Source organism: Pyrus communis, chromosome 14, assembly GCF_963583255.1.
Source record: "Pyrus communis chromosome 14, drPyrComm1.1, whole genome shotgun sequence".
NCBI classification, from domain to species: domain Eukaryota; kingdom Viridiplantae; phylum Streptophyta; class Magnoliopsida; order Rosales; family Rosaceae; genus Pyrus; species Pyrus communis.
Window position 1 is genome coordinate 4,062,971 of NC_084816.1, and position 64,989 is coordinate 4,127,959.

The following is a 64,989-nucleotide window of genomic DNA, read 5'->3' on the forward strand; positions in this document are numbered from 1 at the left end:
CTGTGACACATATAGGAACCATGCAGTTTTCCCCAGATTTTATCTTACATGATGTCCTTTGTGTCCCCACGTTCCAACTCAACCTCATCTCTATCAGTAAACTTGCCTATCAGTCCTCGTGCATCACCATTTTTCTAAGTTATTTTTGTGTGATTCAGGACCTTCGTTCGGGGAAGATGATTGGGACGGGGACTGAGCGAGAAGGCTTATATTTCTTGGATGCCACTAACGGGAGACCCACCTTGTCCACTTGTCATGCTGTTACGAAAGCTTCATCCCAACTCTGGCATCAACGCCTAGGGCATCTCTCTGACAAAGCCCTTCATCATACTTCACTTCCTAAAAATAATATTGGTTCTTTTGTTTCGAATAATTGTCTTGTGTGTCCTCTAGCCAAACAAACAAGATCTCAGTTTTCATTAAGTTCAATTTCAACTAGTAAGCCTTTTGAACTATTACATATGGATATTTGGGGGGGTTTCGTGTTGCTTCACTCACTGGAGCACATTATTTCCTCACAATTGTTGATGACTACACTCGTTCCACTTGGATTTACTTAATGAAACACAAATCTGACACACGACATTATTTGACAAGTTTTATCAATCTCGTTGAAAACCAGTTTTCTCACAAAGTCAAGATCATTAGGAGTGACAATGGTCCCGAATTTACTCTTGCTGCCTTCTACTCAACCAAGGGTATTATCCATCAAACCACTTGTGTTGCCACTCCACAACAAAATGGAGTGGCTGAACGTAAACATCGTCACCTCCTCAACGTTGCCCGGGCCTTACTTATTCAAGCCAACTTACCTACCAATTTCTGGGGAGAAGCCATACTCACTGCAGCTTATCTCATCAATCGTACGCCCACCATCGTCTTGAATGGTAAAACACCTCACGACCTTTTGTTCCATAAACCACCTAAATACTCCCATTTGAAAGTTTTTGGCTGTTTATGTTTTGCATCCACGCACCCATCTCATCCGTCCAAATTTGATGCAAGGTCTACCCCATGCATATTTCTTGGTTACCCCTATGGCAAGAAAGGGTACAAAGTCTATGATCTTAACACACGTCAAATTTTTGTCTCTCGTGATGTCGTTTTTCGTGAACACACCTTTCCCTCTACTCATTCTTCTGCACTACACTCTGATACCAACCCTCCACCAACCTTACCCTATCTCTCTCCCATGGATGATCTCTCTTTTGATCTACCCAGTCCCACACATCCCCCTCCCCTCGTCAACGACACTTCTTCTCCCAGCGACACCATTCCCGATCCTCTTGTACCCACACCTGCTATCATACCTCCACCTCCAAACCCCATTCCTTCTCCAGCTGACATCCCACCCAACCTACCACCTCAACGTTCGTCTTCTCGCATCACTCGACCACCTTCTTACCTTCAAAACTTTCATGTTGGTGTCTCGCTGCCTTCTCGTCCTCACCAATCATCGGCCTCTATCGTTGGCTCACACACAGGTAGTACTCCTCATCCTCTTTCTCACTCTTTAACTTATGATCGCTTGTCCCCTACTCATTGTGCCTTCACCACATCCTTTTCCCTTGTCAAAGAGCCCCATACTTACCTGCAGGCTATCCAGGATCCTAAATGGTGCCAAGCCATGCGCGATGAAGTTACTGCTCTTGAAGCCAACCACACATGGACCCTCCAACCTCTTCCACCTGGGAAGAAACCCATTGGCTGCAAATGGGTCTACAAGGTCAAACTCAATCCCGATGGCTCAGTGGAACGCTACAAAGCACGCTTGGTTGCCAAAGGGTATACACAAGTCGAAGGCCTCGATTACACCGAGACATTTGCTCCTGTTGCTAAGTTAGTCACGGTTCGATTATTACTTGCTGTTGCTGCTGCCCAAGGTTGGCATTTGTATCAACTTGACGTCAATAATGCTTTCCTCCATGGCGATTTACTTGAAGATGTTTACATGCGACTTCCCCCTGGATATGGACGAAAGGGGGAGACACGAGTATGCAAACTTCAGAAGTCTCTCTATGGGCTTAAACAGGCTTCAAGACAGTGGTTCCTTAAGCTTTCATCGTTCTCTGCCATGATAGGCGGCTAGGGTTTGTTACTTTCTTGGGTCCCAAGATTAATGCTCTGATACCATGTAGAAAAACCAATTAGGTTTTCTATATTGATTAAACGTAATAGGTTTACAACGCACACTTATATACATGAGTGCATGCTAAACTAGGTAAGAATAACTTAACTTACAAGAACAGAAACTAAATATTACAATGATACTTTCCTATACAGCTGCTATATAATCAAATCTTCATTCTTGATTCTTGCAATCTTTAACAAACTCTAATTTTCTATATTTAATACCAATGGTTTCATGGTTTATATAGAATCCAATTTCTACTTATCAAAGAGATGTAATTTTTCATCTATAAGTATACATCATTTATCAAGGGAATACAACTAAACAACATAACCTTTAACAATATTTTTCATTCAATTATTAAAATTATATACTATAATATATAATATATAATTTCCAACACCCACAAAACCCCACTACGCCTCAGACCCGCTGCATTTCGTCCATTTGGGTGTTCGAAACCGAAAGAAAACTCCCCAAGGATAGATCATTACGATTTTAAGGCATTAACTTTGTAGTTTACGTTAGGATGCTATGACAGGTGTCATAATTCTATAGGCAACACGTATGCAGAAGTTAGTTAGTTAGTTACTGGGTTGTTAGTTTTGGTTGTCATTACATATAGCAGCTTGTAAGAGAAGATAAAGGGTTAATGAATTGATATTTGGTATCTGGCATTCTATCTCTCTGTGCAACCATTGAAGACGTAGAGCAAGGTTCTAACATTGGTATCGAGCCAGTCGTTCATTTCTCTCAATCCTTCTTTGTTGTATGACGCGTCAGGCTTCACGCAAAACTATGGAGTCAAGAGTTTCCAATCTGGAAGCTAAATTCGATGAATTCACGAGCTCACAGGAAGAATTCAAGAATTTGCAGGAGAAATTCTAGTCAACCCAAGATTTGATTTTACTTCAATTGCAATATATCTTGAACCGCAGCAATGACGGATCATTTGGGAATCTTCTAAAGCTACTCCCGGCGATCCCCATCTCCAGACCCACATGAACCCTAATTTTGCTCGTCCAAACAATGGTCAAAATTGCAATCAGCAACCTCCTCAACCTTTCTTGAAGATGGATTTTCCAAGGTCAAGGTTCAACGAGGGTGATGATCTGTTGGGGTGGATTTATAGAGCGGAGCATTATTTTGAGTTTTTTAGCATTGACGATACCAAGAAGGTAAAAGTGGCATCTTTCCATATGGTAGGAGAAGGTCTTTAGTGGTTTCAATGGGCAGAGTGTCTCATCAATTATCCAAATTAGGAGGAATTTACAAGGGTTTTTTGCCAAGAATTTGGTCCATCAGAATTGGAAGATATACTGGGAATTTGGTGAAGTTGAGGCAAACAGGCACACTTCGAGATTATGTTCTTGAATTCCGAAGATTGGCAAATCGTACAAGGGATATTAGTCCTAGTTTTCTCCGATCTTATTTCATTGGTAGTTTGAAACCTGAGTTGTGGCATGATGTTAAACTCTTTAAGCCTAAGGATGTGCTTGAAGCTACTGCATACGCTCAACAAGTAGAAGCCAAGATCAGAGAACTCAAGGTGAAATCTTTATATAAACCTTCTGCCATTCAGCCTAATTTTTTATCACCACTGTCTCAAAATGTTAATATTAGTACGATGCCTGAGAATTGTATGAAAACCAATAATGTTAGGAAACTAACACCTGAAGAAGTTGATCATTGTAGACAAAATGGCTTATGTTTTCATCGCAAAGATAAACATGTCAGAGGACATACTTGTGAGAAGAAACAATTGCTTTTAATTGATGTTCAAGATCCTGTAACTGCATGTGCTCTGTTTGGTACACCTGCCCTTTCATCCATCAATACTATGAAAGTCTCAAGAATTGTCCTGTCACTATAATGGTGGATTCAGGTAGTTCTCATAATTTTGTGGATCTAGGATTAGCGAAACAACTGAGAAGCTATTTGGATGCTAAGCATGTTTTTAATGTCAAAATTGCTAATGTGGGTAAAGTGGCTACCAAAGGTAACTTAGCTCAAGCTTCTGTGAAAATTAAAGACTTCCACTTTGTGACAGATTTGTATGCTATTCCATTAGGAAGGTGTGACATTGTATTGGGCATTCAATGGTTAAGGACTCTTGGTCCTATACTGTGGGATTTCGCCAAATTATATATGCAGTTTTCTAAAGATTCAAGAACATACTATATCACTAGTCCAGGAACTTCTAGTCATGATATTGAGGATATTTCAGCTTTACAAATGCATAAATTATTGCAGCAATACAGTACCATGGGTGCAGTGCTTTACCACATTAAGCCCGAGTTAGCTTCTGTGCATAACATTGATGGTGATTTAGTAGTTTTTCTTTCTTCAAATCTCACAACTCAACAACTAGTAGAGTTAAATTTGTTATTGGCAGAATATGAGATGGTTTTTGTTACTCCAAATGCCCTACCTTTCCATGGAATTCAAGACCACATGATTCCATTACTAGAGGGAAGCAAACCTCCTAATAGTAGACCATATAGATATGGCCCTGTGCAAAAAAAAAAAAAAAAAAAAAAAAAATGGAGATAGCAAGATCTTTTGAATTCTGGATTCATCAGGGTAAGTAACAGCCCCTATTCTTTTCCAGTTATACTAGTAAGGAAGAAAGAAGGAACTTGGAGAATGTTCATGGATTACAGAGGCCTTAGGAATCACAATCAAGGATAAATTTCCTATCCCTCTTATTGATGTGTTACTTGATGAGCTATTTGGTGCACAATATTTTTCTAAGTTGGATTTGAAGGCTGGATACCACCAAATTAGAATGCACCTGGATGATGCTGAAAAAACAACCTTTAGGACACATGATGGGCATTATGAACTCTTGGTGATGCCCTTTGGATTAAAAAATTCTCCAGCTACATTTTAGTGTCTCATGAATGAAATATTTAGGCCACATCTCAGAAAATTCATTTTGGTTTTTTTTTTTTTTAATTTTTTTTTTATATATATGATATTTTGGTTTATAATGCATCTTGGGCTTTACATTTGCAGCATTTGAGGATGGTTTTTGATACACTGAAAACTACACTAAAAGAACATACTTTGTTTGTAAAACAGTCAAAATGTGTGTTTGGTAAGGATCAAGTAGAGTACCTGGGCCATATGGTCTCTAAAAAGGGTGTTTATGCAGATCCTTCAAAGTTGGAAGCCATTGCTAATTGGCCTATGCCCACATTTGTTAAAGCATTGAGGGGTCTCTTTGGGTTAACAGGGTATTATAGGAAGTTTATACCCCAATTTGGCAAGATTATTAAACCTATCACTGCACTTACCAGAAAAGACAGTTTCAAGTGGAATGAGGAAGCTACTGCTGCATTTCACAGTCTCAAATAGGCCATGCTTTCTCCTCAAGTATTGGCACTGCCTGATTTCAGTAAACCTTTTGTGATTGAAAGTTATGCATCAGGATTAGGCATTGGTGCAGTATTACAGCAACAAGGCACTTTGTCCAAGGAATCAAGCATTTATTTGCTTATGAAAGGGAAATATTGGCTATTATCCATGCTATTCAAAAATGACAGTCATATTTGGTAGGAAACCATTTTATTATTCAAACTAACCATCACAATTTGAAGTATTTCTCAGAAGGTAGAGCTCATACACCCTTCCAACAAAAGTGGGTTATTAAACACCTTGGCTTTGATTACGAAATTCGGTATGAGCAAGGTTGTGACAACCAAGTTGCTGATGCATTGGCTAGAATGCCTTATACTTCAAAAGATCCTTCTTGCCATCCATTGAGTGCTAGTGAAATCAGTGCCATTTCATATCCTTAGTCTTCTTGGTTGGATGAATTAAGGAGAGATATGGAGAAAGACACTTGGGTGGTTGCCAACAAATTCTTAATACTCCTGATGATGCACCTATTGGTACTTTTAGATTTCATTTTGACAATGGTTTTTTAAAATATAACAATATGATTGTGCTAAGCCCTTGTAGTTCTTAAAGGGATAAAGTCTTTATTAAACATCACTCAAGCCCTGTTGCTGGACATGAGAGGTTTCTAAAAACCTACAAGAGAATATCGAGATCATTCTATTGGGAGGGCATGAAGAGGGATATCAAGGACAAAGTTGCTATTTGTGCCATTTGCCAGCAGAATAAGTATGAAACCTTGTCACCACCTGGACTTTTGCAGCCCTTACCAATTCCTGCAAAGGTATGGTCTGAAATATCAATGGATTTTATAATTGGTCTTCCACCTTGTAGAGGAAAAACTGTAATTTGGGTCGTAGTTGATCATTTGTTTAAGTAGGCTCATTTCACTGCATTAACATATCCATATTCAGCCTCAATAGTTGCTCAACTCTTTGTTGACAACATCTTCAGGTTACATGGAATGCCGCACTCTATAGTGAGTGACAGGGATCTAGTTTTCATGAGAAAATTTTGTAAAGAATTCTTTCTTCGCAAGGATCTGAACTCTGTTTCAATTCTGGTTACCACCCTCAAACAGATTGTCAAACTGAGGTTCTTAATAGGTGTTTAGAAACCTACTTATAATGTTTTTGCAGTTTACAACCAAAGAAGTAGGCTTTCTGGCTTTCTTAGGCAGAATGGAACTATAACACTAGTTACCATTCAGCTATTGAATTTTGTCCTTGCTTAAGAACAACTTGGAAGCTGCTCAATGTGGAATGAAGGTTCAAGTTAACAAAAAGAGAACATAAAGGGTGTTTGAAGTGGGTGATTGGTTCTATTTACGATTGGTTCCTTACCAACACAAATCATTAGCAGCTCATCCATTTCATAAACTCCAACCTTGATTTTATGGACCCTTCTAGGTTATGAACAAAGTTGGGGATGTAGCATACAAGATCAAATTACCAGAACAATCGAAACTGCATCATGTGTTTCATGTTTCTTGCTTGAAGAAACATTTGGGGCCTAATGTTCAAACCACAGTTCCTTTTCCAGTTATCACTAACTCTGGTATTTTACAAGATGGTATTTGTGGATAAGAAGGGTAACTCTGCTATTACTGAGGTGTTGGTCCATTTGCAAAATCATTCTGCTGAAGATGCTACTTGGGATAGCTACCATGATTTGAAGTTGAAGTTTCCAGAAGTTGTTAACCTCTGAGTTGTCAGTCTGTCAGTTGTTATTGTCTTATTGTTAGTAATTATGTTATGTTGTTGTACTGTTGTTTCATACTCTATTGTATTATTCAATTTCTGTTGTAAGTTCAGTTTTAAGGGGGAGGTAGGTAGGATGCTATGACATGTGTCATAATCCTATAGGCAACACATATGCAAAAGTAAGTTAGTTACTAGGTTGTTAGTTTTGGTTGTCATTACATATAGTAGCTTGTAAGAGAAGATAAAGAGTTAATGAATTGATATTTGGTATCTGGTATTCTATCCTTCTGTGCAACCATTGAAGACGTAGAGCAAGGTCTTGACAATTTAACTCGATAGTGCAATACGCATGTCAAGTGATGAGTGGGGAAGACAGATAGGGAAAGGCAAGAAGGAAATGTACCTAGTATCCTGGTTGAGAAATGATTTAGATGTGGTTTACAAAATGTGATCTCCCTAACATTTTTTTAAGAGAGTTGTTAACATTTGTACAAGTTTTATCAAGATATAATACAACGAGCTTCCATTTTCCTTTCTTCTCTGTCTTCCTTTGTGAGGTTCTTCTTTCTTTCTACTACGTTATGATTACTAATATAAGTAGTCAAAATATTGTTGTACAAAATGCAGCTCTTTGTATATTGTGTTTTTGGCTATTATATAGCTAAACAGAAGGGACAATATCGAAATTGGAAATATCATGGCTCGTTTATATAGAAAGTTTTAGACGTTGAAAAGACAAAAGGATCTAGTCTATATATCTCACTTGCAGCTTCTCTCTCTCTCTCTCTTCTAGATCTTTCTCAATCCAAATTCCTCTGTCTCTCTCGCTCTCTCATTGTTGTATGTAAGTTCATGGCAAGGGCTACAATGATGCCTTTTGTGAACGGTGGAGTGGCTGGGTTAGGTTTGTTACACGTTGTTCTTCATCTTCATCTTTATTTCTGCAATTGTTTCTCTCTTGTAAAGTATTCACTCTAAAGCTTCTTGCTTTGGACTATATTTGAAAGGCTTTTTGTGAATTGGGCTGTTGGAAGGGTGTTTGCTTTGGTTGAGCAGATGAGGGGGCAAGTTTGTGTAAGAAATAATTTGATTATTCTTGATTAATATAGGTCAATCTGTGCTAGGTTCATTAATTCTTGAGATTGGGCCATTCGTTATTGGTAAGCGCGCGGATGATAGTAAAAGTTGCGAGGTGTTCGAAAAATGCCTGAGGATAAAGAGGAAAAAAAGGGTTACGAACTGAAGGAAAACATATTAGCAACATAACAATAACAATTAATCCTGTATTGACAACTATTTATAAATATTATCAACAATATTGTGTGACCATATAAGCGACATATTCAAAATATATCAACGCTATCATTCATTATGGATATCATTTCAACAATTTCTATGTGTTTCATTACTATATTTATACCTGACTACTTTAGACATCTCCATTATTTCGTCCTATTGTTTATGTTTTTTATACTGTTTGTTTCATACTTCACCAATCCCAAACTACCGAGCATCAGTCAACTTCATATATTCAGGGACTCACTTAAGGATTCATGTTGAGGCACTCATGCCAAAGCACATGAGTTGCTCTAACCATGAAGCCAATCACAAGCAACACGTGTCAACATCAGAATAAAACTCCTAAAGTCCCACATCGACCACGGACGAAAGTGTGTGACTCTCCTAAACTCTATAAGAGCAGCTCCAGCGGGAGCAACCGCTCGAGGGACAGGCTGCGGAACAGTGCCTGATTGCCAGAGGGAGGAAGTCCAGCGTTGGCTGGCGAGCGAGCCCGAGCAGGCCCGAGCTCCAGGCCGGTGGATTCCTGCCAGCCCGAGCGCCCGAGGGCTGTCTGACGTGGGCTGACGTCGTCGTCCTCTTCTTCGTCATCGTCGTCCTCTTCGCCCTCATCCGCGTCGTCGTCCTCGTCGGCGTCCTCCTCTTCTTCGTCTACGCTGTCGTCGGATTTGGACTCGGACTCGGACTGCGACTCGTACAGCTCCGGCCAAAGATGTCAGATGTCTTGAAGATTTTGGAAGGCCTTGTTGGGCAGTCAGGACATACAGAGGGATCACAAGGTGGAACCAACCTCTTTGAGGCCAGGGCTCATGATTTCTCCAGGACTTGTAGTAATGTGCATCAAGAGTCTTCTTTCATCATTGAAGCCATGGAGCTTTCAGGACCTCGTTGACAAGAAAATATCGAGTTGTATTGTAGTATTAAAGAGAAATTGTAATGGAAAGGCTTAACTTCTTTTTCCTCCACAACTTCCTCCATAGCCTTCATCCTCTCAAAGCTCACACAAATTTGCAGAGAAAATCTCCTCTTTGTATTCTTGAGAAAATGAATTGGGATTGGATTTGGGAAAGTGAATGAGACAGAGGGAGGGAGGGACGAGAGAGGAGCTGCCAATTGGGATTGGATTGCAAATAAAATTATTTTATAAATAAATAAAATACTAATATTTTATTATCAATTACCGGGGCTATTCAAGTGCAACGGTGGAGATACAAAAGGTGATTACTGTTTATTAATGGTAATTACTGTTCATGAGGTGGATTAAATAGTGAATAGCCAGGGGAAAGGGCTCCTACACTGGAAATGCTCTAAGGAAACATTTTTCCTACAATTAATTCCTAATATCATCATTTCATTTAGTTCATTATTAGAACTTACTGATGATGATTATGTTTGGACTTGTGTACTATATAAAATCCACATTATTAATGAGGACTCCTCTAACCTTATGGGTGTAGCCCAAATTAGGATGAACCACGTACATCCTGTATTTGTTCATCTATCTCTATCTTTTTACATATTATTCCCATTAAGTGACCGGAACAACATTACGAAAGATCACTCCTTAAATGTTACGCTGTTCCAAAATCCATCCAATTTTTTGTGTCAACACATATCATTCTTTCTATTTCAGCAACAAAAATTTTAATTATAGCATTTGCTCTCTTGGCATTGTCAGCAGCGTATTATAAAGAAAATGACACAACGTAAACAAAATCCCATAAAGAGCAAAAGTAAAATGGTATTTGACATGGACCACCACGACGTATATGACCAATATTATTCCCACATGTCCAATAATTACACACTTGACAATCCACTGAAATTAACCCCTTCAATGAATATATTGCTCGTCAAAGTCCATCTATGTGATTGATCGAGCTTATGATCACGCGGTCCAATTCCCATCACAAAATGCCAGGAAAAGGCCATGCCATATATAATATAGCATGAAATAAAGTACGAATCAAACTATATGGAAACCATTTCGACCAATAAAAAAAAACTATATGGAAACCATATTATTTCATGATAAGTAGACCCCGCAAACAGAGAATTTTTGGAATTAATCAACTCCCTAAAAGTTAGATATTTTCATCTTTTTTCATGTAGTTGAATTAGAGATATTTTCAGTCGACAAACACATTCAAAAGTTAAAAGTCCACGGATATTGGAGTGAGATATTTGTTGAGATATTCCATGCTCTCTTTTAGTTGAGTTGATAAGTATTTTCACGTGGCAAATCAAACCCTCTTCACAAATCGACCCTGCTACACCAAAAAAATAATTTCAAATTTTCAGGATATATTAATTAGGGGAAGATAGAGAGAGAGAGAGAGGACAAAAACCTTGAGTCTAGGTCTTTTATCTGCATTGAGCTTGCGGACTTGGTACCTTATCTTTTTGGAAAAGAGTCTAGACTGGCGTTTCTCCTTGTACCTTAGAACTCTTGCCTCTCTTCTTGCCTTCTCATCTTCCATTACTGGCACCTGCCCTATCTGATGTTCATACACAATTAATTAACATAACATTCTGGTTAATTAAGAGGCTCATGATATATGCAAAGCCACTTGATTTATTACAGTATGTGTAGAGTTTAACATTTAAAACCAATCTCAATTGATAATGTGATCATGTGGGAAAAAAAAATAAGTTAGTACAATAATTTACATACTACAAACAAAATTATTTCATTCATCTTAAAAATAAAAAGTAAACTAAAATATTGTACACCATTTAAAGGGTTTTCCATACCTCGAGCATTTTGAAAAGGGAAGCGCTATGCTCTCATGTTTACGACAAGTGTTATTTACTCTTCTTCACAAAAGTGAAGAGAACACAACAAAGAGTGTGAATAGTATTTCTCTTTTGGAACAAAGAAGAAAGAGTGCAGAAGATCAAATGCATGTTATATCAATGAGATCCGTTTTCTTTACAATTGGGGAAACAGGAACTATGAAACAAGGTCAGAAAACAGTAAAAGGATGATAACATATAATAAAGTTAATCAAGCACTAACATAATTGCCATTGCTAGCCACGGAAGAAAGTGAACAATCATCTGCCCAAAGAGTACCGCGATCAGACCAAGCATCCATAACCTCTTGATAATTCAAATTCAAATTCAGTTGCACCTTCTTCTCATCATCATCATCCCAAAACCCTAAACTCTCACACTTTACAACATTTTTTTTGTAGTAGCTCTCCTCTTCAAAGAAGCACTTATCAGTGCCTTGATCAACTTTTTGCTCTATCTCCTCCCCTTCTTCTTCTCCATTGGGAAACTCGTCCCAATCCATAAAATCCCAATTGAGCTCGTGACCGCTGTACATGTTATCGCTCGGTAATTTTCCATCTTCTTCCATTTTGATTCCCAAAATTTGCTCCCAATCATCCATGATATCAACCTCATGATCATTGTCTCCATTGGTGTAAGCATCATCTAATTTTGTAGTATTAGTGTCTGAGAATTCTTCACCAGAATTATGGGTACTGTCCGGAACTTGTTGCTCTTCCTTCTTTAGGCTTCTTAAGAAAGAATGGTACCTCATCTTATCCTTGTTCGATCACTCTCTTTTCTACTACCCAAATTTGAATTTAACAGATGATGAGAGATGTGAGAATAAGATGTAAGTGGGAATTTGTATATATGGTATGTTTATCCTATGTGGCACCTTATCTTCTAACCATTGGCTGATTCAAGGCCTCACTATATATCAGTTGAAAGACTCCAGCTAGGAAAACGGACAAAGGGTAAGGATGACCAATTACATGCCTTTTTACTCCATAAAAAAGAGGAGTTGGGGACCAATTCAAACACTTGTTGAACTGTTGCATTAAGAAGAACGTGCCCTAAATGGGCTGATAAAAGCAATAATTTAGATATTCATAGTAGGATTTTGTTCTGTGCGTGCCGCTGTACGTAGTTGCAGTAGATTCGAGAAGGAAGGAGAAAACGTATAAAGAAGCCCCATATAGTGTTGTTGGTATTCGACAGTTTGTGGGGCGTCGTTGGTCGTGCTGATATTATATCCAATGCCCATCGTGTGCAGCAGTCTAGCAGTAGCAGTTTGCAAAGCATATAACCCTAGAAAATATACAACATTTTACTTTAAATGGGGCTTTTTCAGAGAAGTTACTGTTCGGAACTCACATATAACCCATCTAATCTTACTACCTAGTGTGACATTGAAAAATCTTGGTGTTATTTGAGGAGATATATCTAATCTTAATATCATTACGAGTAGGAGATATATCTAATCTTAAATCTCGGTGTTATTTGTGGATGCAAATTTCCGCCTTCCTTTGATTGACGAATCTGCACCTGCAAAATAATAACACATAAAATTAAGGTCAAAAGCCTCACGTGCCCACGATGAATTAGGAGGGGGAGCTTTGGCCGAAAAATCTTCAATGCCAAAGTTAGAATTCTAAAAAGAATGTGAGTGTTTGTGGGAAGCAAAAAACATCTTTAGGCATAGCTAAAGCTTACTGAATTTTGGAGATAAAATGGTGTATTTATAGGAAAGGATAGGAGTATGGGCCAGCCCTCTAGGGTTTAGGGGTGGCCGGCCCTAGGTGGTATTTTGGGTGGAATATTCTAATATATTTGTGTAAATAAATATTTTAGAATATTTAGGTAAATATCCTAAATAAATGGGATTATGAAGAAGTCTTCTCTAATTTGGAATGTATTTATGATAAGGATAAGGGATTATTCTATCATAAATACCTTTGACTTTTCCTATAGGCAGGGTGCCTTAAGCAGTCGTTGATCATTGCCTGCTTTACCTCAACTGCGTGTGGTGAATGAGACTGCTCCCTGCACATTTAATAGGGGCAATTTTGTCTTTCTTGGGAAATAATCCATGTGTCGGCTCCATGTTTTTTAGGATTATTTTTTGGTCCACAAATGTCCCCACACCTGCTAGGCTGCTCACAGGAAAGGGCATGAGGTGTAGGAATCCAAAGCTACAATGGAGTTTGTGTCCCAATTTGATGTAGATTCCCTCTTTAACTTGGAATTTAAATTCTTCTAGGAAAGGGAATGTAATTGCCACCAAAACCTATTTAAGTTTGCGTCAAGCAGGGGAATTAAATAAATTTGGAGTGCAACTAAAACCCTGCAAGAAAGAGAGAGTCAGAGCATATTTGTTCCCCCTTCCCTAGCAATCTTCTTCGCTTGCCCATACAAAGAATTATGTTCTGTTGCTTTTCTTCATTTTCAAGGTAAGAACAAATTTATTTTCTCTTTCTTCTTGATTTTGCTTTAGTTTGTGTATAGTATATCAGTTTTAAGTTTGTTTCTGCCAAACTTGAATTGGGTTTAGAATTAGGGTTTTTAAATTTAAGTTGAAATTATTAGCATATGTATGGTAAGTTAAATCTTTGTGTACGAAAAAATTGATTTCCAATTTTGTAGATGTCACACCTCATTAGAACTCGGAGGGCGATGACTTCTACACCTAGTCCGATGGCTACACCTAGTCCTACGACTACACCTACTACTGCCGCCACTATTTCGGCAAAGATGGACTATAGGCCGGTCAATCCGGTTGACCTAGTTGGTCCTCCAGTCCCACAGGCGCAGGCATTATCGACTTCTTCAGTGTTGTTACTTGTTAGCGCCCGACGTACTTGCTGGTGCCCCCGCACTACGGACCAGATGTCACCATTGGGATCCACAACCAATGCTTCGAGTACACGGCCAAGATTACAATCCTAATTCACTCCATCATTCCCATGTTGACTGAGTTTTGTTATTTTAGGTTCAATTTGTTAAGTTATGTCATGTAAGGATTAAAAAGTTGTCATCGTTCCAAACCTTTTATTAAACTATTGTGATCATTGTGTTGGATATGTATATTGTTTATGTTATTTTCAGGGTCTTGGGAAATGTTTTAATTATGGGGGAGGTTATGCCAAAATTTTAGTAGGAATTGTTATTAGTTTTGGGTTAATGATTTTTTTTTCATCTCTTCGCAACGAAGAAAAACACTTGGGGACCTTGTCGACAATTGAAGACGGCGAAGGTCACTCGGGTGACCAACGGTCATATCCCAATCGGATACGATGAACGACATCGGGCAGCACCAACGACAGAGCAGCATAGTGCATTGGCCCACGACATTGGGCATGTCGTGCGGACCTTTTGCCCTATGCAGTGGAAGTCTTGGAAGGCGATGTCAAAGGAGACGAAGAACATGGTGCGCAATCAATTGTCCGTAAGTAGCATCGCTTCTTTAATGATTTTCATGTAAAAGCTATATATATTACTGTCTTTTATTACTAATACTTTCAAAATATTTGTTACATTGCAGACAAACTACAATTTGGAGGACATGGACAAGAACATGTTCGCGTACCTCAATCGGCTCTTCTCCGAATGCTACAAGCAGTGGAAAAGTGACCTACACTAATTTGATGATCCACAGGTCACTCTCGAGGAGGGTTGTCCAAAGGAGTTGGAGGACCGATAAGATAGTTGGGTTTGGTTTTGCGATCATTTTTAGGAGCCAGGCTATATGGTGCGTTTTTAATTACGACTTCTTTCATTTTGCTTTTTTTAATTTTTACTAATGTTTCTTATTATTTTTTTAATTTTCTTTAAGTATTACAACTAATACGCTTATTTTTTGTATAATAGAAGAAAACGAAGGCGAACAAGATCAATGGGGAGAAAAAGACTCTTCTCCACCATTCAGGTTCAAGGCCTTTCTCCTATAGGATGAGGTGCGACGGAAGGTATATATTACAACTTTCATTTTCAATTCTAAAATGTCGTTAATATATTTTTTTTCATACTAACATTTTCCTTATCTTTTCCGATTTTAGGAGGGTTCAAATTTTCCGGAGATCGACATCTTTGCTGATGTTTATGTTCGGCTTGGGGAAGAGTTGACTGAGTCCCTTCATGTAAGTAATTTCCTATGCATTAAACATTTATACTAATTATTTCAAATTGTTTTCTATTAATAATCCATGTTTTTTTTCATTTCCAAAACCCCCATAGTTCAAACAAATCTAATCTCCTAAGATACATTTGGGGATCTCTGTAACCAGTGGTTTTATCTCTGGCTTTCTTGGTTCATTTGCAAGTTTTTTTTTTCTTTTGTTTTTTTATAGAAAAAATTGGGCGTGTGCTTGTGTTGACCCTAAAAATTACAAAGCCTACGTGGTGCGCAGGCCGAGTAACTAATAAGCTAACTACGTCATTCGGTTGAATGTGGGGTGTGCCAACTGGTCGGCCGAGCTCGGCCGAGGAGTAAAATTTGTTGATGTTGCGTTGAGTGCGCTGCTGACTTCTTGATCTTGCGATTGCGGCCGAGGAAGGAACAAATCTTGACCTTTGGATTCTCGAGCCTGAAGACAAGGCTGCTAGTTCTACGAAGTTCAATATCAAATTCAGCTCTCAAGGTGCCGAATGTAGTAACCTGGTAACACCTCACTTCGCCGAGAAGGCTAATGAGATGACCTCTGCCAATAAGGATTCGAAAATCCTTCTCGACCGAGACTTGGATAGATAACCAGTCGGCCTCGACGCAGTGCTGTTTATCCAAACTGAAGGTGTTTCAGGAACGACTGATTATACGGCAACAGTGTTGTTTATCCAAACTGAAGATGCTTGCCAGTTGCCTTTACAGTGTTATTTATCCAAACTGAAGATGTGTCGGTGGAAAAAAGAAAATAAAAAATCTCAAGATGTTTGAGAGGTTTTGTGCAGGGCAGTTGTGTGTTGAATTGAAGGTCCCCCTTCTGCTGCACGGCGTCTGTATTTATAGGAATATATTTTTTGTTTGGCACGGTCTGGATAATAAATCGACTGAAACTCAAACTCGTAAAAATAATTGATCTGCGACATAGGTGCCAAAGCCTATCTTCAGATGGTTGATTCTTCAAAGATAATAAAACCCACCTTGACTTGTCCCATCGTAATTAAAAACCTAGCCTAGCTAGGCTTTCTTTTCTTGTCATAATTCTATCACTTATCCATACATCCTGATCCCATTTAATGAATTTCAAACCATTTAAAATTCATTTTTGACTATTTGTCAATCAACCAAACCTACTTAGGTTTTCTATTCACCATTATCCAAAACTTGCAAATTCATGCTATGCCACGTGAAGAGTCCAAGCCAAGCTGTTTTAATTCACACAGTACACTGCTACCAAATCCAAATTAACTCGGACTGTTCTGCTTGCTTCTATGTTGAGGTTGTGATTTGCATCCCACTTATTTTGTACAAGATAATATCAAGATAACTCACAATTAAAAGATAATTATTATGATAAAAAGATCATAATATTACCCTTTAATAATAATAAAATTATCTTCACTTTTATCCGATGATGTGGAGCTATGCTTATTCAACAGTCTTGATTGCACGAGCCGATAATGTAAATTTGAGTCCAAACAGCTTGTCACACAAATTTATTATATGGAGAAACATTATACACACTTGTTATATGCAACACTTAATTAGGTTTTTTCTTCTTTAATACAAGTGATCTTACTATTTTAATTTACACTAGCAATTGTACGCATGATATGCATATGCTTATTAAAATTTTGAAAATAAAAATTATAAAGAGCGAAAATATAAAACGGTCGCTAAAATTTTTTGGTGACGACCTTTTAATGATTTTTCGTCGTTGAAGAGGTTGTTCATATGCTTAATAACTGTGTATGGATAACTACTTCCTCACTAAGTTTATTTTATTTGAGAGAAAAATGTGGAAGATTAAAAGCGAACAACTAATGTGAGGCTTTGAAAGAAAATAGTAAAATTATTTTATATTAATTTACTATATTGCTCGTAAGTTTTATCTTGGGTAAATTACATTTTATCCTCTTAGGTTTGGATGTAATTGCAACTTCATACATTTTTAAAACATTTCAATTTCATATTTAATTATCATTTCATTGCAATTTCGTACATTCGTTAGTCAAAATAGTCAATTTGACTGTTAAGTAATAAAGTGGCAAATATGAGACTCACATGTTTTGATGACTCGAAAATAAAAATATTAAAATATTAAAAATCGATTTTAAAATAAAACTAAATTAAAACACAATTTAAAATTACGAAGTGGCCCGCCAACCTTTTTCTCCAACGGAGAGAGATGGCATCTGCCACTTTCTCTGCAATTTCAGGGAGCAGCGAGGCCTCCTCTTCCATTTCGGCCGCCTCTCTCTCCCCGCAGAGTCGCGGTCTCTATCTCATCTTCTCTCGATCTCTCTCTCCGCGGGGAGCGCGGATTTAATTCCACCGTGTGCACTGGCGTAAGACGATGTCGATGGAAGGGGATTGGAGTTTACGAACACCGGCGACAGAGAAGGTAGGGAATGGAGCTGCGGTGTGACCTATGGAAACCGAAGATTTGAGTCTTGCCGGAGAATCGTAAATGTACGAATTGGGCGAATCGTGCAAGTGATGAACACGATGAAAATTTTTGTCGAGACTTTGAAATGTACCAATTCCGAGAGCGAAGTACTAATGATTGGTAAACCAGAAGAGACAGCTCCACTGAGATTAGAAGCGACTCGGACCCCGACGAGAGCACCGCCGTTCACAACACTCTCGCCACCATCGAGAATTTGATGGAGGTGAAGCATGGAACTTTCCTCAAAAATCTGAAACGCAGATCCTTCCGCAAATTAAAAATTCCTGTGAATTTTATGGGCGGACGACGGGAATAGAGAAACCTTTACCCTGAAATTTCCGAGGAATCCAAAGGCGACGAGACGTGCCCAGATGTTTCCGGTTTTGGATTGAACCCAATCTTTACATCTGGGTGGATGCCACTGCCATCTCTCTCCGTGGAGAAGAAGGTGGGGTGGGCCCCTTGTAATTTTAATTTTGTTTTAATTTAGTTTTATTTTGAATTTAATTTTTAAATTTTTAAGTATTTTTATTTTCCACGTCATCAAAACATGCGGGCCTTATATTTGTCACGTCATTACTCAACTGTCAAGTTGACGGTTTGACTAATGGATGTACAAAATTACAATGAAATGATAATTAAAGTATAAAATTGGAATATTTTAAAGATGATGTATGGGGTTGCAATTGCAACCAAACATGAGGAGGTAAAATGTAATTTACATTTTTATCTTGGTTTAATTTTGTTGACAAGATTAATTTGGTCTTTTCATCCATATTTAGTTGACAAATATAATTTTGCTAATAGGTAGTTTAGATTACGAAAAAATGATAGATTGAACTCTAGATGCAATAAATTAGAGAAAAAAAAATTATAACTATTATAACAATCCATCACTTCTAATTAGTAATTTAGCGATTCCACGAATATTACGGTGAAAAACTGAAAGAAAAAGGAAATATTGGTCAAAGACCGCTACTAGCTTTACAATGACGTCTATAGCAAGAAAAAGAATACTTGTAAACCCTACTTTACTCCATCCCCCACATGCATGGGTTGACCCAGAATTCCATATATCACTTCTCTCTCATACACACACATATACGTGCACGAAATGAAAGACATTCCTGCGTGCACATGCGGATCACACACAAATAGAGTAGTACTAATTAAATGATCATACAAAGATAAAGGAAATTGTATTGGAAAGATGGATTGACAGTACATTGATTAATGATGTTATGCAAATGATCAAGTCCAAAGAGACTCTCTTTTAAGAGGGTCTTGGATCACGTTGCTAGGAGAAGCGAAGCTGCTGAAGTATTGATGTGGAATGCTATTGAAGTCACTGTTGGATAAAAGAAGGGACTTCTGGTCATGATCTTGATGTTGATGATGGTGTTGGTGTTGGTGTTGATCAATCTGGGTTGGTAAGGCTACAGGATCCTGTTGCATCTGGAAGCAAAGTGTCTCTGCCTGAGCCACTGCAAGCTGCATTTGCAGCTCAGAAACTTGATTCTGCAGGAAAGAAATTGCCCCAACACACCCGTAAACAGGGTCTCTCATTCTTGCATTTGCTTCATAAACCAAACTGCTCACAGCATCTCCTCTTTGATGAATTGGAAGCTCCTGAATGAACGAGGAAACCATAAATTACACACATAAAAAACCTAATTTCACAATTGTTCTTTGTTTGAGCTCATCTCTTTCATTATTTTAACAAAATCAGAAAAATACAAAAATAAGAAGAAAATAACTTAGGTATTGATCAAGGGGATGCTTGCACTTCTATTGATGAATGCAAATAACATGCCATCAATTGTACTGGTCTTGATTGCAGCACCCTTCCATAAAAGTGCATGAAGCGAGTGCAAAATAGCGTTTTCCCACACCCTTTTTCATTTATAGGCACTCAAGGTTTATTTATGTCCACTAATTCTCATTTAACTTATTCAATTAAAAAACCATAAGTGAATAGGTGTAGGGAGAGAAAAAGGGTGTGCCGAAATTCAAGTCCAGAGAAAGGAAAGAAACCTGCAACATTTTGCTGACATTGCTAGCACCAAAGACCTTGTGAACAATGGCAAACTTATGAGGATCATCAGAAGGGAAGTATGGGGCAAAGATGCAGCCCTTGGCACACCGGCGCCTCAACAACCTGCAAGAAGCACACGGCGAAGAGCCCGATCCCATATTTTACACTAACAACCCAAAAGAAAAAAATTTCCCTCTGAAGAACTCCTTGATTAAGAAAAGCTAGAAAGCACTTTCTTACTAGTGAAAAGTTGTAACAAAAGGGAGCTTAGTAGTGTCGAAGCCAAAGAACTGAAATTGCATATTTATAAGGATGGTAGCCTTAGGATAGAAGGGTTCCACATGCTTAGCAACTAGACAAATTAGCAAATTCAGACAAAAACTGGAATCTGGATATTCCCAACTAGACAAATTAGCAAATTCATACGTGAAAAATACGATTATAGCCCTGAAGTGCGACAGATTTGAGTGTGATTAGCAAGGGCAACTAGGTCAATATTGCAGGGAATAGATTCTTCTCTAGTTGACCACCGCCTAGGCGCGTGAATTGTATGATATATATGTATATATAAGTCGGCAAAAACCATGCAGCTGTGTAGTTCTCACGTTCTGGTTTGACTCTTCTGTTTCTTTCTTCTGCTGCACTGTTTGTGTATTGGTATAGGAGCAAAAACGAGTAAGACAAGAAGAAAGAAAGGGGTTAACCATTGAAAACGACTATTAAATTAGAGATTAATTTGAAAGCCATCAATTGGGGAGAGAGGTTAATTAAGGTTAGGGATTTCGTAAGAGATAAAAATTGAAGGGCATGTGAAACCATAACCACGACCAAAACATCCAAAGAGATGGACTCAACGACGTGAATGTTTGTTGGCGGATATCCACATGGAAACATACATTTTCACAATATATTTCTATCTCACAGCCCCCCAACGCCGCCTAACTTTATAAATTTTGAATCTTTTTTTTTTTTTTTTTTGAATAACTTATAACTTTTGAATCTTTGATCAATGCTCTTACTCACCCAAAATAACAGCCCCCCCCAGCCCCCAACGCCGCCTGACTTTATGACTTTTGAATCTTTGATCAATGCTCTCGCTCACCAAAAATATATTAATATCTGTTAAGTTTATGTTTACCAAATATTATGAATTTTTGTTTTTCTTGTTTGTTTTTCATGCAGCTATCTTGACCAACTACAAATATTCTTTGCATACCAAAAGCAAAAAACCTAGCATTCTTTAAATATCAAATTAATATGTTAGCCCCTTTTCCAGGAAATAGAAAAAGAAAATGACTAATTAGATCTCATCAGTCATGATAAGACTTATCATAACGATTAAATCAAACACGTACAATTTACAAAAATGGTTGGATCCTCAATAGTTCCTATACACAGATATTGACTAAAATTCGTACGATGTTATCTAAAATCAAGCACATCAATTTTGCCCAAAAAAATACATGACATGGAGTTTCAGGAAAAATGTATAGAGCATGCTCAAATTTTGCATGTTTTTCTAAACTATAGTGTGACAGCTGTTTCTGCACATGCTTTTGTTTTTTGTTTGGGGTAACGCTCATGTCACATCGTCTCCGATGGATGCACGTTTAGGCTAACACATGTAGTCATTGAGCTAAGAAAACCAGACTCTAATATCACAAAACCAATTGGCAGCTAGTAGAAAACTTCGGCTGGCAACTGGTTGACCTTGCGTTCATGGTGGAATAACCCCTCTTGATTATTTGTAGCCAGAGAATTGTGAAGAAAGTTTAGGTTTCATCATAAAATCAATTAGTAATATGAGGAGTAGCATAACCTCTTATAAACCTCTGTAAGGTCTCTCTTCCCATTAATATGGGACTCGTTCTCAACATGCTCCCTCACGTGTGGCTAATTTACGAACCTAACACGTGGACAATACAACGGGGTGGCGTTAAGCACATGTGGTCGTTTAGCTTCACACATGAGACAACCTTACTCTGATACCATGAAAAAAGTTGGAGTTCTACTATAAAATCAGTCGGTTATAAATTGTACAACTTAGCTTGTAAACTAGTAAGTTCTTAAGGCACATGCACCGTTCATCTACCACTGTAGTCATGCAAGGCATGAAACGTTTTATTATAATTCAAATCTCCTGTCACTAGGCTCACCAACCAACCCGGACTTTTATTTTTATTATTCCTACCGGATACCAAAATCATAAGGAATGTTTTCAACCTTTAATTCAATGGTCCTATGGTTTTAAATTTTAATAAATTTTTTGTTGATATGAGCTATTGAAAATAGATCTTAAAGGTAGATAGTTCGGATCATTAAAAAACATTACAAATTGTGTAAAAAAAGTAATGTCACGAATCCATCTCGACCATGTATTTATATCGAATTCAAATCTTTCATCCTCTCAATTTTATTGAGAGAATACAAGTGGTAAACTATTTTTGGCACATGTATGTACAAACATTGAATGGCCTCAAACCATCCATTAATTAACACGTCACACGAGTGACCAGTGTTAGACTAAGTTGATTCGGTTACAGTCAAAATTAATTGAAGTGTTTAAGTTTATCTGTAACTCTTATCTCATAAGAAGTTGGATAAGTCTAGGACTTATTTCAAATGTTTGTTGTAGGGTCAAACAGTCTGTAGCTATCTTTGCGATCTGTTTGTATTGTTTAATTTCAAATATTCCATGTAAATAGGGTTTTCAAACCCTGAATGTAATCTTCACCGTATTATAAATACATGCAACCTAATATTCGAATGACTATGCCATTAAAGTGAAACACTGAGTCCCTTAAATTTTAAATAGTTTCTAGAGCCCCTACTGCCTAACGACAATAAAAAAAATTTCTGCCCATCATCGTATTCAATGGCTAAGAACAACAACATCAATACTACCCAACCCACCAACTCCACCCTTCCCCCTCCCTTTTTCCAACCTTTATAAGATAAGAGTTACAGATTAACTTAAACACTTCAAGTAGTTTTGACTGTAACCGAATGACGATTTGGTCTAACAACCAGTACTACTAAGTTTTTTCTAATTTTAAGAAGAGAAACTAAGGGATCCAAGAACTTCTGTCACTCATGTTTTTTACACAATGTTTTATAATGTTAGTATAGTTTTTGGCACAATATTTTATAATGTTGGTACGAAAATATGACAAAGAATACATGAAAAATGATCATTTTTGAAAGAGTCCCTTAGCATTTCTCTTTTAAAAATTCTTAGTCACATGTATACATTGTATTAAAAATCAATAAGCATATAAGATAATACTAAACCTCCACAGAGAAATTAATGTGACCCAATTAATGAGATCCGACATGAAGCGAAGGCTTAAGAGTTTATTCAAAAGGAAACCCGTTTCAAGAGAGATTGAAACTAAAACAAATAGTAGTTCTGAAACCCTAAGACCTCTTCTCACTCCCTTGCATTTAATGATCTCCACATGATTCCAAACTTCTAATCTTTTGTTCCGAGAAAAACAGCTCTCTTCGCCTAGTTGTCATGGCATTTGTATATTCTTTTTTACTTAGGGAGAAGGTTTTAGATCCGACTACTGAGGGTGATGAGTTCAATACTAAATTAATACGATTAGTTTATTATGTGAAGTGATTTTTTAGTGTGTAGGAAACACAGTCTGGTACACCAGGTGTTATAATACAAATGATTGGATACTTAAAAAAAAATTCAACGATTTGTATTATGACACTTAATGTACCTAGTTGTGTACTTGGCACACTAAAAAATTTCTCGACTATGTGGGGTTGTAACATTGGATTCTAATAGTATTCTTCACTGCTTAATTATAAGCAAGAGGTTTTAGATTCAAACCTAAATCCCACATCCCTCGGTATAAATATAGAAAAAGTTACGGTTTCACCCCAAAACCAATTGGCAAAATAATGACTACCCAACTACATTTAAGCACATGCAAAGTCTTTTTTTTTTTTTTTGGCGATATGCGATTAATACTCTGAACAAATATATCATTATACGATGGAAAAATGTTGAATTTGTTTTACTGCATTACCTCAGAAAACGCGCATATTTTTAATTAATCTTAGGGAAGTGTTATTGACACTCCAAAAATCTCATTTTACACTCCTCACAAATGTATTTTTCTTTCCTAATATAGAAAGTTTGGAGTGTAGAATAAGATTTTTGGACTACTAATAACAATTCCCTTAATCTTATACACGTTTCAGTTTTCTGTTTCAAGTTTCAAACCCTAAGCGCTCTAGGAAGAAGAAAAACTTGTACGGTCTAGACGGCGAGATCTATGTTAAGTTTTTGTTTTACTGTATACTTTAAGCAAATGAATAAGGTAGAGGAAAAACAGACATCTTTCACCAACTTAGAGGAAATTAAAACATGCAACCTCCGATGCATACATTGAATACACTTGCCTTGGTCATATGGAGGATTCGATTCATGAGATACATGCATGCATATGCTTTTCTTAACTGGTGGATAACAATACAAGCCATATAATAAGTTTGACGATGGCAGCCTCAACTTCGATCATATATGTGGCGCTATACTCACCTCAATTTCAATTTCAATTTGATTGAACAAAGTCGTGTTGGATTTCAATTTGGTTGAACCAATTTCCGACTATCAACTCAATACAATGAAAAACGAATAGATAGGCTTGGTTTGCATTTTTGAAACGAGTCATCCTTTCTTTTTACAAATGCCAAACTGATGTTATAACATGTAAACAGATAGAAATAAGTACTTTCGGAATAAAACCAGTAAGACAAATGTGATGCGGCCGGTACAAGCTAGGCAACACTAATTATAAATAGGGAGTTTTAACGAAAAGCTCGCGGTATTGTTTACTTTAACGAAAAATCATATTTTTACACTAAAAAGTCAATCCTGGTACTATTCACTTTACCCTTTATTTTGTCCTTATCATTAAAACTCAAAGTTTTCAAATTTTTTTCATTAGTTTTCCTTTATAAATATAGCTATAGTGTTTAGGTACATGACTTTTTTACAAGCAAAAAAAATAGAGAAATTAAACCTAAGACCTCTAAAACATGAGTAAGTGCTCTCAAACACTTAAACTAGAATTCGTTGCAAGCACATAAATTTTGATTTCAAGATTCTAAGTAGCACCCAAAAGGATCGTTGCCAACACGTAGTGGTGTATAGAAACGGAAATTACTAACACGCTTTGTTGTCTTACCGCACATCTCATTCTTTTTCTAAATCTAAATTAAATAAATCGAAAAACAATGAAGAGAGGAAAATAATTGAAGAGTGCTTAAACCATTTCACGAACAGAAAATACATAATAGAAACAAATTAATAAACAAAACATAGGGAAATGGAACATTTTTGCTCACCATCATAAACTACATCGTTATATAAGTTTGAATTTCGAGATTCTTGTAGTAAATAGACACAAATTTCAAAATTCAAACGTATCTAACGATGATAAATAGAATAGTGAACATTATTACAACTGGAAGATGGTGAGAGAAATCAAAGATAAGCCTAAGAATGCCACGTGGGTAATTGCGATCGCCTGCAACTGATGCATAACACTCCAAACCCAAGAGAAAACCAATGTGATTATCCAAATAAAATAATTTAAGAAAATGATCGCCCTTTCGGTTTGGTATCCTTAATATGAGAAATCCTTTGTCGTTTGTATGGATACAAGTACAATGTTCTTGTAATGGAGGACCCCACAAGTGGTGACTATTTAGTTTCTCTAGTATACACACTCGTGACTGTCATCGTCATTGAAGAATCAACGTAGTGCTTATATATCTGGGCATGTTTACTTTTTGAGGTATTTGTTGACTTTTTCAGGTGCCGTTAATTTTTCTTTTAAATTTTAATTTTAGTCGGTTATTTTTTTAAACTTCAATAAAACGTCAATTTTCAGTGAATTTTAATTTTAACTGATTATCATTGAACTTTTATAGTTGGTTAATTTCTTTTTTGAACTTTAATTTTTGACGATTATTTCCCTGAACGTTTATAATTGATCAGTTTATAGTAATGACCTTGTTGAGATCAGTAATTATTATTTTTATTTGAATTTGGGTCTTGAATTGAAATAAGTGAATTAAGACGGTCGTGTGAATCAAGTCATAAGGAAGACTAATGAAGTAGCATCACAACCCAAAACTGTTGCTAAAAAAGCACAACCATGGAGAAGATTCATAGTTATCCACATTAGGGATAAGTTCAAACAAAAAATGTACAAAGTGAATTAGTGGAAGAGAAGAAGGAAAAAAATATGTTGTCTATATTAGAGATAAAATTACCTTTTTGCTCTCTGACAATTGTCATGTGCCGAGATGGATAGAAAATTGGATGAAAATTTCTAAAATCTAATGTTAGGAGGCAAGTGGCCAATTATAAAAGTTTAGAGGGTAATCGGCTAAAATTAAAGTTTAGAAGGAAATTGCTAAATAATAAAAGCTTAAGGAGGTAATTAGCTAAAATTAAAGTTTGGAGGAGAAATTTGCCAGTTCGTTAAAAGGTTGCGGGAGGTTGGGGGCCACAAATACCTCTTACTTTTTTTTAATCTCCCTTTGAGTTTTTAAACAAGTGACACACACTTATTGGATAGTGGTGCCACTATAATTCTGTCCTGTAAGCTTCGCATAATTTACTAACCATAGGGTTATAGAGGTTGTCATTTGTTTATGTTTGTTTCTTATTGTTGATCCTAAAAACTACCAAGCCTACGTGGCATGCAAGTCAAGTAATCAATAAGATAACTACGTCATTCGGTTGTGTGTGAGGCGTGCCAACTCGTCGATCGACCTCGGCTGGGGAGTAAAATGTGTTAATGTCGCGTTGGGCGCACTGCTAACTTCTTGATCTTGCAATTGCCGCCAAGGAAGGAACACGTCTCGGCCTTCGAGTTTTAGAGCCTGAAGATAAGGCTGCTAGTCTTGCAAAATTCACAGATCGTCGACACAGGGTTCGGTCACGGTAATTATATTCATAAGAGTATAAGCACGCCGAACTAGCACCAAACTATACAAACACAAGTACTCAAAAGAGATGTATGTCTTGATGGTAAATGTGGGCCGTCAGAATGTCGAACTCTAAAACTTACTTGTGAATATCCAATCATTAAACAACTCGGCATTCAATGCGCCAAGCCCAGTAATCTGTAACATCTCACTTCACCGAGAAGGCTAATGAGATGACTTCTGCCAATAAGGACTCGAAAATCCTTCTTGACCGAGGCTTGGATAGATAACCAGTCAACCAAGAAGCAGTGTTGTTTATCCAAACTGAAGGTGCTCATTGATCAATTGATTCTACGGCTCCAGTGCTATTTATCCAAACTGAAGATGTCGCCGGTTGACTTCACAATGCTGTTTATCCAAACTAAAGATGTGTCGGCATGAAAAAGAAAATAAAAATCTCCAGGTTGTTAAGAGTTTTCGTGTAGAGCAAGAATTTGCACAGGGCAGTTTGTATGTTGAATTGAAGAGGGTCCTTTTTCATTGCCACTGCTTATGTATTTATAATGCTGCTCTCGCTAATAGTCCAAGCCGTAAATTTCTGAATCTCCTGATGTGTCATGGCTACTAGAAAATAATCTCTTAGTCTTTTGACGTATCACGACTACCAAGGAGTATCCCTGGTAGTCTTCAGATGTATCACGACTACCAAGGAGTAATCCCTGATAGTCTTCTGATGTATCACGACTACCACCAAGGAGTAATCCTTGATAGTCTTCTGATGTATCACGACTACCAAGGAGTAATCCCTGATAATCTTCTGATGTATCACGACTACCAAAGAGTAATCCCTGAGTCTCCTTATGCCACAAATTTTTAATATTTAAATACACCACATTTGACCAAATAATAATGGCTTTATCCCATTATCACATGATCAATGGTCAAAAAATTACCACGTCACTATCTTCTGCTAATTTGTTCTTCCCATCATGTCTATAGGCTGAAACCTACTCCTTTTTTTATCTATATATAATCATCCCAATCACATCACATCACCATCTCATAATTTCACCTTCATCCCATGCATAGATTAATTGCATGAAATTAATCCAGTAGTAGATGCATTGTCGTATGCCGAATATCTCCAATTAATTTGAATTGTAGGTTAGAGATATTATTTGCATCACGTTTATCTGGTTTAAGAAGAAGCCAAGATAATTCACATTAAAAGATAATTATTATGATAAAAACCATAATATTATCCTTTAACAATAACAAAATTATCTTCATTTTTTTATCCGACGGTTGGAAGCTATGCTCACTCAACGACCTTGATTGCAAGGGCTGATGGTGTAAATTTGGGTCCAAACACTTACACAAGTAATATTATGAGGAGGCCACCTAAACGCAAGACCTTGAATGCAGGATAAAGAGCTTGACCACATACGCTACAAGCCCGCCCCTTGTAATTGTTTTAATATATCAATGTAACAAACTACCCAAATCCAATTGTAATTGTTGAGATTCTAGAGCTTATCTTTGTTATGTCAAGATATACAGGCACTTGGTGCACATAAGCACATCTAAACTTGGAGGGTTCCCTTCCCTTCCAGGCCTGCAAATAAATTCCATGAGCACAAGGATGTTGAGAATGTCCCCTAAAAATGGAGTAGGCTATGATTCATTAGTCATCCCCAGCAAGCTTCGACTCTTGTTTAGTTTTCGTAGATTCCGCCTTCTGATTCCATTTCGGAACATAGTGCTTGCTACACATTTTGGCCCCTTCAAATCTAGAGGACGCTCCGTGCTCTTCTCCTTCCGTCTCTTTTTCAAGTAGTCTGCCGTCTGCCCTTGAACTGATATTAGCCAACATAAGTTTCCATGATGAAATTATACAAACAACCCCCAAATTCCATGGATAGGTTAATACATTAACTTGAGTTACCAAATATGAGTCACATAAAACCATAGTGAAACTACTAAGGAGAACTACATTGTGTGAATATTCTAATATCCGATCATCGGATTGACAATTTCCCTAAATTGTCATTGAACTGTTAAATTTTCTTTTCCCAATCATCTTCAACGTTACTGGAGATATAAGTTTCGGTCTCTTGCTTAAAATCTACAATTAGACAGTGAGCTCGTTGAGATTTCCTGCAGATATACAAGTCTATGATGTCTATCATACCTAAGCAGGAGTAACTATCGATTGAGGAACTGCAGCAAACACTGCCACAACGTACATTCTTTGTTTGTTGCAATGGAGATTATCGAGCCCTTGACATAGCCCAATCCAAACCGATTTTCCCACCTACCCATATCATTGCATTTCGTCATTGCTCCTATATGACGAAAGCGAGAAGTTTGTTTACCTGAATATTAATTATCACTGTTTGGCAGCAGAGATAATAGCGTCAAAAACTTAACCTCACATCGCAAATAGGTCAACGGAAAGCATTCAGTATTATTACCTAATATCACGAAGCAAATTGGAATCCTCGAAATCAACCAAGGTAAATGTGGACATAACTATCAATTCACCTTTCAAATTGACTCTATCAGCAATTCTGTCGTATAAAACACAAACAAAAACAAGGTGTTGATATTGAAGAAAATCAAAACGATTAAGAAGACTTACCAGAGCGAGAAGAAGCAGATGCCATGGCACAATCGTGTTGAATTATAAGCCATGAGCTGATTAGTATTAATGAATAATCTTGTACTTAATTGTGTATCCACTTGTGCTTAGAATTGCCAAGTGTAAGACTAAAATATTTAAGGCCATGAGTGGCATGTGTAATGATCCTAGCTATTAGCTAGATGAGTAGCTGAGATCAGTTTCTAGAAGGAATGATCCAACTAAGCATTGTTAATGGTATTATACCTCTTGCACGCTTTGTGTGAAGAGAGAGAGAAATGCAATCAAAGAAAAACAGTGAAATTCCTTTGTGATTTGCAGAGAGAATAGTAGCCATTTTCTCATCATTTTTCTTTCAGTGTTCATTCATCTCTTCTTTCAAATTCATACCTAGCTATCAATTTACACTAACATGGCCTCAGAGCCAGGGTGTAAATCTGAGGCTGGGCGTAAATCTGTGAAGTCACCGAGCATAATCAAAGCTTACTCGAAGCTCGGTGAAGGTCGTCGAAGTTCCACTATCATCTGAGAAGAGAAATCAATTCATTTGGACCAACGATGTCTGGATATGGAGGCTCGGAAGTGAGAACTCCAATTTTCTCCGGTGAGAACTACGAGTTTTGGAGAATTAAGATGGTAACTATTTTCAAATCTCTTGAGTTATGGAATCTGGTAGAAAATGGGATTACAACCCCGATTCGAAGAAGAAGAAGAAATTGGAAGGATCATCAGAAGATGAAGTTGATGAAGTTGATGAAGAGATGCTTACTGTGCTCATGAAAGACACAAAGGCTCTGGGAATTATACAAAACGTAGCCTCTGATCAGATCTTCCCTCGAATTGCCAACGCCGATTTAGCTAAAATGGCATAGGATCTGTTGTATGGAGAATACCACGGTGGTGATCAGGTTAGATCGGTAAAACTTCAAAATCTTAGATGAGAATTTGAATATGCTGGGATGCGAGATGATGAATCTCTATCTAGTTATCTTACAAGGCTAAATGAATTGATTAAGCAGATGAAAACATTTGGTGAATCTCTTTCAAATGAGAGACTTGTGCAAAAGGTTCTGATTAGTTTAAGTAAATCGTATGATCCTATCTGTTTGGTTATAGAAAATACAAAATGTTTGGAGACTGTAGAATTGCAGGAGGTAATTGTAATCTTAAAACGCCAAGAACAACGGTTTGATCTACACATTGTTGATACTACTGGGAAGGCATTCTCATCCCTCTTAGTGAGTCCAAAAGGGCAAAATAGAAGTGGAGCTCAATCTGGTCCATCTCAGTTCCAGAAGAATTGGAATTCTAAGGGCAAGAAATGGGATTCAAAACCTAAGTTTCAGCAGAAATTTCTTGCTAGTCCTGCATAAAATGCTTATTCATCACAATCAATGGGTCAAGCAGTTACAAAACCACAGTCTAGGGTATGCTCTAAAATTTCACTTTGGTAAGTGTAGATATAAGGGGAAGCCTAAATGCTACAAATGTGAAAAGTTTGGACAATGGGCTAAAGAGTGCACTATAGGCAAACCAATGCAAAAGGCAAACAATGCTAATCAAGTAAAGGTGACAGGGAACTTATTTTATGCCAATAACACTATCTCTGGATTAGTTGTCAATGGTGAATGATATATTGACAGTGGTTGCAGCAATCACATGACTGGAAATGAGAAGTTACTTGTTGATATAAGGACAAATGTGGTAGGCAAAGTACAAATGTCAACTGGTGAGCTTATGAATGTAGCTAGAATGGGCACTCTAGTAATTGATACTAGCAAAGGCAGAAAATACATCAAGGAAGTAATGTATCTACCTGGATTGAAGGAGAACCTACTAAGTATGGGACACATAGATGAGCATGGGTATTACCTGTTGTTTGGAGGTAAAATGTGCAACATTTTTTATGGTCCTTCACTGAAATGTCTTGTGATTAAAGTAGAAATGAAAAGGAATAGATGCTACCATTTGGCACTATTACTTAACGATCATGTTTCTCTGAAAACAAGCTTGTCTCACTCTACATGGACCTGGCACAAAAGGCTAGGCTATCTGCATCTAAGGGGACTAAGACAATTCAAAGACAATGAGATGGTACCTGAACTTCCATATTTAGAAAAGGTTACTGAAGTCTGTGAAGGATGTCAACTTGGAAAGTAACATAGAGAGTGGTTCCCAAAGAATCAGGCATGTAGAGCAAGCAATCCTCTAGAGATAATTCATGTAGACATATGTGGGCCTATGCAAAATGAGTCCATTATTGGTAACAAGTACTTTATGTTTCTTGTAAATGACTGCACAAGAATGATGTGGGTTTATTTTCTCAGATACAAGTCAGATGCATTGAATTGTTTTAGAAAATTCCAATCTATGGTAGAACTACAGAGCAGTTTTAAATTGAAATGTCTGAGAAGTGATAGAGGTGGTGAATTCACATCTTATGAGTTTAACGAACTCTGTGAGGAGGAAGAAATTCAAAGACAACTCTCTATGGCTTATACTTCATAGCAAAATGGACTAGTGGAGAGAAAGAATAGGACAGTGGTTGAAATGGCAAAAGCCATGTTGCACGACAATGATCTTCTATACTATTTGTGGGCTAAGGTTGTGCATACAACCGTCTATATACTAAATAGATGCCCAACAAAAGCTCTAAGAAATGTAACTTCATTTGAAGCCTACAATGGTAGAAAGCCAAAAGTTGTTCATCTTAAAGTCTTTGGTTTTCCGTGTCATGTACATATACCAAGTGAACTAAGGCAAAAGCTTGATGTGAAAAGTACCAAGGGTATATTTGTAGGGTATGCAACTTGTGAAAAGGGGTACAAGGTGTATGATCATATCATTAAGAGGCTTTTACTCTCAAGAGATGTTGTATTTGATGAAAGTGCAGGTTGGGATTGGAAAGAGATTACTGAGACTTATGTGACTGTGACTAATCATGACGAGTTATCTTAGCAGTCTCAAGTTACATCACCTAGGACAACTCTCAGAAGTCATAACTATACTCAGTCACCAAGATTGTCATCTTTTCATGAGTCAACAGATGATATAAGTAGCAGCATGAGAAAGTCTCAGGCCTTTGATCGCACTTCACTGAAATGGAGAAACTTGGATGATGTTCTAGCACAATGCAATCTCTGCATTATAGAACCTAAGAAGTTTAAAGAAGTAGCTCAAGATGAATCATGGATGAAGACCATGAAAGATGAACTGTCTATGATTGAAAAGAATGCAACATGGGAATTGGTAGACAGACCAACTAACAAGCCTATAATTGGTGTGAAGTGGGTGCTTAAGACCAAACTCAACCTTGATGGAACTATGCAAAAGAACAAGGCAAGGCTTGTTGCAAAAGGATATGCTCAGAAACCAGGAATAGACTATAATGAGACATTTGCCCCAGTTGCTAGATTGGATACAATGAGAACTCTTGTTGCTTTGGCTACTCAAAAGAGTTGGAAACTCTATCAATTAGATGTCAAGTCTTCTTTTCTAAATGGAGTACTAGAAGAGAAGGTCTACGTAAAGCAACCAGATGGTTTTTCGTCAAGGGGGTGAAGACAATGTGTACAAGCTTTGTATAGCCTAAAACATGTACCAAGGGCCTGGTATAGTGAAATTGATTCTTACTTTGCTCAAAGTGGATTTGTGAAATGCCAAAGTGAGGCTACTCTTTACATCAAAGCAAGAGGAGAAGAAATTCTAATTGTTTCAATCTATGTGGATGACATAGTATATACTGGAAATAGCAATGAGTTGTTCAAAGAATTCAAGGAGGACAGGATGATCAAATATGAACTGATAGACTTGGGACTTCTGCATCACTTTCTGGGAATGAGAGTCATTCAAACTCATTCAAGTATTTTTATTCATCAAAGAAAGTATGATGCATCTTTGTTGAGTAAATTTGGCTTGAGTGAGTGCAAATCTGTGTTTACACCTCTTATTTCATCAGATAAACTATGCAAGGATGTTGGTAGTGGTTCAGCAAGTGAGGAACAATATAGAAGGATTGTGGGAAGCTTGTTATACCTCACTGCTACTCGACCATATATAATGTATGCTGCAAGTCTCCTAGCTAGATTTATGCACTGTCCTACAAACAAACATCTTGGAACAACCAAAAGGGTGCTCAAATACATCAAGGGCACTTTGGATTATGGTTTGGAGTAGGTGAAGGGAAAGAATGCAATGTTAATCGGATTTTGTGACAGTGATTGGGGAGGATCTGTTGATGATAGCAAAAACACTTTTGGTTATGCGTTTTCCTTTGGCAGTGGAGTATTCTGATGGGCCACTATGAAGCAAAATTGTGTAGCCTTTTCCACTGCAGAAGCAGAATACATCAGTGCTTCTGAGGCAACTGCACAAGCCATTTGGCTTAGATTCATACTTGAAGACTTTGGTAAGTTACAATCTGAAGCAACTCTAGTGCACTGTGACAATACAGTTGCAATCGCAATCACTAAATATCCAATGTTTCACCAGAAAACCAAGCACATTGACAGAAGGTACCATTTCATCAAGGATGCACCGCAATAGGGGATAATTGACTTAGTGTATTGTCCAACAAATGAGCAGGTGGTAGACATATTGACTAAGGCTCTAACCAAGGATCGATTCAATTATCTCAAAGACATGCTTGGTGTGAAATCAGCTCAAAACTTAAAAGGGAGTGTTGAATTATAAGCCATGAGCTAATTAGCATTAATGAATAATCTTGTACTTAATTGTGTATCCACTTGTGCTTAGAATTGCCAAGTGTAAGACTAAAATATGTAAGGCCATGAGTGTCATGTGTAATAATCCTAGCTATTAGCTAGATGAGTGGCTGAGATCAGTTTCTAGAAGGAATGATCCAGCTAAGCATTGTTAACGGTATTATACCTCTGCATGCTTTGTGTGAAGAGAGAGAGAAATGCAATCAATGAAAAACAGTGAAATTCCTCTGTGATTTGCAGAGAGACTAGCAGCCATTTTCTCATCATTTTTCTTTCAGTGTTCATTCATCTCTTCTTTCGAATTCATACCCAGCTATCAATTTACACGAACAAGTCGCTGAGTCTCTTTATCTTGTCAATGACTTGCACACTTTCAAAGACTTGATCTGTTTTTGGGTGTTTGGTAGATGTCGTCATGTGGTTAACTTCATCTGTTTTCGGGTTTTCAGTCGATTTCCTCTTAAGACAATCCCATGCATGTTCACATGCCTACAGAAAAAAGCGTAAATCGGAACATGAACCACATAGTCTTATAGCCTGCATCTAGCAAGAAGATTGAATGCCAAAATAAGAAACATTGCCGATAAAAAAGAGTGAGTAGAAGAACACACATAGCAGTTGCATAATAAATGCAATAGATTTGAGTGTCTAATCCACCTTCATCTAATACTAAATATGCCGCTTGTATAAGAACTAAACACACGATTTGTTGCACTTGTACCGCACATTTTAGGAATCGTTAGCAATCAAGAGAAACGATAACAAAAACATTAATAAGAAACCTCATGCGTTGTTAACTGAATTATGTTTTATAGCGTTGCAATTGCTAGTCTACCATTATATGGTCATGGAAAACTGATAACTTGGGGTATCGACCACAGATTTCGTTATCAAGCAGTTGGTCATGGACATGGCTATTGGTTACTAAATCAACCGTAATCTGATAAATCTAATCAAATAACTTCTCACTTCATTTAATGCACAGCTTCCCCGAATGCGAGTAAGCTAAGAAATTACGAACGTTGATGAAAGTAGTGATAGTGATGAAGGTGATGATCACACTCACCTTTCCTGCAACTGAATAGAAACCACTATCCCTTGACCGGTGAGCAAAATCCAGCCATTCTGTATAAGAAACTTGTAGCCACGGATTCGTCGAAGATTTGACTTCCCGCAAAAGCAAAGCCTCATATCTCAAAGCCAAACAACTCTGCAATCACAAACCGATCCACAAGCACATAGCAGTTAATTAGTTACCAAATTCCAAGGAAACCTAGCGATTTGGCTTATGACATAATTAATTCCATAAATATGGGAGGATTTGAATTTTGAGAAGATTTGCCTCAATATCGCTTACTAGTGAGAAAGCAAGAACGAGAAACTCAAGAACCAGAAGCTTCTCCTCCACATTGTTCTCTGCAATTTCTGCGGAACGGAGAGCGATATTCGGACCTCATGAACTGCCTGAAGCCTGACCTGACTTCCATCGATGACTTTACGTCCTTCGAAACCAATGCCGAATCCAATACTAGTAGTGTCGCGTCATCGAACCTACTAAATATTTTCAATGCCAGAGAGATATGGATGGAAGATCGGAGAAGAAGCGGAAACGGACCTTCAGTTCAAGACGAGTGAGCGAAAGAGCTCTGACATTTGGCGGCAAAACAGTTCTCTGAATTTCAATTTGAGTTGGATTTATAACCATTAGATGGGCCTAATGGGCCCAAAATCTATACCCATTTAAGGCCTGTGTTAAAGGCCATTAAGCCTCTAACCAATGCAATTAAGGCCCACCCAAACCAAAAACAAACTTCTGACGAGGCAAAATTCCACCAACTGTCAAAATAAACACATTTTTCATCAATTTTTTAACTCAGTATGTCTCGGTTTAAACTTTTTCCCTCACAACATAGTTGTTTAGAATAGAAATATTATTTGTATTGACGAAGAAAATAATTTTCAATTTGACGGAAAAACAGACAAATGTTATGATAAGGGGAAATGGGCAAATTGAAAGTCAAAACCTGAAGAAGGTAAGCTTAAGAGTTTTTGACTCCATCGTTAAAAAGGAAATTGTTATTGACACTCCAAAACTCTCATTTTGCACTCCAAAAGTTGTTAAGTGTGAAAGGAGGGGAGGGAATGGAAGAAGATCTGAAGTGCAAAGAATCCTACTCCTAAAAAAATGAGATGGGCACAATTGGAAGGCCTGGGCCTGCGTTTTATAACCCAATCAAGGCACAGAAAGCAACGAGGCAAAATCTCTCTCTCTCGGTCAGAGTCGCCGTCGAGCCGAGTAATTGTTAATCAGAAGATATGGCGGGACGGGAACATCCTCGACAGCTCGTCCGGCTGACGCCACTATCGGTCAATACGACGGCGCTGGAGGACCGTATCGCCCTCCAGAACCGTGAGATCCAGTCCCTCCTCGTCGACAATCAACGGCTGGCAGCCGCCCACGTCGCGCTCAAGCAGGACCTCGCCGCGGCCCAGCATGACCTCCGCCACCTATCCGTCGTCGCCGGTAAAGCCAAGTCCGAGAGGGACGCCGAGGTGCGCGAGGTCTACGAGAGGGCATTGAAGCTGGACGCCGAGGTTCGCGCCATCGACTCCATGGGCGCAGACCTGGCTCGGACCCGAGCCGATATACAGGAGCTCGGCTCGTCCCGGCAGGAGCTTGCGGAGGAGTTGAACACGATCGATGGCGAGCTTGCGAGGACTCAGTCCGAGGCGAACAAAGTGGCGGACATTAAAGCCGATATCGAGACCTTCAAGCAGGAGATTAAGAAAGGAAGGTAATTTTGAACTAACTTTTCATATGCATTGTGTTTGCGTGAATTGTCAAATTTGGGTATTGAATTTCAGATAGGGAAGTGTGTCGAAATTTCGAGGTTGATCTTTCGGTTTTAGGAGAGGATTTTGTGTGAATTGTGAAGTATTGGATGTAAAGATTCAATCTTTTCTATGATTTGAATGCAAATATAGGGATGCAATTGAGAATGAGAAGAAAACTAGAGCTAGCAATCTTGAGCACAGGCAGGGGATGGAGAAAACAATGGCGGCATTGGCTCGCGAAATGGATAAGCTTCATGGGGAGTTGGCCAATGCAGAGAAGAGAGCAAGGGCTGCAGTAGCTGCAGCAGCAAATCCAGGTCAATTCATTCGCGTTCAACTTGTCTCCCGTACTTAAGATTCAATTTATTCTATGTTTCTCGGTTTGAATTCAGAAACCAAATGCAATGTAAAGTGCTTGATGAAATTTCTGGTTGTGTTTATGAAGGTCCTGGGTACCCTGCAGCCTATGGCAATGCTGAAATGTTATACGGGGGAAATGTGTACCCTGATCCCTATGCCGGCATGCATCAGGTATGTGTACGCCCTTGCCTTCTTGATGCTTTGGTGCTATGTTTGTTACTACTCCGTAGATTGAAACCATTGAAAAGATGTGCAAGAATTTGTTTGTGTCTGAGAAGTTATGGTGTCGGTACACATAATAACGTGAGCATGAGAAGTGTTCTATCATGATCAAAGATTGCAAACTTAAGCCCTTGTTTCTATCGAGAGACCTAATATGTGGTAAACGGTTACTTTAGAGTCATTAGAATTTGGAAGGTCCCTTGTTTCTGTGGAAATTCAGAGTTTCGATATGGAGCATTCGGACGACAACAATTCTTTTTGTCTTTGTAGACAAATGTTACAATATATGTGCTTATATTGAATTTATATCAGATACTTCGCCAAACAACTTAGTTTCTGATTTCTATTTATACCTTTTTCATCCGAATGAACCTCCTCTGGATTTCAGGCCCCAGGTGCTGCCGACGCTGCCAGTCCATATGGTTCTGCACCAATGCCACATGCTTCTTATGACATGCAGCAACCGCAGGATATGAGATACAAGTCTCCAGCAGGTAATTAAGCCGACCATAAAAACAGTTCCGATGATTGTATGGGTTCAGAAATATAAATATAAATGAAAAGGTTTTGGCAGCCATTCGGACGAACAACATGGCAAAGATGTGATAAGCAGTTAAGCACAGCTGATTTAGTGCCTTCAGGCATTTTTTTGCTTCGTATTTTTCATGCTACCGCAAAGAAATTTCTCATTTACCACGAGGAGAATATTAGTACAATACACAGAAACGAGCAGTAAATGAACACTCTGCACAGGGAAAAGGGCTACAGTTGCATTGACAAAAGTTACGATAAATGTTGCAAGAAGCTGCTATTGCTATCGGAAAAGGATCTGGGGATCCGGAGGATTCTGTGATCGTATCTGTTCATCGTACATCGTACAGTTAGTTTTTGTTAGGTACTATTTATATCCAATTTTAAATTTTAAATTTCAAATGATTTATGACCGTACTATGTACGATGAACAGATAATATCACGGGATTCCCCGGATCCCCAAGAAAAGGATCTGGCAAGGATCCTTTTCCAGTGCTATCTATTTATCATAACTTGCTTCAATTGTTTTCGGTAACTAATGGACTTGCTACTCGGTTTTCACAGTAACTTGTTTTCAGGTAGGAAATTTTTCAAGACTTTTAAGCCATTTTTTTGGGGATTCAGAAATTCTAGGCATGTTTAACATAACGGGAATGGGAAATGTAATGAATGGCAATGATGTGGAATGAAATTTGATTGTTCAGGTGTGAGATGAATAACCTACTCGCTTGGCGATCCAACACCTGGTTTATTAGGTATGGCATACCTAATTTCCATGCTGGAGCTACTTAATTTTTCATTTCTTGTGTGTTAATAAACGCAACATATGTCACGAGCGAGAACAATAATCGTAACACCGTGCAACGCTGTAGTCCCGATTGAGGTGCTCAAAGAGATTTAAAACAGAATGTGCACATTGCAGCCAATGGCAACGAGCGGGGCGTGGGAGGGTGGGATAATTTAGCTTCCGAAACTTTGATTTGTTTGTGTGACCGGCCGGCCATGAAATTGAAATACCGTCTGAAATGGAACAAGAAGAATTTGTATCTTTGCTATTCAACATTACAAGTCATACAGAAACGGGCAGGTACGTGCCCAGCGTTTAGCACATCAATTTACAAACAAATAGCATATCGTCACTAAAGACAGAAAAAACAGAACAAATCGAGGAAGAGAATGTTTCATTCAAATTTGCTAAATGTTTGGGATGTAATACAACGATTTAAACTCGCACCGGAAAGTGATTTCTAGGGTCTACTCTCATCATTCCCTAACCTAAAAACTGAAAGAAAACCCTTCATCTTGCCACAAGGCACATGACAAGAAGACAACTGTTGCTCAACATTTGAAGTTCCAACCGCTGCCGGCTAACCGCCCAAGAAAGAAAGCCACATGAAAGTAGGCACCCATCAGCAACACATGAGAGGATATAACAATTGAAGGTCGGTGCTACGCAGAGATTCTCGTCATCCACAAGTCCTTTGCGGTCACCACAAGGAAGACTTGCTCCACCCAGTAAGTAGCAGAACAATGAAGGCAACAGGTGGGCAAAATTTTAGGCACCATGCCCATTTTACCAAACAATAGTAGGTCTTAAACCCTAGATTGATGTGGTGAAGTAAAACTATCGCAAAGCGCACGCCTCGATGTAGGAAAAGAGCCTCCACCAAACATGATAACAAATGTCTAAACAAAATAACAAAATCCTATAAGGAAACCTATTCCATGTAACTAGCAATTTAAATAAGTTCAGCTGGAGCTAAAAGTCGAGCAAAATCCAATCCAATGGTCGGGATTCACATCTAACATCGAGTACTTTCCAATACAAAATCCCAGCCACATGAACCATCTTCAGTGATTTCTTATATGGATCACAAATTTTCAGTCAGAAATGCATGTTATAGATATCAGTGCTCGCATATGAGCCATAGATTTAAAATGATCAGATGCAATCAAGATCCCGGTTATGCAAATTGGGGAAATCTCCAAATAAGTGTTAATAATGGTTATGAGAGAGCAGCACTCACCTGAAAATATCAACCTAGCATAGCAGCAAGCAATTTGGAGATTATCCACTTGTCTCTATAAAACATTCACACAACTAAAATCAATCCCATGCCTATAACTGAAACTCCTCCAGGTAGTTGTAGGTAAAGTTAAATATAGGAGGACAGAGGACTTGCTCAGGGTTAGTGAACAACCTACCTCTTAGTCTCCCGTTTAAGAACCCTCCAACGGAATACTACAAAAACCCTCAGACAACAATTCTCATTACATAAAATCTGGCCTCATCTGGAACTTCTCTCAGTAAGGACGCGAACGGTTTCCACCATGTTGATGTCTATCCGCTCCACCGTCTCTATAGTTGTTGCGCCTGTCACCGCCCCCATATCCACCTCTACCACCACCACTGCTTGCATAAGAAAAAGTAAGTCAGGACTCGGTATGCAGCCAAAAGAAGAAAATTATGTAAGCAAAACAGAAACTCATTCACGCAAAAGAACTTCATAAACCACATCGGAAATTCAGGATAGCACCCATTAACAGAATACCACAACTGAATTACTCAATGACTTTGGTGATTGTGACATCAAGAAAAAGAACAAAACCACAAGCAAATATTAAACATCAGGGTACATATCCAGACTTGCTCACTTTTGCTCACACTGTGACTCAATGTGAGGAAGCAAGATAGCAAATGAACAACAAGGAAAAGGGTTCTTTTCAACTTCCACTCAAATTATAAAAAAGTTGATAGATATATAGATAGATAGATAAATACCCTTGTTCAAATGAAGGCCTTGGAGCTGACCTCTCCGCCATCGCAACACTGATCTTATAGCCCCTTAACTCATAATCTGTAAGCACAGTACCAAGTTAGAATACGATTTTAACATCATCTTATCATGCAGAATAAAAGTAAAAGAGTTACCATTGTAAAATCCACCAGCTGAATGTGCAGCAGAGGGATCTTCATAGGCTAAACATGCGTCGCCCTTGTTTTTTCCAGACTCATCTGTGTATATTTTGATATTATATGGCCATTGATCCTTATAGCCACGTTTCTGTTTGATTCTTCCCACCTGAAAAAATTAACTTAGCATAAAGTAACCGCATAAATGTACACCAATTTGTGGAACTGACAAGGCGATTTAACTTGTTCCTACAAATGAAAAATGAAGTTCCAATATTCCATACATATACTCAAACTAGAAAACCAGCAATCAAAATTCAATCTTAAAAACTCGGATGCACTAAGTTCAGAAGTAGGTATGGATTTACTTGTCCAATGCCTCCAAAGAGCTGCTGAAGTTCGTCAACAGTAACATCTGGTGGCAAGTTTGATATGTAGATTCTAGCATTGCCACAAGTATCATCACAATTCTGGTCGCACTGCTTCACCTTAGCTGGGGCTTCCGTAGCAGCACTTCCATATCCACCACGACCACTAGCACCGTATCCACCATCATATTTAGCAGGAGGGCCCCCTCGGGCACCACCCCTTGCATCACCAGGACCATCACCACCATAACCGCCTGCAGGACCACCATAAGATGGGGGATATGATGCAGGTCCACCAGTATAACTTGTAGGAGGCGGAACAGCATCTGTTCCATAACTAGCATTGTAAGATGGGTAATTGCCTCCAGCTGTACCATAGGACGGTGGTGCATTTGGAGGAACCTGACCGTAACCCCCATCATCTCTTCCTTGGCTACCACCATAAGAACCACCCCTACTACCACCTTCACCTCTACTTTCATAACTACCGCCTCTACCTCCGTCATAACTGCTACCTTTACCTCCTTCATAGTTACCACTTCGACCACCATCATAGTTACCACTTCGACCCCCATCATAGTTACCACCCCTACCACCACGGTTACCACCACCAGTTCCTCCTCTGTTATAATTGCCTCCACCACCACTGCCACGATCACCACCGGCGGCACCCGAAGGAGAGGGAGTGCCACACTTGTTACACTCAACTCTTCTTGCAAAGTTCAAATTCCCACAGCTATATACAATCATACCGATTCATAAACCACATATACATATGCAAAAGGAAAATAAACAGAGAAAATAAATTTCGGCTTAAAGCTATTACTTTTAATGTTAAGAAGAGAATTCTAAAACCCAGTAAAAATTACAGATACAAAATAAATAATAGAACCGATCAAGATAAAATAGAAAGAAGAGACACAAAAAGAAAAAGGGTTTACCCTGGATTAGGGCACAGCCAATCGCCATCTCTTCCACTGCCACCGCGGCCACCTCTACCGCCGCCGCCGCGGTCACCACCTCTGCCGCCACCACCGCGATCTCCTTGATATCCTCCACCTACAGTCAAAACCAAATCCGTCAAATCAAAATTAAAGAATTTAAAACAATTATAAACTCGAAGGAACAAAGTAATAAAATTTACCTCGACCGCCACGTCCGCCACCGCCTCCATAACCATCGCTGCCCTTACCTCCATAGCCACCACCGCCGCTTCCACCATAGCCTCCACCGCCACCACCACCTCCATAACCACCAGAACCGCCTCCGTACCCGCCAGAGCCACCATAGCCACCGCCGCCGCTAGATCCGTATGGAGGAGGGGCGCCATCGCCATCTTGACCGTACATTCCAGCCATGATCTAGGTCCGAGAGAGATTCCGAGACACAGCGATTAGGTTAAGACTCGGAAAAGACATATTTCCACGCGAGAGCTTCTTGCTTATATAGGCGTGGGTAAAGTCATCACCAGATTTTTGTCTTGCCGATTTTGACTCCGACACGTGTTAATTCACTATGTCTAAGCCCAATCCCAAAACCCCTTTGAGTCCGGATTCCTTTCTTTGGGCCTCTAGGACCGTGACAATTTGTTTTTTTATTTTTTTTTTAAAACAAGTAAGAGGAAGCATCAATACACGTAGAAATGTCGATAGGTAAATTTATAGAAATATCGATATCAATTGTTTTCAACGGAAATTATGAAAATTTACAATGAGGTGAGTATATCAACACATTCAGATTTAATCGAAATTAGAGAAAAACTTCTCAAAAAAAAAAATTCAAAATTTACAATGGATTCCGGCAAATTTTACGCAGCAAATCAATAAATATCATCAATATTCATTAATTTTCCTATATCTCACTGGATTACAAATCGGCCCATGATAACTCCACCGCCAACAGACCTTAATCCACACATACAACTCATCTTATTTCTTACTAGTAGGGAAATTGAAATGCTCACACCCACTCGGCAGACTAACAAGAAACAAATTTAGAGAATTTCCAAACCCTTCTTTTGCCATTGAACTTTTGTAGAGCAATAACTTCAACAAGTGTTCAAACCTAATATAAGTTACAACAACAAAAACCAGAAACAATCGATCAGCAGACTGATCATACAGCGGCGAAAAATTTCCTCGGATATCTATTTTCTACAAAACTTTCCTCAAAATCTATCTTCTACGTAAATCTGGGTAAGGATAACAAAAAGGTTGGTACTAGCAAGGTCATCCACAGAGGAAGGTAGGCCGGATGGAGAGAACCTGAAAGAGAGGTGCGTAGTTGAACCGAAAACTTACAATTATCCACAGATGGATCAACGGTTGTGATTAAACCCAAGCCGCCAAATTCACAGCTGTCTGCACTCTGATTATGCTGCTGATAGTAGCTGTTAAATGCATATGATATGTTACCCGGCCAACTGATATTGGAGCAAGACCCACCAGGAGACATTGCACTGCAATCAGCATGCAAACATGCCTCTAAAGCACTAGCAGTTGCATTAGATAAGTCCCTATTATTGTTCACCACACACCATTTGGCAGGAAGGTACTCAACGTTTTGAGCGTCCACCAGATTTTTCGAACCTAGAATGAAATCAAAATGGTACTTGGCTTGACCATCAAAAGTGAACACACCCCAATGTTGCTCGAAATTTCCCGTGCTTATGCTTCTTTGGTCCTCGTCTAAGAGGCTAAAAATGTATGTTTCGACTGGAGGATTATGAGGCCTGAGTGGGGTTCCTGATTTGCTACGAAGGTGTGCCATCAGACCTTTCATGAAGGTCTCTGCAGTGGAAGAGGTTGCGTTTGCCGCTCCATCTGTAGGCCAACCAATCTGTGACACAACAATTTCCATCTTAGGGAATCCTACTGTTGACAAAGCTGTAACCAAGGTGTCATAGATCAAGTCAAAGCTGTTTTTGTATGTTCTGCTGCTGTCATTATGAGGTTTTGCATTCTCTTTAAATAGAGTGAAGTCGAGGGAAATGTTTTTGTTTTGGCGGAGACTTATGAAAGGGGAAATGGTTGCAAAGAATGGTGAATTGTGCTTGCTGAGAAACATGAGTAGTTCAATCATGGTTCTATTGAGGTCTGCCCGAAAGTGTCCTTTTGAAGGATGGCCAGACTCTGATAGGAAGGAATCAAAACTACAAGGCACGACCACTTTCACATTGCTCTCCAACTTTGCTCTGGCCAAAGCTGCGTGAATATTCATTGCCGCTCCTATGACGAATGGGTGAAATTGCTCACCATAACTCTGAAGCAATGGCTCATCTCCAACAGCAACATACCTGAAAAAGGACTGGTTAGAAACCTGTATATACAATACGAAACAACCATACCTTGATTTGTGAATGAGCAAAGTCCAGTCGATATCTGATGGGATCAACAAACAAATATTCAGTAGTTACTCTGAGAGGCTAATGAGTTCATGAACCGAGAAATCCCTGCTACAAAAATTTATCTGTCAACTTGTCCTAGCACGGCTGACTAAACCTAAAAGGGAAGAGAGAACATCTACCATTATCCTGCAAAGATTTCTTCTTCTGCAAACAAAAAAGACCCACTACAAAATTTTGCTCTTTTTGACTGGTCCTAATGCAATTAAGCCCATAGAGAGATCACCGATACTGGCACAGTGAAGGGCAAACAGGCTCCTCTCTAAAGTTCAATACACAGAGGAGAGTTTCTTCTTGTTCTAGGCATAGCTCATCTCATAGAAAGTTTATTGTTTTATTGGTTTATTTGCCAAAAATCAAACACCAATCGAATGCTAAGAATGCAGCGCTTGAACCCACTAGCATCGGAACACAAATACCATTACCAACTATTTTCTTTCATTCTTCAACCATGAAAACCACAATCTATCTTTAAGTCCCTATGCCGGCTCATTCGACATCAAAGATTAACCTTGACGTGATGTTTAAGCATCTACTCTGCAAAACATAGTGACCAACATTCCGATATGATCTCCTTTCGTTTGAGGTTCTTTTCATAGACATTAAACTAAGGATAATTGCACAAAAGTCCCCACTTCACGCGCAACGCAACTTTGATCGTAAATACGATTCTCTAACTCCTACATTGCCTCAGAATCGCAACATAAAGCCTACAATGTCACTTAAATCTAGGCAAATCAGCAACAAGGTACATTCTTTCTAATGTTTAACACAGATTCAATACAATTCAGCAATTGGGTATTTCCAACAATCAAATTTCATCCACAGTAAATCAAGTATTTAAGCCCCAAAAATGCAAATGCAGCATCAAATTAAAACCCCCATCAGGGTAAAAACCAAAAGGAAAGACGAAAACTCACTCAATTTTAACACCGCCGCCGCCGCTATTGGAGAAGTAGCGAGTGACATTGTCATGGACCCAACTCTCGGCAGCCTTCTTGGAAGAGTTGAGAACCTTAAGCAACGCATTGGGAATGCCCACAGTGACGCTAAGTTTGGACCCAGAAAGCGCTTCGAGGACGCCTGGGTCCGCGTCGAACAGCTTGACCTTGGTGACATTGTTGGACGTCAGCAGCTCCACCACCTTGGTCGGCGGTAGTGGGTGCGACGCCGTCGTGCCCCAGTTCACGCCTATGGCTCCGCAGGTGGAGGCCGTGGTCGCCAAGAGGAAGAGGAGTGTGCGGAGATTTGGAGGCATTTTCTGGGTTTGATATTGGACTTCGGGGTTGGAGAGGGAGAGTGAGAGTGCGAGAAGGGAAGGAATTAAAGGATGAAGGTTTTAATGCCGAAAAGTAATAATGATGAGAATTTTGGTGGGGGATTTTGGCAGTTAGCTGGGTTTAGTCTAATTCAGCAGTGTGTGCTACCTACTTTGCTTGTTTATCTGATATAATAATATATTTACCTTAAGAATTATGAATTTGGATCTAGTCTCTTTTTAAGCTAGATCTATTTTTTTCATCGTTGATTGCTAATTATAGATATAGCTGAAGTTTAGTGCCTTGCTAATATTCTTCTATACTCATTTTTTTTCTTTCAAGCTTATGCCTCAAAGTAAAAAAAAAAAAAAAAAAAAAGGTAAATACACATTTTTAACCGTTTATTCATGTTTAATCATGTATGTTCTGTTCATTTAATTTATTCAAATTGATGACTGGAAATAAAAAAGAGTGTGAGAAGGTACAAAGGGTTTATGAACACCACCACTCTTAAAGAAGTCTGAAATATTCTCTTGGTAACCTGTGACAAAAATGTATGATCACTTATCTTTAAATTTTATATGAAACATGAGAATAAGTATATGGGCTGGTAATGTTTTAATTTCAACCAATGGTATGAAATCCTAAAAGGGGTGATTATAAATAGTTGCATGCATATAATAACGTGTGATATGCTATAATATGGGTAGACAACGAAGTTAATTTGTACTAATTTAGAGTTTATTATTACTTAATAGATACACATATTATGTAATAAAAGTAATCCGAACAGAAGGTGACATTGTGACGATGATGCAGAAAAATTACACAACACGATCTCATTTTTCTTTTTCTTTTTTGGATCGGGCCATATCCGATGACTCAATGTAGAAGAGGCCCATTGGCCACATTCGTGCATGGAGTGAGGCTACATGGTAACCACTTGTCACGCTTCGAAGTCAAGATTTCTTAATCCAAACCATGACTATCTATGAACCCAAATCCTTTTCGAATCTTAAAAAACTGAACTTAATGATTAAATAATCCGGACCGTTGAAATGTAATCTAACTGCTACAATTATTATAACTTTTATAGGGGCTCCATGTTTGTAGCCGTTGGATCAAATTTTAACGGTCCTGATCATTTGATCCTTAAGCTCAATTTTTTTAGATCCGAAGAGAATCTGGGTACATTATCTATTATATTAGGGAAGAAGACATTATAGTTAAAATTTTCATTAAACTCTACAAATATCTTTAATTGAATAAAATAGTTAAGATATTACATACATCACTATAAAAAATATGGAAGTCGCCAAAAGCAAACTTACAGGGCGAGAAGGAACGAAAATATGAGTCCCTGTAATCTTTCTAAAGCAACAAACGAGAAACTTGACTTTGAGAAATAAACACCTTCTATTATAATATAAAGGCGTCGTAGCTTATCTATAGTAAGATCAACTTCAATGGTTGGGCTAAAAGCTAAATTTTTTAGCCCGGACAATTTAGATTTAAACCCAGAAATAGCTTTTTTACTCTAACCCTTCTGGCCTAAAATTTTAGCCCTAGATTATTAAAGAATAAACTTAGGCTATTTTTTTTTCTTCTTAAATTAAATTTAAAAATAAATAAATAAATATGTAGACTATCGTAAATTAATTTTATGAACATTTTAATCTAAAAATATTTAAATTCCGATAAATATTGAAAAATCACTAAATTTTTCACAAAGCAAGCCTTCAATTTAATACAACCGATAATTCATATACCACATAATTAATAAACTACATAAACTTAATACAAACAACAATTAATAAACTTAATTAATAAAGCACATAATTCATACACTACATAAACTTAATAATCATATTCACCATCTTCACTTGGTAATGGACTTTGTGATTGAATTGGGATATAGGGTTCAGAGGATTCATCATCTTGAAACATACTCCTTGAGGCAGACTTTTACAAAATTTCCTTTTGCTTACCACGTAAGAACTTCTTCTTCTCTGGAGTGTATATGCTTGGGTCCTCCATCATCAAATTAACTTCAAACCTCTCTTGCTCCTTATCTGATATTTCTTTCATTTGCAAACGCATTCAGGTCATTTCTTCTTGACGAGCGCTATGAGTTTCATTCAATTTTGCAATTCCGATAGAAAACTATCCACTCATTGGATCTTGGGACTTATCTTTTCTCTTTGCTTCCTTTTGTTTATCTCTTCCCAGGGGCCTTGCAAAAGAAGGAGATGGGGTAATTTCATCGACACCTTCATCTCCGCCATTTGTCTGTGCGGCTTCACGTTGAAATAATCTTCCCCATTGTTGGTCCGCATCGGTTTCCCACCTCGGACAATCCTTCAGGATGTCCCAAGCATGTTGCAACTTAAAAACTTGATTTTTTAGTGTTACTCTTGTCTTGTAAATTTCATTGCTTTGTCACCCTATACAAAAAATACATAAAAATAATTAGTTGCAAACTAATATTATGTACATGACAAATAAAATATCAAGAACAAAACTCATAATTTCTATAGCGCTCCTTCCACTAGGCATGCTAACCACGGCTCTCTCCAAGCTTCCCTTCCATAAAGTGCATGCTTTGTTGATAGTCTTCCATCGATCATAAACACCACCATCGTCCCGGCAGTCGTCGTTGCAATTTTCTTGAAACTTTGCAATGATTTTACCCCACAAAACTTTTTTATTTTGATTTGTGCCAACTGCACCATCTTCGCTAACAGAAACTCATGCCAAACATAAAACAACATCTTCCTCACAGGTCCAATTACGACCTTTAATATGCTCTCTTACCATGTTGAACAATTTGGAAATTGAAATAAATGGTAGAAAGATAAATTGGAAGAATTGTAGGAGAAAATTAAGTTTTGTGTGGATGTTTGAACAAATACATAGGTATTTATAGAGTTTTTGGGTGAATTTTGAGTTAAATAATTTTTTTTAATTATTTTAGGTGTTGGATTTAAATTTGGGCCGTTAGATCTTTTTTTTTTTTACCGTTAGATTTGATTATATTCGATCTCAGCTGTTGGATTCAATAATATATAAATATAAAAACAAACAAAAAAATTTTGAATCTAGGCCGTTGGATTAACCAATGGCCTGATGATCACGACCGTTGGATGGAAGGAGCCGTTGGGCTCATGAAGAATGTGGCCGATAGGCCCATGTGGGTAGGTCCCTAGCGGTCGGAAGCCTCACGCGTTAGGCGAGTTGGGCGATTCAGTGGGCTGTGTTTGGCGCCCAAACACTGAAATGCAATCCCTTCAGTAGGGCCCACACCGACCTTTGGGCTAAATTTTGGGTTGAATCTGGCCTCAGTTCCCCATTTAGCTTTTAGCCCAATGTTTTCCCTTAGGTTGGATTGGGTTTAGGAGGAAATTTAGCATTTAGCCCACCATTGAAGATGGTCTATGAGGGTCTTTTCTTACTCATTAGTGCTTTAGTTTTTAATAAGGATATTTAGGCTTTACTAATAGAATATATAGGGCTTTTCTCGCTTGTTTAGTATTGCTTTGACATTGCCGTTTGTATCTTGCTAAGGCCGAAGTTACCGCAACTAAAAAAATGAATGAAGAAAGAAGGCATCAGCATTAGAAAGACTACAGAGGCATATTTGGTAGAGTAAAATAAAAAATAGTAAAACAACTAATATATATGCTTCAATTTTCATACCATGTTTATGAAATAATTGTCCAATGTTAATGCATGAAGATTTCACTCATATCGCTCTATTCTCATTAATCCATACTACAAAATACGTACCTCATGGTTCATTCACTTTCTATTGTTCTTTAATATCATGATGTTCTCTCATTCACCAAGTATTCCCACAAGACATACACATAAAGGAGAAACTTTCTCTTGCAACCAAGACATAATCATAACTTGTCTTATAGATATTTGTCCATGATAAAAAATGAACCATTCATTTAAGAAATACTTGCTACATGGTTAATTAGTGACAAGAAAGTATCTCTCCACCTAATTAAAGACCGTCTTTATCACTGTTCATTTACTATAATAAAACTGTTGAATAATGAGATATCTCCCACATCCTCCATCTTATAAAACAAATTGCAACTTATAACTAAGAAATTTAGGCTTAAACCTCACACCTATTGAATTGAATAGGTAGTTAAGTTGGCTGTGATTAGTGGTAGATCATTATCCTGTTTCTTTGAAATCTTAATACGATACCAAAGAGAGTTGCTTAAATAACCGATGTGGAAGTGATTGCACGTGTGATGCGTTAAGTAGTTGTCCCAAATGAAGGGACATGTTGAAAAGGAGAAACACAATACATGGCCATCTTAAAAGACAAGTAACAATTTATGAGCTCGTTTGGATGTGCTTTTAAAATGACTGAAAGCATTTTTGGTGAAAATGTTTTTAGAACCAATCGTTAGTAAAGATGCAAGTAAATCCTAGAAAAGCACTTAAAGTGCTTCTTGAAAGAAACACATAACTGATGCTTCTTGAAGAAAACACTTTAAGTGCTTTTGGAACCCAAGAATATTTTTTTCAAAAAACCATTTCAATCATTTTAAAAGCACATCCAAACGAGCTTTATATTAATTGGTTTCACTTCTGATTACACTTTTTAAAATAAAATCTCACCCTTCTTTTTAAAAGTAGTAACTAAGATATTCATAAACTTAAAAATAAGAATTATCAATTCCATTCAGATACATTTCTTTCACTTTACATCCTATACCATGTCCCTCCCTTCACTGAAAGTATATTCACAATCCCAACTCATTTTTTAATATCGTTTTCTCACTCTTTTGCTTTCACTCTCATGTATTCCTTTCTTTGTCAACAAGAAATACATCACTTTTGCATGCAGTGTTGCTGTCTATAATTGGTGAGAGACCCGTACGAGGAAGTGTGTTGCGTACACTTGTTTTCGTTGGCAAATTCAGGATTCGAACTTTGGTGATATTATCATATTAGTGTTAAAAATTTAAGCTTATAAATAAAAACATAGTGCAAAGCGCGCAAAAAAATTTTAATTTGTTCACCTAAGCATTTTGTCGAACATTTGATAAGATTGTTATTATCAACCAAACCATGTTTTGCACATGTCAACAAATTTGTTCACCTAAGCATTTTGTTGAACATTTGATAAGATTGTCATCGTCAACCAAACCATGTTCTGCACATGCCAACAAATATCGACATATATCGAAGAAAACAGAGGACAGTTGCAATTTATTGTGAGATTCTATGAGCAAGTATTTACAAGGGTTTTGAGTTTGGTTTATGTCGATTGAACTAAAGGCATATTTAAGTAAAAGAAAAAAAGGCGTGAAAATGAAAGAAACGGAAAACTTAGATACAGGAGAAGATCTAAAAGGATCGGATCAACTAATATCCTAGTCGACCTGAGTCTTGATTTTCTAGAATTTGATTAAGGATTTCAACGGAAAACTCGCACTGTGTTATACTTATGATAAATTAAGAGGTGAACGATTTTTGTAACATTATTTTAGTAAAGTATGAAACTCAAGAATCAAAATATTTTAATTCTTATTCTCTATGAATAAACATGCTCTAGGTATATTTGCTATTACGTCTGGCAAACGGGTCGTGTTTGTCGTGTTCGTGTTATATCCGTTATCTTAACAGGTGGTGTAGTGCATAGACGGAGCCACCTTGGGCTCAAGGGGGACAGATACCCCCACTCGATTTTTTTGGTAGGGAAAAAATGTACATACTTGTGACATAAGCAAGGTGTATCACTAATTTATTTGCTACTTCCAACGTTGGAAGAGCATTTTCAACCATGAAATTTTTGAAAAATTGATTGACAAAACGAATGGGAGATCAATGGATGAATGATAACGTGGTTATTTTTTTTATAGAGAGAGATTAGATGGTGCGATAATGAAGTTGTCAGACAACGTTTTCAAAAAATAAAAACGCATCGAGGGACAATGTAATGGGTTATGAAAAATCTCATGGTTTAATATGTAAGTGTTTTGTTTAGTAAGTTCTTTAGCTTTTTTATTTGTGACTTTGTTGTTTGAGGATGCCCCCATACACACAAATTTCTTGCTTCATCCTTGATGTAGTGTCAAACCCGTTATCATAACAAGTTCTTACCGGGGGATCTAATAACAACACGATTTGTTAATGGGTCATGTCGTTTTATGTTAACGAGCCATACAAGAAATCACCATGATTTGGCAAACGGTATCATATTGGGTTCTTAACGGCTTACCAGTAACTATTGAAATGTTAATGAGTTACTCAATAACGACCCGACTTGTTAACAAAGTGATTCAAAACCGTTATTTTCATGTTGTTTCATATTGGGTAACGAATTATGTAAGAAATTGTCATACCTAAACCATAGTAAAAAATAATGTCTCTTCAAAGACGCAGGTAGGATTTTCCTAATCTCACAAGTCTCATATGTGCTACATCTTTGTTTATTTATTTCATATTATTCAAAGAAAAATAAAGCATTGTAAAGAACTTTCTAAGAAAATAAAGCATTGTAGAAATGGTCACTACAAAACTATGAACAAGTAGAGGCCAATACATTTGCACCTATTAATTAGAAATAGGGGCAAAAATTGAGAATTTCCACACCTAATAAGTAGGAGTGGTGGATATTGGAATTGCACCTAAAAAGAGCGTTGCTATTTATAAATAGGGACAAATAAGGACTTATATCCGCCCCTAATAGTTTTGCTGTCATGTAGGCAAGTTTGACATGCAAACAATATTAAGTGTGGATGTTTAAAGTATTAGGGGCGATTATTAAGGCTCCTACTTTATTATATATATTTAATGACATTTATATTTATTATTATTGCATTTTGAGAATTGTATTAATTGAAACGATTTTCAATCTCCCATTAGTTATTTGATTGTATTCTCATACTTTAGGGTGAAATATATTTACGATTATTTTTATTTTCCACCACCGATCTTGACAGAAAAAATAAATTGTTAACAGAAAAATTAATATTAAAATAATGGGTTATTATACATAATGGTTCTTGAGATTGAAAATCAATAGAAATGGTCCTTGAGATTGTCCACCATCTATGATTTTGGTCATTCCGTTAAAAACTCTTTGGGCAATTTTCAAAACTTCATAACTCAATCAATTTTTAACCAAATTCGACCCATAATATATCAAAATGAAGATAAATAGGTGTAGAACAAGATTATACCCATTTGGAAGCCCAATGATTGCCCGAGATGGCCAGAAAATAGCCTGAAAGGTGACTAGTCCTCGGGAAAACTGGAAAACTCCCCGGAAACTGGGTAAACTTTAAACGTTCATAACTTCTTCAATACTCAACGAAATCGAGTGATTCAAAAACGAAAATCATACTTCTCGACGAGACGAATAGATTATGTAGAACTCACATTCATGAAAAGAAACAATCAAATTATGTAGAACATTCAAATTATGTACGAACCCTTCACAAAACATCGAGAAAACAAAACTTGCAAATTAGACAAAAAAATCAAACCTAAACTAAGCCAATTGGGGTTTATGATGTAATTCATCATTTTGTTAACACTAATATCTCTATTAATTAATGAAACCCTCTTTGTCAACCAAAAGATGGTGAAAAGACTACTTAGTCTTTTATCACACAAAAAAAATGATGGGCAATAATGTAATTTCACAAGTCCAAAATTTACTGTTTTTTATTGAAGCCTCATCTACCGGTGATGTTAAAATACCTCAAATATTAAAAATAAAATAAAATAAAAACAAAAAACAAAACCTCTCACTCCCCCACGTTCTCTCTCCATCTCTCCTTCTCATTTTCTAAAAAAATATGTTCATACACATAAAATGTGTAGACAAATGTTAGTTATATAAAAATAAAATAGAAAAAATATGTATGAAGAACACACCTAATGAATTTCACTTCAAATTGTTCACACCCCATCATCAAATTTACCTGCAAAACAACATTTTGAGAGAAAAAAAGCAAAAAAAAATTTCAATCAAACTAAATAAAGCTAGTTTTTTTTCTCTACTACGAACCTTTTTAAATCGCTATTTGGCTATCTTAGACTCGTCAAAGGGAATATTGAAAGGTAGAAAATTACAAAAAAATAGAGATGAAGAGAAAACAATATCACATCCGAAATAAAAAAGTGAAGAAGAAGGATAAAAATACGAAGGAACAATACAAATGGAGAATATGAAGGAACAAGAACAACGAAGATGAGAAGAAGAATATGAAGAAAGGAAAACTAACGAAAATGGTTTGAAAATTTTGAGTTTTAACGAAAAGGACAAATAAAGGGTAAAGTGAATTTTACTAGGATTGACTTTTTAGTATAAAAATGTAGTTTTTTGTTAAAGTGAACAGTAATGTGAATTTTTCGTTAAAGTTCCCTATTAAGAAACAAGAAAAATAGAGAGCTATGAAAATGGAGATGAGGAGAAGAATATGAAGGAAAAAGAAAAATGAAGATGGGGAGTTTGTGCCGTGAAAGAAGATCAAGAGAAATATGAGGAATGTGCGTGTTGGTTATCCTAGAATTAGGGTTATGATAATTGTCTTATTTATTTAATTAATAATTAAGAAAAAAGTTAAGAAGATAAATGCTCTTAATGTAAACTATTAAATTAAAAAAAAAAAAAAGAATAAGTATATATTAGAGGCTCATTTATCCGTCTTTAATAACTAAATTTTGTAGATGTGGACTTTTTTTCGCCCCTAAAAATAGTAACATTAATAAAAACATTTATTGTTCTACCTCGATTACAGTTAATTGAGACAAATATATATTTCTACCCTTAATAAAGATTAATAGGAACAAATTCTTATATCCGCCCTTAATCCACCGTCTCTATATAATAGCCTGGACACCTCCAGTTCATAGACTACAATAGTCAGCAGGAACCCACCACCTATGCACATTTTCCACCTGGTCCACCTCCATGCATATCCAGACACTTTTTCCACCTCCACCTGTGCCCATTGCATGTTAAAGCTTTCAACCCAAACAATACCCACGTGGAAGAACCATATCACCTCCACCTGGCCCATGATTGTTTTTCACAAAATCACATAATTACTACCAGCAGATTAATCCCTTGATGTAGTACAAGTGTTTACCCTGTGTTTAAATTTTTTTCGATTCTGTTAAATATTTTTGTGAGAGTATCGAAAAAATTAGAAGAGATATAAAAAGGATCAGTTTAAACTTCTTCTCATATCGAATAAATTCTTTAATTTTATATAAAATTAACAGATTTCGTCTATATTTTCGACATATTAATTAAATATCAACAAATTACCTTGTTTTATTTCCTAAAATTTTATTTTAAATTCCATATTTTTAAGCAATTTCTATTATTTTTATCTAAAACAATCAATATCGATATAAATATTTTTACAAATTTAATATCGAGTCGCCGAAAAATACACATATTTTAAACACTAATAGTGCTGAATCACTTAAAGCAAACGGTAACATATTTTTAGCCTTCAAATTAAATAATCTGTTTAAAAAGTCCGTAACTATACTAAAGAGCAATGATATTCATACTATGTTTTTGTACCACATTTTCATATTATCTTTGGTGACATTTGATGTGGACAGCCACATCATTTGAATTAATTAGATTTTTAAATTTAGTTCATTATTTAATAAACTAATAATTAAGAAAAGCTAGTTAATTAAATGATGATTGTGTATACGAGAAGTCTTTCCTCTTCATTTACTTGGGTTTCACAAATTTTTCAAATGATATGGCTGTCCACATCAGATGCCACTTAAGATGGTATAGAAATGTGGTACAAAAACATGGTATGAATAGCATTAAGCATCCGTAAAAATTCAAACACAATTTAAAGTTCTAAACTTTTACTTGCTTTCCAAGTATCCCAGTCCTCTTAGAGTATAAATTATTGTGGTAACGTATGCGGTTGAAATTAATTACAAATCAAAACAAAAAAAATTAATGGAAACACACGGAATTCCACACCGCACTCTATTTCCTTTTCCTTGAGGAAACGAGACTGCAGTTCGCTGCGCTTGACTATCGCTCTACTCTTCCCACTAACTCTAGGGATTTTGATCAGGCGGTTCCTCACCGCAACGACGCCGGTTTTAGTACGGTTTATGCAGAAGCGGCCGCGGCCGCGGAAGAGACGATGGAGAAGCTAGAATTCGAAGTGAAAGAATCGGAGTTGAAGCAGAAGACTCTGCGCCAGGCGTACGACTGCGTGCAGGCCCAAGCCAAGTCCCTGACGTTCTTTTCCGTGCAGTGGAAGGACCTCGAGGACCACTTGGAGTCCACGCGCCGCTCCGTCGAGGCCCGGTTCCGGGAACTCGAGCACCGCGAGGAGGAAGTCCGAGGCCGCGAGGAGGATTTGGATGCCAGAGAGGCTAATTTCCGCTCGGAGATGGAGGCGAAATCCAACGAATTGCTAGTGCTTCAGAAGTTGATCGAAGCGAGGAAGGACCAGTTGCTGTCGCTCCAGTCGTTGATTCAAGATCACAGCGAAGAGGTTGCTGTTCAGGAGCGGCGGTTGACGGAGGTGGAGGGTTTCGTGAGGGAGAAGGAGGGGGAGTGTGATTTCATCGAGAGGCGCATTGGAGAGAGGACGAGAAAATTGAGTTGGGTGGAGGCGAAGGTGAAACAGGCGGAGGCTAAGGAGCGGGAAGCGGTGGAGGGGTTTGAAGAATTGCTGGACAAGTGCAATGAGGGCATTGAATTGAAAGAGAGGGAGTTGAGAGACGTTCTGAGGTCAATCGAGGCGCGAAAGGCGGAGTTTGATTCGAGAGGGGAGGAGCTGGAATCAGCGCGAAGGTCGATTGAGGAATGTGAGAGGGAGCTGAAGGCGAAAGAGGAGGAACTCGAATCGAGGGAAGGAATGATTAGGGAAATGGATTTGAAAGAGAGTGATTTGAGTTTGCTTGAGAATGCACTGGAGGAGTGGAGTAGTGAGCTTCAATTGAGAGAGAAGGAGCTCGAAAAATCGAAGCAAGAAGGCGAAAAGTATTTGGATAAAGTCTCCAGGGGACTTCAAGAGAAAGAGATCCAACTGCAAAGGAAGGAGAGCTTACTGCAGAGGAAAGAGAGCCAACTTCAGCAGCAGGCCAGAGAGCTCGCATTGAATCAGCAGGACTTGATCAAGAAAATCATAGAAGAACACACCGAAACTCTGAAGTCGAAAGAGGGGCAAATCGAAGATCAGGCAAAAGAGATCGAGTTGAAGCAGAAAGAGATTGATTCGATAAAAAAATCCGCTGAAGAACAAACCCAAAACCTGAAACCGAAAGAGAGGCAACTGGAAGACAAGGCCAAGGAGCTTGAGTTGAAGCAGACGGTCTGCGATTCGATCCAAAAATCCAACGAAGAACGCGCCCAATGCCTAAGATCGATACAGAGGCACCTTGATCACCGCTCGAAAGAGCTGGCATTGAAGCATAAGGGATTGGAATCAATAAAAAAATCCACCGAAGAACGCACCGAAAACCTGGAATCGAAAGAGAGGCAACTCGGAGACAAGGCCAAAGAGCTTGAATTGAAGCAGAAGGAAATTGATTCAATGAAAAAATCGGCTGAAGAACAAGCCGAAAGCCTGAAATCAAAAGAGAGGCAGCTCAAAGAGCAGGCGACAGAGCTTGCACTGAAGCAGAAAGAGTTGGATTCGATCAAAAGGGCAACTGAAGATCGCACCGAAACCTTGAATTCGAAAGAGAGGGAACTCGATCAGCAGGCGAAAGAGCTTGCACTGAAGCAGAAAGAATTGGATTCGATCAAAAAGGCGATTGAAGATCGCAACCAAACCTTGAATTCGAAAGAAAAGGAACTCGATCACCAGGGGAAAGAGCTTGAAGTGAAGCAGAAAGAATTGGACTCGATCAAAGAATTGGAACCTGTCCTTGACAGCAATGCAGCCGTTCATTCTTCCGCAAGTAATGAATCCAGCGTCGATTGGGATGGTAGAGGTGAGAAACGCAGTACCGCCACGCTTGAGTCCGGGTTCCAGCCGCCGCAACAACGCGAAAATAAGTATCCTCGGACATCGGAACCAGCTGTTCCACCCAAGTCAGTGCCAACTTACAACACAGGCTATCATCCGCCATATGAATCAGCCGTGACACACTATCAAGTCCCAAATTACACCCCAGTAGGCTACCCGCAGCCAGGTCCGCCGCCGCCACCTTGGCATTACGAAAATGGGCACTTTGGGCAGTTTGGTATGACTAATTTTGGTCCAAATACGGGAATGCATTACCGGCCGCCCTACTTTCCCGGCCCTCCTCCTCCTCCTCCTCCTCCTCCTCCTCCTCCTCCCCCTGTAAGCCATCCTAGATATGTTGGTCCTTTTTAAGGAGAAGCACCTAGTCTGATCTGACTTCGTTGTAAATGCTCTTGACATAGTTTGAATAGTTTGAAATGTATTTTGTATTTTCAACTTTGATGTATGAAAAATAAAGGTGTGGATTTAGGGAGAGATTCTTACATGCAATCGCAGATATATCAATGTGTAATCGAAAGGGTTTGGTAGTTTACAACCAATGTCCCTCATAGTGTTCGATAGCGGCCGATCAAATGAAGTAGGGAGTGTTCAGTTCGCGACGACTGGAGAAACAGAGCGTAGTTCGGTTTAGGTGTGGTCAGTTGACGACGACAGAAGAAAGAAACTAAGACCGAACCCGACGCGAGAGGTCATGTTTTTCTTGAAAAAATTTTGGCATCTCTAATGATTACCAGGATTTTCGAGATATGGTGGAGATGTTAAGCCCTAAACTCCTTTTATCCAAAATTTTAACCGAAAATACGAAAAATTCAACGACTTTAGAGATTTACATATAGAACTAAGAACTCGGAGGAGGTGCACTAACAAAGTTCGTTAGTTTGCACTAAGCCGAGGGTGAGAGTTTGAATCTTGGAAGCAGTAGATGTGTGCAATGGCGGATTCATAATTTGAACATTGAGGGGTTTTAGTGTTAAAGTTTAATTTTTTAAATAGAGACAGACCACGAAGCTTGCAAAAAAATTTCAGTTTATTCATTAGGCATTTTGTCGAACATTTGTTGGACTTATTGTAGTCAATCGAACTATGTTGCATACATATCAATAGTTATCGACATATGCCGAAGCAATTTGATGAGTGCTATCGAGAGCATTTGTCGACTGCTCTCGATGCAACATGTCGAATGCTACCGAGATATGTCTAGCATGGATTATTTCAAACACTTGATGGACACAAACGAGACCTAAACCATTTGAAAAAAAAAAAAAAGACCTAAACCAAACATTCGAAGAATCTTTAGAAGACCTTCGCATGTATATTTTCCCATCCGGATAATCGTAGAACCATCTTGGTGCCAATGTCCTTTTAAAAAAGTTAAATTTGGTCAAGATGCCTGAATTCCTTTCTAGTTATCTTCTTCAGCTTACCTAAGTATTTGATTCCCTTAAAACATAAATTACATTCCTTTTTTTTTTTTCTTTTGCTGGCCTTTATTTATTTATTTATTTTGACATTTTGACCTCATTTTCCGTTTAATCTTGTTTCCTTTATTTTTCCTACATGCCCTGGGAACACCACTTTCATTTGTTTTCTCCTAATCCTCTTCCCTTTAGGAAATAGTTGCTGGAGAACAATTTAGAAACAATAAAATAACAGAAATATAGAACCGAAATACTTATACTTTATTATTCAAAAATACTTGCAATACAGAATACAATTACACAATAATTACAAAAAATTAAAATGATACTAATTTGAATGAATTGAAGGTAGAGGCTAGTGTAAATGTTATGTCATTCGAACAATATTTCCGTCCCACTCGTGTGCTTGTGGTTCTACAACGTCTGCTCGACCAGGATACAACTACCTAATTCTACAACCCGCACTGGATTATAGAACTCTAGCGAATTGCTTTGTGTGTTTACTCTCTGGAAATTTTGTATGGAAGACAATGAGGAAGAAAAGATGATTTTTGATGGAACTGAGGACTCCAGTTATATAGGCTCTTTCATATCTCTTCAAACACCTTTTGGATGTATCTGAAGCTATACAACTCTTTCCAAAGAGTTGTGTCTATTAATCAAAATGTTTCTAATTAATATAATTAAAAACTTAATTCGAAAATTAAAATTAATGAATCTGATCAATTTTAAATTCCAAGGCCCTTGTCTTGATTAATTAATATTAATTGTATTTAGGCTATATTATATTCAAGCCTAATCCACACAACCATAAGGCCCAAGCTTTCAATCCATTTCCAAATGGTCCAAGTTCTAATTACTAATAAGAAGGAATAAGCCTATATAAAGACTAGTAAAAAAATATTGTTGACCAATGTGGAACAAGAGGATCTCAAACTCTTACAACAGTTTCTATTCAATCAAGTACGTGAACTTGCCATAACCATAAAGCACAACCACATTACTTTCTCTTCTCATCCTCTTGTTTCTAGGGTTTTTAGCAGACGTAATCCCTCGCCGGCACGACATTGTTTTTGCTTAGTGCTTATGCAGCAGAGACGATGGAGGACAAGATAGAGTGTGCCTTGAAAGAATCAGAGATGAAACAGTGTCGTTTGAGCAAGGCGTACGGTTGCCTTCACGCCCAAGCAACCTCCATCGCCATGTTTTCAATACATTGGAAGGAACTCAAGGACCACTTAGAGCAATTTCACCCCTAAAGACTATGCGCCAGCACCCAGCGCATTTATCCACTCAGTGAACAGTGATAGACTCCAATAAACAGTAATAGGCCAAGACCATCTCCATCCCTAAAAAAAAATAGCCTAGTCAATTTTATTAAAATATTATTATTATTTATTATAAAATAATAAAATAATAATTGTATTATATAAAAAAAAAGATAAAGTCATCTTTCCACTAACCCTGTACTTTTCCTATAATCCCAACTGGTTCTCTCTCTCTCTCTCTCTCTCTCTCTATTTTCTCTCCCTCTCTCTCTTTTCCAGCTCACTCCCGTGAGCTCTCCTTCTCATTCCTCTTCAAACCTTCAACAAATCAAACACAAAATATTATTTTTGTAATCCCTGGAGCTCAAGGAACCCAACCATGGCCTTGTATGCGGCATCGGTGCATGGTGCGAGATTCCACCATTGAAGTTGAGAGCTTGAGCTCTCAATCTCTAACCCAGGTGATGTTTCTATCACTGTATTGTGTTCTTGAGCTTTAAATCTTGTTGTGTTGCAATTTTTGTGGTTAATTTGAGGGCTTAATTCCCTGCATGTGATTCCGACAAAGGAAAACGGACAATTCCGACGAGTTCAAGGTCCAATATCGGTGAAATCTCTTGCATTTCACCTGGGTAAGTTCTCAATCCTATTCTTATGGTTTCTAACATATAAATCGTGTTGAAAACCTTTGTGTTGATGCAAACTTGCTGTCAGTGAATTTTTTTTCAGATTTTCCGTCGAACTCGGGCCATCATTTTCAGGCCATTTGCCTTCTCCCTCCGTCGCTCCATTCATCGCTGACATCACCACAACATCATATGGGTCGGTCCCAAGGTCTGTCAATTTTGGACTGGCCTGGAGACCAGCTTGAGCTGGGTGCCAGGTAATCTCGTGGGCTGGAGAGACTTCCCTAGGTGCCGGGCCATTTTTTTGACTGTGTGCTGGCCTATCCCACCCCCAGTGGAAGTGCTCTAACGAGCAGTTGGAAATCAACGAGTCAATGCTCAATTCGCATATGGAGTCGAAATTCAACGAATTAAGTGTTGGATAAAGACAAATTTATATATGTTAATAATAAATGCAAATAAATATTTTATAAAATATAAACAGAATGCAATAATAATTAAGCAGATAAACAGAAGATCGAGGCTTGCGTACCGCAATGTTTTTGGAACAAAAATTTTATCCCTACTTAGTGCTTGTAGTTTTATGGACGTCCGCTTTACCAGAATTCAACGATCAAGTTAAAATTACAGCATCAGAAAACTTAACTTCTGGCGAATTTCTTTGTGGTTCTCTCAGTAAGAATGCTTTGGATTGTAAAAGGAGAATTATGTTTTTTTGTGTTCTAAATGCCATGCAGATAGATGTATATATAATATGATTATGCCTGTTCGCAATAGGTATGGAGAAGGGATGCATCTGTTGGGAGACATCGTCTCAGATGGGTGTTTGCTTTCTATGTTCTTTCACCACACTTCAGACTTTGTCCAAAAGGATGTGTCTATCGGTAAAAAAAAAAAATAAAATAATTAATTAAATAATTTAATTATTATTAATTATAAATAATTATCAATTAATTATATATTAATTCATAATTATCAATTAATCATATATTAATTAATTATTAATAAGCCTTATAAAGTGAGGAAAGCTTTTTGTAATGACCAATGTGAGACAATGAAATTTCTACTCAAAATTTCCAACAATAAGCGTGCTTGAGGAATTGATTGGAGAGAAAGTACAAGAGATTGTAGAGAGTAGGAACAGCTTGCGCTTGCTTGAATTGTTGCTCAAGGAACATAGCAACGAGGTTGAAGTTAAAGAGAAGAGATTGGTGGAAGTTGAAAATTTTGTGAGGGAGAAGAAGAGGGAATTGAATGAGATTCTGGGGTCGATTGAGGCGAGTAAGGGGGAGTTTGATTTGAGAGAAAAGGAACCAAAATCGATGCTAAGGTTGATCAAAGAATGTGGCAAAGAGTTGGAAGTTAAAGAGGAGAAGCTTAGTTTGATTTCGGAATTGTTGGGTTGAGTGTTCGAATGAACTCAAATCGAGAGAGGAGTTGATTAAGGAAGTAGATTAGAAGGAGAGAGATGTTTGCTTGCGTGAGAAGGCAATGGAGGAGTGGTCATTTAAGCTTGAACTAAAAGCAATGTTTTAAAAGGCTCGCCTCAAGGCGCCCTCTGAGGTTGGGCTTGAGGGTTGCCGCCTCTGTTTTGAGGGAGTGGGCATAAGACTTTGCCGGAGCAGCCTAGGCTGCGGTAGGCACGCCTCAAGGCTTCTTTTTTCTTTTTTTCTTTTTTGTTACTCCCAAACCCAAATTTTGGGTAGAGTTTTAACTGCCTCATACCTCTTCCTTGCACTATCGTCTCTCTAGCTTCTTTTTTTTTTCTTCTGATTTTTAGTTTTGGTGGTGCTTACTGTGCCATACCGAATCCTGGAATACATAACCCATTGACATGGTTTCGGTGCAAGTTCAGGTGAGATTCTTACGTACAACTGGAATATATCACGTGGTAGTATGTTATCGTGAAAGTTTAAATTTTGTCTGAGCATTGATTATACCTTAAGTATGACATCGAAACACACAGAATTGTGAACATGATTATATTCGAATCCAGAAAGCATTTGATAAGCCTTCAACCCTTCTATACAATTTTAAAGTGATTTTATCCTTCAAATTAGTAACTCAACAAAACCAAGATTGAAAGTATGCTCATCGTAAAATTCAGCAAAGAAATTAACTGAAGCCCGATCGAACTTAAATCGGTGAGAAGTGATATTCGGTCTAGAATACGTGATTTATCTTTAACTAGATTATAGTATTGATAAATATATCACTATATACGTGAATATCATGTCGTGCTGTGACGATTGCATCAAAAAATTACTTAATGCCACCACAATCTTTTCTCTTTCGGGTTAGACTTTGATTGAGAAATTTGTGTGTATCAGTGCAATGTCGCATAATGTTTCAAGTCGTGTGTTAGTATGTTTGGACGCAAGGTTGATATGTCCTCAACTAGATTATAGTACTGAAAAGTAGATACACTTTAATTATTAGTACATAAGTGAATTACCACGTCTTGTTGTGACGATTACACTGAGAAATTATTTAGTGCCACCATAGTCTTCTCTCTTTCGAGGTTGACTTTGGTTGAGAAATTATTGAGTGTATCAGTGCAATGCTGGATAACGTTCCATGTCACGTGATATTATGTGTGGACGCAAGGTTGATTTGTCCAAAACAAGATTATAGCATTGATAAATAGATCCACATATTCAATTTTTCAGTATAGATGCTTAGGCTAATTGGCCAAGACATTGTGCCTACCATATATAACAATTTTTTTTATTTAAAATAAGTTGTAGATGCCAATTATTATTCTTTTTTATTTGTAAATGAAATATTTGAAGTTTAACTTTGTAAATGATGATTTCGACATCATATTATTATGACAAACTCATTGTGTAGTTTGCTGGTTAACCCAAATACCTTTATTGGGCATAAGTTACCTTTTTTGTAAGGGATTATTTTCCCTAGATGCTCTTGGAACACCAGTTTCCCTTGTTTTCTCCTACTCCTCTTTCCCTACGGAAATAGGACTCCCCTCCCTTCTCTGCCCTTTCTACTTAAACCAATACGTGAAGTTGCTTTAACAAGAGAAACAAACCACAACCGCATTCTTTTCGTTCGTTTTCATCCTCCGTTTCTAGGGTTTTGAGCAGACGATTCCCCACCACCGCGACGTCGTTTTCACTTAGGGTTTATGCTGCGGAGACAATGGAGAACATAGAGTCCGATTTGAAAGAATCAGAGTTGAAGCAGTCGACTCTGCGCAAGGCGTACGACTGCCTTCACGCCCATGCAACCTCCCTCGCTGTGTTTTCCGTACAGTGGAAGGACCTCGAGGACCAATTCGAGTCCACGCGTCTCTCCATCGAGGCCCAACTCCGGGAACTCGAGCACCGCCAGGAGGAAGTCCGAGCCAAAGCCGAGCAGTTGGAAATCAAAAAGTCGAAGGTCAGCTCGGTGATGGAGTCGAAATCCAACAGTTTGCAGGTACTTCAGAAATTGGTCGACGAAAAAAAGAACCACTTGCTTTCGCTTCAGTCGTTGATT

At 37.9% G+C, this 64,989-nt stretch overlaps 6 protein-coding genes across 13 annotated transcripts; 2 read left to right on the forward strand and 4 right to left on the reverse strand.

The window, feature by feature from the left end:
* Positions 1-10,581: 10,581 nt before the first annotated feature.
* On the reverse strand, positions 10,582-12,123 carry LOC137714220 (uncharacterized). The gene has a single exon (XM_068453485.1). The coding sequence runs from the start codon at positions 12,083-12,085 to the stop codon at positions 11,543-11,545; it is 543 nt and encodes a 180-aa protein (XP_068309586.1). The 5' UTR covers positions 12,086-12,123; the 3' UTR covers positions 10,582-11,542.
* A 6,969-nt stretch (positions 12,124-19,092) lies between these two features.
* LOC137716520 (LOB domain-containing protein 12-like) lies at positions 19,093-20,211 on the reverse strand. The gene is made up of 2 exons (XM_068455978.1): positions 19,953-20,211; positions 19,093-19,547 (listed from the first exon to the last, which is right to left on the reverse strand). The coding sequence occupies exons 1-2, from the start codon at positions 20,109-20,111 to the stop codon at positions 19,170-19,172; spliced, it is 537 nt and encodes a 178-aa protein (XP_068312079.1). The 5' UTR covers positions 20,112-20,211; the 3' UTR covers positions 19,093-19,169.
* A 16,276-nt stretch (positions 20,212-36,487) lies between these two features.
* LOC137715026 (protein FLC EXPRESSOR) lies at positions 36,488-38,937 on the forward strand. 2 transcript variants are annotated; one of them, XM_068454230.1, is made up of 5 exons: positions 36,488-37,073; positions 37,264-37,430; positions 37,559-37,644; positions 38,084-38,189; positions 38,260-38,937. In XM_068454230.1, exons 1-5 carry the CDS (start codon positions 36,595-36,597, stop codon positions 38,310-38,312), a joined length of 891 nt encoding a protein of 296 aa, XP_068310331.1. In that variant the 5' UTR covers positions 36,488-36,594; the 3' UTR covers positions 38,313-38,937. The 2 variants fall into 2 exon arrangements, with proteins under 2 accessions (XP_068310331.1, XP_068310332.1); XM_068454231.1 differs by having other exon boundaries at positions 36,489-37,073; positions 38,270-38,937.
* A 456-nt stretch (positions 38,938-39,393) lies between these two features.
* On the reverse strand, positions 39,394-42,907 carry LOC137715025 (transcription initiation factor TFIID subunit 15b-like). 7 transcript variants are annotated; one of them, XR_011065505.1, is made up of 8 exons: positions 42,654-42,907; positions 42,451-42,568; positions 41,510-42,245; positions 41,160-41,310; positions 41,010-41,085; positions 40,433-40,637; positions 40,255-40,309; positions 39,394-39,913 (listed from the first exon to the last, which is right to left on the reverse strand). XR_011065505.1 is itself a non-coding variant. In XM_068454228.1 (6 exons), the coding sequence occupies exons 1-6, from the start codon at positions 42,865-42,867 to the stop codon at positions 40,532-40,534; spliced, it is 1,401 nt and encodes a 466-aa protein (XP_068310329.1). In that variant the 5' UTR covers positions 42,868-42,907; the 3' UTR covers positions 39,394-40,531. The 7 variants fall into 7 exon arrangements, 1 of the variants encoding a protein (XP_068310329.1); XR_011065507.1 differs by having other exon boundaries at positions 39,394-40,076; XR_011065506.1 differs by having other exon boundaries at positions 39,394-40,088.
* Positions 42,908-43,376: 469 nt separating this feature from the next.
* LOC137716545 (glucan endo-1,3-beta-glucosidase 9-like) lies at positions 43,377-46,234 on the reverse strand. Its single transcript, XM_068456000.1, has 2 exons — positions 45,833-46,234; positions 43,377-44,804 (listed from the first exon to the last, which is right to left on the reverse strand). Exons 1-2 carry the CDS (start codon positions 46,168-46,170, stop codon positions 43,691-43,693), a joined length of 1,452 nt encoding a protein of 483 aa, XP_068312101.1. The 5' UTR covers positions 46,171-46,234; the 3' UTR covers positions 43,377-43,690.
* Positions 46,235-56,340: 10,106 nt separating this feature from the next.
* Positions 56,341-58,530, forward strand: LOC137715690 (nuclear matrix constituent protein 1-like). Its single transcript, XM_068455027.1, has one exon. The coding sequence runs from the start codon at positions 56,341-56,343 to the stop codon at positions 58,528-58,530; it is 2,190 nt and encodes a 729-aa protein (XP_068311128.1).
* The last annotated feature ends 6,459 nt before the right edge of the window (positions 58,531-64,989 follow it).

Excerpts from the sequence above, each read along its gene's own strand:
- LOC137714220 (XM_068453485.1), bottom strand. The coding sequence starts at position 12,085 with ATGAGGTACCATTCTTTCTTAAGAAGCCTAAAGAAGGAAGAGCAACAA.
- LOC137716520 (XM_068455978.1), bottom strand. The coding sequence starts at position 20,111 with ATGGGATCGGGCTCTTCGCCGTGTGCTTCTTGCAGGTTGTTGAGGCGC. Across the intron at positions 19,548-19,952 it reads ATGTCAGCAAAATGTTGCAG|GAGCTTCCAATTCATCAAAG; the intron begins GTTTCTTTCCTT and ends TCGTTCATTCAG.
- LOC137715026 (XM_068454230.1), top strand. The coding sequence starts at position 36,595 with ATGGCGGGACGGGAACATCCTCGACAGCTCGTCCGGCTGACGCCACTA. Across the intron at positions 37,074-37,263 it reads CAGGAGATTAAGAAAGGAAG|GGATGCAATTGAGAATGAGA; the intron begins GTAATTTTGAAC and ends ATGCAAATATAG. Across the intron at positions 37,645-38,083 it reads CCTATGCCGGCATGCATCAG|GCCCCAGGTGCTGCCGACGC; the intron begins GTATGTGTACGC and ends TCTGGATTTCAG.
- LOC137715025 (XM_068454228.1), bottom strand. The coding sequence starts at position 42,867 with ATGGCTGGAATGTACGGTCAAGATGGCGATGGCGCCCCTCCTCCATAC. Across the intron at positions 42,569-42,653 it reads TGGCGGACGTGGCGGTCGAG|GTGGAGGATATCAAGGAGAT; the intron begins GTAAATTTTATT and ends TTTTGACTGTAG. Across the intron at positions 42,246-42,450 it reads TGGCTGTGCCCTAATCCAGG|CTGTGGGAATTTGAACTTTG; the intron begins GTAAACCCTTTT and ends GATTGTATATAG.
- LOC137716545 (XM_068456000.1), bottom strand. The coding sequence starts at position 46,170 with ATGCCTCCAAATCTCCGCACACTCCTCTTCCTCTTGGCGACCACGGCC. Across the intron at positions 44,805-45,832 it reads GGCGGCGGTGTTAAAATTGA|GTATGTTGCTGTTGGAGATG; the intron begins GTGAGTTTTCGT and ends GTCCTTTTTCAG.
- LOC137715690 (XM_068455027.1), top strand. The coding sequence starts at position 56,341 with ATGGAGAAGCTAGAATTCGAAGTGAAAGAATCGGAGTTGAAGCAGAAG.